Here is a 72089-nt window from a genome sequence, read left to right on the forward strand (position 1 = left end):
AAATACAGATATAAAATATATTGGAAAACTTTGAGTATGATTTGTACAAAACATTTTTTATTCATACATAAAAATTTATGTTTTACACGATTGTACTGTACAACTGTATAAAATATAAATTGTTGTGTACGGATATCACCCAAAAACTTTACATAAACTAATAAACTAATCTTGTGTCCATTATTTTGACTACATTCAATATTTTAATCAAGTTCAATAATCTTATTTTAGATATTGCATCACGAAGGTACAGCCCTACTTTTAACATTTGGCTAATGATCCATTACTAGAAAAAAATGATTTGAATATGGAAATATATCTCAATTTTATGGGCGGGGTGGGATATTTTCAAAGTTTAGGGGGCTAAAGCAAAACTTCAGATTATCTATACACGCCTAATTTGTGTTTTGCGCAGTTTTTTCATGTGCTAACCTGCGAGGGCTCTGTTGTCACCATGGAAATGTTGGAAGAACGACATAAACCTAAAATTGCCCCAAAACGAATAAAGCTTCAAGAAATTATAGAGAAGGAGGAAGAGGATCGAATCAGTACATTGACAGATTGCCTGCTTCTTGAAATCCTGTCTCGTTTACCCTCCACAAAATACACCATTAGAACAGGTACACTCTCCAAGCGATGGAAACATCTTTGGAAATCGGTACCTACTCTCATTTTTAAACATTCAGATATTCCTCTAACTCAATGTCGCCAAAACCGTAACTCAAGGTCCGATTTTGTTTCATTGGTGGACAAAACCCTAAGTCAATGTTGCCAATTGAAGCTCAAGAAATTCGTAGTGTGTACCAGTTATGATACTCAATTTGGATTGCAAGTCGAAAATTGGCTTCATTATGCTATAAGTTGTGATGTTGAAGAGCTTAAATTGAAGTTTTGGTATAGGGGATTGGAAGCTGTGTTTCTGTTGGATCAGTTTTTTTTCTTCAGTTCATGTTTTACTGATCTGGCATTAGAAGGTTGCAAACTGAATCCAACTGGGGCGATTAGTTGGAAAAATCTTAGGAATCTGTGTATTTCCTATGGGAAATTAGATGAAGTTTTGATTGAAAACATATTATCCGGGAGTCCTCTGCTGGAAACTTTGGTGTTGGAATATTGCTATGGTTATAGGCGACTCGATATTACTTCAAAGAGCGTTAAGAATTTGGTGTTCTTTGGATACACTGATGTTTTTGATGTATTTGATCATGTCAATATTATCGAAATCAATGCTCCTAATATTTTATCACTAACAATCAAAGATGATTTGGTGTTGTGGAAGCTTATGTTGGTGAATGTGTCTTCTTTAGTTGAAGCCAACTTAGATTATACAAAGCTTGGGGATTGGGAGACAACACATAGTGAAACAGAAGAAGAGATGCTTAAAGGATTTATACTAAACCTTCACCATGTTAAGGAGCTCAAAATTGGGTCATGCTGTTCTAAGGTGAATTTTCTTTCGTTTTTACAACTTATATCTTTAAAAATATCATATGAGCATTAGCTTTAGTAGTACTTCATGCTTCTCATTTTTGTTGTTTTCTCACTTGTATGTTTCTGTTGTAGGTTGTGTCTCGTTTGGAAGCTAAAGGTTTTGTTGTTCCACCAAATATCAAGTTTCCTGATGTTACCTATGATTGCTCTGAGAGTGGGAGTGGGAGTGGGAGTGATACTGATACTGATACTGATACTGATGAGAATTCAGTTGAAAGTGGAGATTGGTGATGTTTTGAATCTATGTTTAGGCATTTTAGTTATCATGAATTATTTCATCTATTTTTCTGTTTGTTTTTGGTGTACATGGTTCCATTGGGTCCTCTCATGTGGTTTGTGGATCACTTTCTTATTTTAGATATTGATCAATTAAATGTTTCATATGTTCTTTCTCTAATTTAGCTAATGCGTTATTAGTTGTTACTGTGTGTAATCTCTGTTCTTGTATGAGTTATGGCATTCTCTTGAGCAAAGTGGAAAAATGTTTCTTGTATGCTCTTGTCTTGACCAACCTATGGATTGTACCTAAGTGGTTGTGTTGTTATATATACCATTGAGTTTTGGAGTATGATGTTGTCTCATGTTTGTGAAGTCACAATGTTTGTAGGAGTTTATATATTCTTGTAGCCGTATAAGAGAGAATGATGAGCATTTTGAATCATTTCATTTTGCTGAAATTAGATCACAGCCGTTTAAAATAGCAATTCAAATGTTTGTTACATAGTCTTCACAAGATATGGTCACAATGGAATTAAAGTTTTCGATTTCTAATTATAAAGTATCATTGTAGTGTAAGAGATGTGATAAGTTATAATTTATTTATCTTTGTTTCAACTTTCGTATTCCCACCCAGGGCATTTTTAACCATTGCTAAAAAACAATCGTCAAAAGTTAATTTGAATATCAAAACGGTACTTATATTTATATAAGGACCGATCTGTAGTTTTGTTAAAGCTCAGGGGCGAAAGCAAACTTCCACTTCACCACTGCCACACTATTGCGCCTAATTTGATTTTGGTGTAGTTTTTTCAGTGGAGTCCTCGGGGAAGCAGCGACGTCTCTGTTGCCAATTTGCCACCATGGAAACTGTGGAAGAAGGACAAAATAAACCAAGAATTCCCCCAAAACGGATAAATTTTAATGAAATCGTTGAGGATGAGGATGGGGAAGAAGATCGAATCAGTGGGTTGCCAGATTGCTTGCTTCATGAAATCCTGTCTCGTTTACCCTTCACAAAAGACGCCATTAGAACAGGTACACTCTCTAAGCGATGGAAACATCTTTGGACTTTGGTTCCTACTCTAATTTTCAAACGTTATGATGATAATCACATGTGGCCCGATTCCATCGACAAAACCCTTACTCAGTGTCGCCAATTGAAGCTCAAAAGATTTGAAGTGTATACCAGTTATGATATTCGATTTGAATCACAAGTCAAACGTTGGATTCGTTATGCTGTAAGACGCAACGTTGAGCAGCTTAATTTGAGGTTATGGAATTTGGAATGCGAAGTTGAGTTTCCGCTGGATCAATATTTTTGCATCAATTCATGTTTTACTGATCTGACGTTAGAAAGCTGCATACTAAACCCAACTGGGGCAATCAGTTGGAAAAATCTTAGGAGTTTTGAGTATATACAAAGGGAAATTAGATGAAGATTTGATTGAAAACATATAATCTGGGAGCCCTTTATTGGAAACTCTGGAGTTGGGTGATTGCTATGGTTATAGGCGTCTCGATATTACTTCAAAGAGCGTTAAGAACTTGGTGTTCTCTGGTTATGACACTACCAGAAACCTTACCTTCAGCGACACAATCAGCCACGGATTCATTATGTAGCTAATCAGTGATGGCTTATTGAGAGATTAGCAACCGAACACATAAATAGAGAGGCTTTGTAAAAATGGGTTGAATATAGAAAGGTTTTTAAAAATGGGTGAATATAGAAAGACTTTTAAAAATGGGTTGAACGCTTTGTAAAAATATTTTATTTTCATTTGCAAAAATGGGTTCTTTTTATTTGTGGCCCCACATAAAAACCAACCTAAATATATAATTTTACATTTTGACCCCTTCAACTTTCATAATAACCCCACAACTTATATGTTATTTTTATTTTATATCTTTTTTTATAAAAAAATCATTATTTTTAGTTTTTTTACAACAAATGTAAATTTATATATATTAAAAACATATAATTGAAATATGTATATTATGTTATTGCGATTTACACCATTAAAAAAATTTAATAAACACATTCTAATTGATACCAATATTGAATATGTTACATGTTACGAAATTACGAAATTACAAGATAATTAAACACACAACTACAAAAGAAATTAAACATGAACTACAAACTAAATTAAACATAAAATTACAAGAATAATAAAAGTTACATGGTTCACATCGCATTGAATCTTGGTTGATAATTTGAACAATTTCTCCTGTTATGACCAGGTTGATGACATAGTCCACATTTACGAGGTTCATCAGGATGGCGAACATCCATCTCATTACGAAATCGATTTGCACGCCTCCGACCTCAACCAACAGCACATTTTGAGTTATCTGCTTGAATACTCCAATCAGCCTCTAACAATAATCAACATGAGGAAGTGGTGAAAACCCGTCGTTATATTGTTGCTTGTACACCACAGTTGTGTAAACATGATTGATAATTGAAAAAGGGTTATCCCCTCTAAAACGACAAACTGCAAGAGCATGTGAACAAGGAAATCTTTCCATCTGCCACTTGCCACATGTGCATGTATGTTGATAATAACTGACAGTGTGGGTATTTCCTCCGTTTTCATTTATTCGTAACTTGGTGACAATTCTATAGACACACTACAAAAAATATGTTATTTAGTGGCACACAAAAAGTGCCACTAAAAACATAAAAAAATGTCACTAAAAGCTTATCAGAGAATCTGCGACATATATAATAAGTGCCACTAGAAACGCTCCCACTAAAACCCTTTAGTGACACTTTTAGTTTTTGCCGTTGCAGCTTTTTAAGCTTTTAGTGACACTTTTTTATTTGTCACTGAAAACAAAAGTTTTTGTGGCACATATTTTGTGCCATTGTATGTTCGTTTGATTCAAGAATCCATGCCACTTTTAGTTACACATTTTAAGACTTTAGTGGCACTTTTTTATTTGCAAAAAAAAAAAAAAAAAAAAAAAAAAAAAAAAAAATTATGGCACATTTTACGCCGGCAATACTCATGAGATTATGTAATTTATGCTACTTATATCAATATAATTTTTATTTAATATAAAATAAAAAATTAATTAAATCGTAGCACATAGAAATAATAAAAATTCCATTGTTTTTTTATCAATATTTTTAAACTCTTTGAATCAAATATGTCTAAATTTGTGACCAAGTACATGCTAAACATAGAGTACCAAACAAAAAAAAAATGTAAAAAAAAAAACTAGAAACTTAATTGCAGATGAACTTTTCTCTAAACTTCATGCTAGATTGAATAAATTGTGTTATCTCCTACTCTAGAATCAATACTAGCAATCTCCCGTCAAAAAACAAAGAGGATTCAAAATAGTGTTAAATAAGGAAGGTATAGTTTAGAAAATAAATAATAATTAAGCACATATCAACTATCTCGATAAGAACAAACTGAAGACTATAGCAACACACGGATAAGCTAGAAAAATAAAACTGCATTAAAGGACAACAGAAGTGTTATTTTGGTCTTTTTCTGGATTTGATGGTTCTAAGACTTGGCACACTATTTTACTAATCAATCTAGTCCTATTTGTGTCAATACTGTTTTTGGATACATTTGGAATGTGATTAAGTTCTGTGGCATTTCGAATTGCTTACTTAAATCATTGAATGGTACCTTAATCGTTTGATCTGAATAATCGATTAACCAAATCGAATATAGAGGTGTCTATGATTGCTAGAAGGCGATGACTGGGAAAAACGCTAGGACATATCACAGAGAGGGCCTGCAAATACGAGAATAGTTGGCTCACGAGTGGTTGCGACTGCGAAGATAAAGAGATATCATACAGAGACTCCTGCAATTGCGTTGAGATGATTGCGACAAACTTAACAAACAACAATGATTAAACACCTAAAAAATAAAATTTGGGTTTCGAGAGTCTGGAATTCGGGCGATCTTAAAACCCTAGACTTTAGGTGCACTCCTTTCAGAACCGTAAAAACAGAGGGAAATTAGTGTAGGAAAGTTTTGAACAAAAACTATTATTTAGTGGAATCGAATAAATTATAATAATACATATAGTGGCATATAATGAATTGTACCATATAAAATCTATATTTCTAGTGCCGTTTTATATAAATATGCCACTAATAAATATGATTATTAGTAACATAAAATATTAAATGTCATTAAATTCATTAATGTTTTAGTGGCATATACATAATGTGTCACTAAAAACGTAATATAGTGGCACAAAAAATATATGTCATTAAAACCGTATGCCACTAAATGTCATATTGTTCGTAGTGACACCTTCATTATAGTTGAACTCGGTTAAAGTATGACTTTGTGCAGAAGTGTCACGTTTACGAAAGAGACACCACATACGTGATGGTAGAGTTTCATTCACATTATCGTCAGACTCATCCCCAACATCACTTAATGATTCACTAACACTATCTTCACTAAATTGGGAGTTGGGTTCATCAAATCCAAAGGTATTATCTGTCTCACATCTATCACCATCAGGTAAAGGAAATTGTACCTCAGAGGGATTGGTGACAAAATCAATAGACTGAACCGGCTGTGATACTCCATAATTGTTAAGAAGATCTACAATACTAGTATCCGTAGGCCACATTCTTTGTAACTGCAAAATAAACAATAAGATAAAATATATAAATTATTATATTTTATATAATGTTTCACATTACATATTTGAAATTGAGACAAGAGTATGTACCTTACAATTTAGTTGCAAAGGAAGATTCGTGTATGGAGTTACAAACGTGACTGAAGAATTAAAGAAGAAAAGTTGGGATTTCAAATTTGTGGGAAATATGGTTTATGAAAATGATGATGGAAACTAAAATGGTGAATTCAATATATACACCAGAAAATGAATTGAACGTAAACAAAGTTATAATTTTTTTTTAACTTTTACTTACATATTTTCAGATGAAAATGACAATTCATATTTTTACTTTTGCATGTGGATAGTGATAATTAAGACTACTTTTGCATGGGGATAGTGACAATTGAGACATTACTTTACAGATAAAGAATGACAATTCAATGGCTTTTGTTTTTTTCTACAAATAATTTTACATAAAAATTATATATATATATATATATATATATATATATATATATATATATATATATATATATATAATTAAAAGAAATATTTGATATTTGTATATTTGAAGTCTTTGTCTAAATTTTTATACTAATATCTATTGCTTAAAGTGTTATATAAATTTGGATTATGTAATTTTAATAATAAACGTATATATTGTATGTAATAAAGATTAAAATATAACCTTAAAAAATTAAAGATATAAAAAGTAAATAATATATAAGTTGTGGGGTTATTATGAAAGTTGAAGGGGCCAAAATGTAAATTAATATATTGAAGGTTGGTTTTTATGTGGGGTCACAATTAAAAAGAACCCATTTTTGCAAATCAAAATAAAATCAACCCATTTTTACAAAGCCTTTCTATATTCAACCCACTTTTTAAAAAAACTCCACATAAATATATCGATGAAAATATTTGTAGAGAAGTTCAGAGAGGTATCACAATCACAGAGGGATCAGCGACGGAATGGTAAGAGTTTATCAACAAAATTAATTCTTCACTAATCTGTCACAAATTAAAACCTTTTAGTGAGGGAATAGCGATGGATTTCTAAAAATCACAGGCCTTTTTTCCTTGGCCCTCGTCAATCGCTCGCAGAAGATCAAACGCCTCCTTTTTTCATCATCCGTTTTTCTTTATTTTCTCCTTCCCTCGTTTTATTTTCAGTCCTACTTTTCTTTTTCGTTCCCTCGTTTTCTTCTCATTCACTCCGATTTCTTCCCAAAACCCTAAACGGTTTCCTCCCACAGCCTTAATCGACCTTCTGTCGACTCAAATCCCTCCTCCGCCCAAGAAATCACCTCCACCACCATCCACCTGCATCGCCCCTCTTTGAAGACTGAATTATACTTGAAGACTCGTCGTTTCCCTGCCAATGCACTTCAATCTGTTCGTTCATCCTTTGTTGCTTCAGATCATAAACGCGAGCAAATCTAAATTAGTCGTCATCAACTTCCAATTTTGGCTTCTAATAGTGTGTAAGTTGCATTTTCATGTAGCTCTCTTACTTTTCTTTTGTTTCTACTTCATATCACCATTCGTTTTTCTAAGCTCTACCTTCCTTAACTCCTTAATTTTGTTTTTTCGTAGGGTTTTCATATTGATTATCATATTCACTCCAATTTCTACTGTCTAGATTATATAAATTAGCATACATATTTTGTTTCTAGATTTGATCTGGAATGAATTTCGTACCGGGTGTAGGCATTTAATAAGGGGCTCAAATTCAAAACATCAGCAATCATGAGTTTCAGAATGTCTCGACCTATTGCTGGTATGTATTTTTGTTTCAATACTCGTCTTCTCTATTCCTATCTTCTTCGTAGGATTCATTTTTGACTTTTAGGTCAAGAATATAGCTATTGAGTTAGAAACGCATGACAGACATAGGAACAAGTGCTTTAAAATGGACATTGTTATGCCTATTTGTTCATAATTTATCAGTATTCCTTCACAAAGTTTTGAATTTTCAATGGCATGTTGCTTAAAATTTTGGAAATGAAATTATAATTTTTCAACAAGTTTAGGAAAAAACGACATTGAATACTCTGAGGAGAATAAGTATAAGCTTTCCTTACCACATGATGTTAAGGTCATAATTAACTCCTTTTGAGTTTGTTGTTGGTTTATCGATTTATTATTTTGAACTACTGGTTTGATTAACAATGGGTGATATTTTGACATAATGATTGGTGAAAGAGATTTTTGAAGGCAATGGTAGTTTGATATTGAGAAGACAAAACATTTGTGGGCTGATATGATCAAATGGAGGAAGGATTATCGTAGACACAACCATGGACTGCTAAGATTTACCTCTTCAAAATGCAACATTTCTAAATACTATGTACTTTTTACTTGGTTTATTGATTAGGGACTAAAAAACATGAACAAAAATGCTAGTGAACTTATCCAATGCCTCCAGAACATCGATGGAAACAACTATCCTGAGGCACTTAGTTTCTAATAACATAAATATATACACATTATCCTTAATAGATATACGATTTTATGTTCGGATTTTACAATTGATTGGTATTTATTGTGTGGTGATTTTTTTCAACTAGACTTGTTTAACGCCTCTTCACAATTAAGAACTCATTTGTGTCCATCAAAAGTATAAATTGATGTGCCTTAGAATCATACACAACAAGAACATAGTTGATTTTATTAGTTGAACTCATCAAAACTTTGTGTATGATAATTTCATTGCTAATATTTTCTTAGGATGTTTTCATCCGACAAAAAAGGCGACACACTCTAGAGAGAAAAACATACAGTGATTCCTTTTAGGTTCTTTGACGAACAGTGTCTCAAATCCATGACAAAGATATTGCACTGATTCCTTTTCTTGGGAAACATCTTCTCACGTAATCCCAAATGGTTGAACAATAAAAAAAAGGGACTGGAGGTGTCTGAATTCAAGAAACAGTTAAAAGCTGCCCGACAAAAGGGTATTATTGTTCGGGCATTGGTTGCAATTAATCCGGGCAACCCAACAGGCCGGTAAAAAAATAAAAATGCCTTTTATTTACCATTTTTAGTAAAAATGGTAAAATTACTTTTCACTCTTTTTGATATTTCATAGGTTCTTGCTGAAGAAAACCAACGACAAATTGTGGAATTTTGCAAGAAAGAAGGTTTGGTTCTTTTAGCAGATGAGGTAAAAAAAATAAACAAATATCTTAAATATATTATTACTCAAGTTCAAAAGGGTAAATTGGACATTTTCCTAAACCAACTATTGCAGGTATACCAAGAGATTTAACTCATTCAAGAACATTTGTCGTTCAATGGGATATGGTGACAAAGATATCCCCTTGGTTTCTTTTCAATCCGTGTCTAAAGGTATATATAAAATATTAATGACGTAAATTCAAATTGTTGAATTTATATAAAAATTTGTATTTTTAAAAGGGTATCATGGTGAATGTGGGAAAAGAGGTGGTTACATGGAGGTAACTGGTTTTAGTACTGAAGTTAGACAACAATTTTACAAATTGGCATCTATGAATCTTTGCTCCAATATCTCTTGGTCATATTCTTGCAAGTCTTGTCATGAGTCCTCCAAAAGTTGGAAATGAATCTTATGATTCATGTTTTAGTGAGAGAGATGGAATCTCGAAATCATTGGCTCACGATTAGTACTTTTGCTTGCATGGGTGTGACTTGTGTTTTTTCTTTAATGTATTTTTTTTTATAAAAACTATTATATGACTCACGATTAATGCTGGAACAAAGAATGTGGGTAAGTTTAAGAATATTTTACACTATTCTCTGTATTCCCATGGTCTTTTATTCATTGATCAGACAGATGATTCATTCATGGATGAGTGCTTTATTCATGGTCTTGACAGGAGAAGTGGGATCAACTTAATTCATAACGTTGTTTACAATTGTGGGTAAGTTTAAGCTATACATATTACATACTCTGTTACTTTCTTTACACATTAAGTTGATGTCTGAATTTGTTAATGCATTGCAATTTTTTGTAGATCAAAACACATAAACTATAGTGGCTTATTGGAAAGGGGTGATGAAATGATATGTGCTGCATCCGTCAGGTAGGGTAGGGTAGGCTACTGCTTTACTTAACTTTAATAAAATTTGTCAATTTCTGACCTTAATTTTAATAAATTTTGTTTAGGATCCACGGTTCCCAACACAATTAAATCCTTCTTTGTACCAAAGTCTACTGCCAATGTTCATGTAAGTTCTTTCCCATTTTTTTTTTGACATAAAAGAGAACTCAATTTTTTTGTAAAAGATCGTTGAGTTGACTAGTCAATGACTCTATTTATATGTAGGTTTTGAGCATAAAATATCATAACCAGCTCCTCGAAATGATCGATGCCAGGTACTTGTATTGTTTTATGAAATAATCTATCATGAATATAAACTTTAAATAATATGTGCAGTTGTTCTGATAAAGAAGGGTAGTTCTATAATTTCCTTCCTAATTAAAAATCTTACATCCATTTCTATAAATGGTAAATGTGCAGTCATTTTTGGTGTGGTAAATGGTCCATAATGGTCAACACAAATGTTCAAAGAAATAAATTCCAGAAGAGAAGACAATTTTTGAGCACCAGTTCCTAAACACAGTATTTTCTTTCACCAACATGTATTACCAATTACTATTTGGTCCGAATCGGAATTCAATTCCATTCCGGTCCAACATTTGGTTTCAAATGAGTAGACATTAATTTCCTTTACAGCAACATAAAGGCTCTGCTTGCAACAAATGCTTCCAACAATGACCAAGTCTCCTTCCATTGCAGGAAAAAGTAAGTGGTACTTGGTTCGCCTAATTCAATGGAATTTAACAGGAATCGGAATCCAATTCAATTCTGATCCTTCTTTCGGATGCAAGATATAAAGCAATGGAGAAGATTTATGCGGAAATGCAAAATCTGAGAGGAAATGTAGAATTATCGTACATTATACTTTGAAATCGAATATCAATCAATACTTAACTTTGGTATTTTAATGTTAATGTTTGGTTTTGGATTGTATATTTATTTGATGCTTTTGGTATTTAAATGTTAATGTTTGGTTTGGAATTGTAACCATTTTATGTTTTTGGTATTTATTGTTTTTAGATTTATAATACAAATAAAAAAAAAGTTGATATTACATATCTGCAAGGGATCAGCTACAGAAAGAAAAAAAAAATCAAATCTTAAATTTGCGAGGGATTAGCGACAGAATATAAAACAGAGATAGAGTTTTGTGAGGGATCAGCGACGGAACAATGTTATTGAGTAAATGTATTAAGTGACGAATTTGCGATGGATATTCCGTCGCTAAGGTCGTCGCAAGTCAAAACTAATCCGTTGCTAAATCTGTCGTTAAGTCATTAGCCAGACTTTAATTGGCTATGGAGTATGTTGGTCACTGATCCGTCGGAAACGTCCTTTAGCGACGGAATAGCAACGGATTCGTCCGTCTCTGGACGAATATGATGATCTTGCTGATAATATTGAAATCAATGCTCCTAATGTTTTATCACTAACAATCACAGGAGATTTGTTGTTGTGGAAACTTTTGTTAGTAAATGTGTCTTCTTTAAATTTTTCTGATGCTTTTTATGAACAGCTGGAGCAAGGTGATTGGTCTGATTGTGATTCAGTTGAATATGAAGATTAGTGATGCTTTGAATACACGTTTAGGAATTTTGGTTATCACGAAACATTTCATCTCTTTTTATGTTCGTTGTTTGAAAATATTGATCGACCTATTGCGTGCTTCATGCATTCTTTCTTTATTTAGCTAATGCATTATTATTTGTTACTCCATTGTATTTCTTGTAGTTTAGTAGCTTTGTTTTTTTGTTCATAATTGTTATTTTTCTATGAGTTCTGGCATTTTGTTGAGCAAAATGGACAAATGTTTCTTCGTATGTTTAATTTTGTCTTGACCAACATATGGAATGAACTTAACTACTTAAGTGGTGTGGTTTTTATATATAACTGTTAAGTTTTTGGAGTGTAATGTTGGCCGATGTTTATGAAGTCGCTATTCTCTTCTTCTATGAGTTTTACCGGAGTTTAGTCTTCCGATTCTGTTGAAATTATGACATAGACGTTAAAAGTAGCTATTTGTAAGTGTGGCTTAGTTGGTCTTTTTTTTTTAGTTTATCTGCCTCTCACTTAGTGAGCATGTTTGATTAATTGTTTGTGCTTGATTCATCCTTTATGAGTTGTGGATATTCTTTTGACAAAATTTACAAATGGTTCTTGGTATGCATCATATGTTATTATCTTGATCAACATATGTATTAAATATAATGCCTTATATGGTTTTGTATTATGTTGGATGTGCATTGGTCTGGGACCTAGACTAGACTGATGCAGTGGAGACAAAATTTCTAGTCTTTAGTTCAATAAAAGCGTGGAAAATGGATTTAATCTTGATGTCTTGTTTGTGCAGTGAAAAAGACACGTATGCCTTCATCCACATCATCCACATGTGGTTGTTATATATCACGAAACTGTAAAACCAAAATCTAAATCTGAAATAATAGTATTGACATGCTAAAACGTTACTTAGGCTGTAGGGAGTGGTCATCACCAACCCACAGAAAAAATGGTGTCACCTCTGCGCCACGTCAGCTTCGCCACCAATCCACTAGACATAGGAAATGGTCACCACTCCACAATTATCTTTTTTTATGATTAAATTAAATAAAAACATAATTTAAAACATAATAAAATATTTTTTACATTAATTGAAACCACATTACATTAAATAAAAAAACATACAAAATTAAACCTAGAAAAATAGAAAATTAAAGCTAAATTACTAAAAAAAACATAAAAACACATAGAAAATGAAGACTAAAATGGCGGATGATAACAATTGCATGTAGCCAACATTCGCTAACGGATCATTTGGGGTGTTTAGAGTGAGTGGAGTAGGTGAGATATTTTAGTTTGGATCCATAGTTAGAAGGTAAAAAAGTATGAGAAGATAGTATTTTTTGTAGTGTAAAATTCTTAGTAAAATATGGGGTATTTATAGTTGTAGTTGAATTGGTTTTTGATATGAAAAAGATTTTTTTTTAATGTGCAACGGCTACAACAACAAAATGGATGACCGTTGGGAATTTACTCGTCTCCCATTCGTTGTCTTCTTCCGCCTTTCGAGTCGCGTCACACCCAGAACACCGGCCCTTGGGGCGGTATTCACGTGTCTTCAAGGTCGCCACCTCAGCATCACGCATCTTCAAGGATGCCCACTCTAGGTAGCCTTATTGGAATGACCTTGACAATTCTCTATTAATTATCAAAAAACTTATAGTTATTTGAAAGGCATACAGTAATGCTCGAGGTAATTCTTTATTTGTATAATTTATTTTGTTATAGTTTGATATTATGTATGTGCATGTAGGAGTTAAGTCTTTAGTTTTCTTTCTTTTACTTAATGAACTTAAGGAAGACATGACTAAATCAGATAAAAACTTAAGGAAGACATGACTAAATCAGATAAAACTGTATATAACTATTTTTGAAATCTAATACACAAAGAAGAGAAATTTCTAATAAAGTAAGGTCAGTTTGCGGTTTACTTCCAACATTTATTTTTTTTATAGAAAAGTTTTGATTATCTAATTTTATACGATAATCTGTCATTTTCTGTTGAAAAAAAAAATAAGGATTTTTTCGTTTGTTTGGGCAAAATATAAAATAATCATAACTTTTTTGTTCAAAAAGTAAAACTTGAGATTAAACCATAAACTAACCCAAATTATTGGGACTTTATTGGAGATGTCACCGTAAAGAACAACTAACTAAAGGAACATCTTAATAGAGTAGTCTTAACTTTTCATATATTTGCTCTTATTTTATCTATCACCATAATATATTTTAAACATCATTTTTCAACTCTTAGGGAGGAGAAAGTCATTCTCTCCCAACCCACTGAATCCACTGTCACATTAGTTTTTGTCTCTTTTTTTTCTTCATCTTTCCCAACCCACAACACACGGAAACCCTATCTTTTTCAACTCACTCAATTAAAAAAAAATACAAAACAACTAAGGTACAAGTCTTAAAACACATGGTACAAGAAAAAATGAGAGAGAGAGAGAGAGAGAGAGAGAGAGAGAGAGAGAGAAAATAGAGAGAGAGAATGAAGTGGGTTGGTGAAACCAATTAAACAACCCGCTGAAGAGGGAATGATACCGACGGTAACTCTATTGCTAATTAAGATTTTACCTTGATTGTTTTGTATTTTTTTTAATTGAGTAGGTTGAGTGAGTTGAAAAAGATAGGATTTCTGTGTGTTATGAGTTGGGAAAGATGAAGAAAAATGAAAGAGAAAAACTGATGTGGCAGTGGGTTAAGTTGGTTGAGAGGGAACGACTCCCTCCTCCCTTAGAAAAAAATACATAAATTTCCTAGACCTTTGAGAGAAGTTGGAGAGATACACTCCCTCGCCTATATACACAACAAAGGAGGCGGTGAATAAGCGTAAACACACTAACATTTTTAGATGCCATGGTGTTTGATACAACACAACCGATGCTTGATAAATAAATGATTTTGAAGTTTGTTAAACATAACAAAAAGACGATCACAAAATACAAGAAGGCCCGATCTACGTTGATTTCTATTTACAGTGTTTCTCTTGGGGCCAATAGCTATGCAAATCTTAATTTCCCGGAAAAAGAATGTATGGACATCGATCTCGACAGTTGTGCTTCTTTGTTTATAAGTTGAGAATCTCTTCATCATTTTTATTAACTCTCGTTTGTACAAAATCCTCAAAAGTTAAATGTGCCACTATTGTCTCTCAAATTTATCCGTTTTGACATCCCATGAGTATGAGTGTCTTCTCTTTTAATATACATATAACCTATTTCACCACTTTAGATGTCTTGAAGTCGAACAAGTCCAAGTTGACTAAAGTTATTGAATTCAATTTAGAATCTTCAAAATATTTTGTTAGTGTCACATACGTGATTGATCGCCTAATTTTTTTGTCAAATAAAGCATTAGTACTTGGTTATACTGCAGTAATTAAAATGAATAATGAAATAGTTGGTTGATAGGTTATGACATAAACCCATCATCATATATTGATTTGATATAAAAGAATTCCTAATTTTATAGGGATTGAGTTGTAAATTTTTCAAAGTTAAGGGGGAAAGCAAAACTTTATTTCCTAATTGAGAATTTTTGTGTTGAAAGCAGCGATATGTCATTGTCACGTTACAGAATCCAGATAGCTCTGTTGCCGGCCATGGAAACAAGTCAAACAACGTTAGAAAGGCAAAATAAACATAAATTTGCCGCTAAACGGATAAAGTTTCATAAAAATGTGGAGGAGGGGAGAAGATCGAATCAGTGGATTGCCAGATTGCTTACTTATCGAAATCCTGTCTCGTTTGCCCTCAACAAAAGGCGCCATTAGAACAGGTACACTCTCCAAACGATGGAAACATATTTGGCAATCGATTCCTTCTCTCTATTTCAACGATTATACACATAATCGGTCCGCTTTCTATTCATTCATTGACAAAACCCTAACTCAACCTCTCCAAGTAAAGCTCAAGAAATTCGAAGTGAATACCGATTATGATATTCAATATGAATCGCAAGTCAACAATTGGATTAGTTATGCTATAAGATGTAACGTTGAAGAGCTTAATTTAACGTTAGAGGGTGCTGAATTTGAAGCTGAGTTTCTGGTAGATCAAATCTTTTTCAACAGTTCATGTTTTACTAAGCTACAATTAGAAGGCTTCATATTTAATCCAATTGGGATGATTAGTTGGAAAAATCTTAAGAGTTTGACTATATCATATGGGAATTTAGATGAAGATTTGGTTGAAAATATACTATCCGGAAGTCCTGTATTGGAAACTTTGGTGTTGAGATATTGCTATGGTTATAGGCTGCTCGATATTACTTCAAAGAGTGTTAAAAATTTGGTGTTCTCTGAATACATGGATCCTGAGGATGAATTTGAAGCCGATATTATTGAAATCAATGCTCCTAATATTCTATCACTAACAATCCGAGGTGAATTGTTGTTGTGGAAGCTTTTGTTGCTAAATGTGTCTTCTTTAGTGGAAGTTAACTTAGATTATATGAATGGGGAGACAACACCTATAGAAGTGGAAGAAGAAATGTTTAAAGGATTTATACTAAACCTTCGCCATGTCAATGAGCTTAAAACTGGGGCTTTCTGTTCTAAGGTAAAATTTCTTTTCCATTGATAGTTTATGTCCTTGTACAACCATAGTATCATTAATTAGCTTTATTATTCTTTGATGAACTTATTTCAAGTATCCTTCACCTAAGTCACAGATTTGTCATTTGTAACTTAGAGGGTGTTTAACGTCCAAAGTCTTAATTTTGATTGTTTGATCAAAATGAACAGCCAAACCAGGCCGGGTCAAACGTATATGGGGCCCGGGGCGAAAAGAAAAAGAGGGTCCCTCAAAGACAAATATAATAAAGATTAAAAATATATATATAATTTATTCTTCGGTATAGGCATGTTCAATTAGCAATAAGAAGCAAACCAAAGTGTTTATCTTTTGAGCTAATTTGTGTTTGAACCAATTTTAGGCCTTAAAAATCATTTAGGTAATAATTTTTTTTATATATATACATTACATAACCCATAAATTTTGGCCCCCCTGGAGACGTGGGCCATGGGCAGTCGCCCAGGTTGCCCACCATCTGGGCCGACCCTGAGCCAAACACCCCTTAAACTCACTAACACATGAACTCTAATAATCATGAAGATCATCAAACCATACATTATACAATTGCAGAAGAAATTACGAACCCACATCAACATTTATGGAGCAAGGATGTCTTTGTTCTAAAGGGTTGTTATTGGAAGTTATTTTGTTTGTCGCATTCATGTTTAATGCATAAAACCATTTGTACATTTTTGTTGTCTTCTCACTCATATTGTTGTTTTGGTAGGTTCTTTCTCGTTTGGAAGCAAAAGGTTTCGTGTTTCCGTCAAATTTCAAGTTTCCTGGTGTTGTTCCGCCTTTATACTCTGATTCACGTGACATTGAGAGATGCTCGTGCTTGACCATAGTCCTAAAGTTGATAGGATTAAGTTAATGGTGTCACTTTGAGCTCATGTCTAGACATTTTAGTTTTTATGAAATATGTTCTCTCTTTTTTGTAAAGTTGCTTCATTGATCATTCTTATTCGATTTTCCTTTATAAAATTAATATTATTGATAACAAAAAATTAAAATTGTGGAAAAATACAAAAAGTTAAAATCTAGTCCAATCGTCCGGATCCGGTTGAAGTTGTTAGAATTTGGGTATAAGAATATCAATATAAACTTGGATAATTCAAGAATCGTGATTGAAATCACTTTCTAAATTCTATGATTTCGACCTTATTGCATGGGGTATCAGGAAATCGGATTTGGGATAATCTAAAATAGACAATTATAAGTCAAACCACTTTCAAATTCGAAACACAAAAAAGTACCTTATTGTTTTGTGTTTTTGAGAGATAGATAGATTCACATTATCAATTTCGGGTATCGAAAGTGTTAACCCTTTCTCTAGAACATCTATCTTCCTTTTATAGAAGGAACAAGACAGTTAGAAGTTAGTTGTACACAAAATGGAGCCAAAAGGGTGGTTACAATGGTGGTTATAAGGCATAACCAACTATTATATCATCATGATGTCATAAACTAATTTTGACGGAAAAATGCATGTCCAAACTCTTTCCTGTTATAAATATCCGCTTAGTTTTTGGGGAGTTGCCCCGGGACCCGAAACCACCGCCAGGCGCTCTGCCCCTAGACCTCACTAAGGCGTTGCCCCTTGTAACCATGTACTTAGGGGCGCTGCCCCCGGACCCCTATATTATTGAGTTTATATTTATCACTCTGAGTGTGCATCCCACAACTCCGGTCTTAGATAGTAAACCGAACTCAACATATCTTGATAGTAATTATAGTTATACTAAAATATGATAACACTTAATCACCAACATAAGAAGTGCTATAGATTCTCCCAAAAAAGTTCGGTCCGACCATTTTGAAACCGTCTTCTACATTTTTTCAAGTCGTTATCGACTTTGTTCCAAAAAAATCCCCATTAGGCCCGGTTCTTTTTGTTGTGAAGCCTTACACTCCTTTGTCTACATGCATCACGAATTTGTCTACAAGCATGACAAAGGAGTCATGTGCCTTCAAAACATGAAGTAGTGTTTCAAACAACACACTTTAAGCTTTATAACCGAAAAAAGAATTAAGATTTGTTAAACATAACAAAAGAATATCATAAAATCGAACAAAAAGGATTGATCCCTATTTCTTTATTATTAAAACAACTTGTGCACTAACCGTAGCGGCTTCCCCGATAGCGGTGAGCATGGTGTGGTTTTATGCCAAAATTGAACCGTAAACCTCATACATTGGTTTTTGTAATCTTAAAACCATTATGTGCGGTTTTTCAAGTGATACAGTTTTGTGGTTTTCTCTAAAGGTGTGGTTTCGATTTTAAACTGCATAATGAAATTGAGTGGTAGTTTATAAACCACAAGAAATCATCCAAACTTTTTGCAAATAGTGATCAAAGATGTAACATTTCGATGATAAGGTATTTTTAATTTTAACCCTAAGTATGTAGATTTATTGCATTTTAGCCCTTGCGCATGAGAAAGTTTGCAAATGGCCCATAGTGGCATTTTTGTAACTATTAAGGTAGGCTCACGTACGTTGGGCGTACCTAGAATACACGGGGATTACGTGTCTGAGTCACAAACCCAAATTTTTAGGGTTTGGACCCTATTTAAACATCCTTAAGTCCCCAACCTACCTTTTTTCATCAGCCTCCAACTCACCTTTGTCCCCAAACAAACCCTAATCCACTTTTGAGTACTCTTGAGCTTTGTGTGTGTGTTTTGGTTACCTTGAAGGAGAGAGGAAGAAGAGAAGATCATCTTGGAGGAGTAGGATTCTTTGGATCCAAAATCTCATCACTATTTAGAATCATTTGGAGCTAAAAAACTTTAAACTTGATGAAGCTATGCATAGATCTAAGTTAGCTATGAAGTTTGTGTCCTTTTGGTCCCATTAGTTTGGTATTTTGAGTATGAGTTACTCCAATCCATTTAAGCTGTTGTAACATCCCGAGATTCAGGTACTTCTAAATTCATCCCTAAGATTTTATCATATGGCATTTTAGTCCCTAAGTCCATGAGAATGAGCCTTGAAGCCCTGTGGCAATTTCGTAAATTGAGCAGGATGAGTACGCTAAGCATACATGAGGGTATGTTGAGCGTACTAAGGCGCGCCCTAGTACGCTGGGCGTACACTTATGTACGCGGGGCGTACTCTTCTCAGGAGAAAACCCTAATTTTTAGGGTTTGAGTGGTATATAAGCATCATTATGGCTCATTTCTCCCCACCTTTTCAGCCTCCATACCTTTGAGCCGTTTTTGGCAAACCCTAGTCCCTTAAGAGTGTGTTTGAGCTAAAAAGTGTGTTTTTGGTGTGCTTAAGAAAGAAGGAGTTGCATCAAGGAGCTTAGAAGTTGAAGCAAGCTTGTGGATCTTGGATTATTACCTTCCTAAGGAGCTCCAGAAGGTAAAAAGTCTTCACCTTGATGCCTTGTTTGAGTAGATCTCATTTTGGGATCCTTATGTTGTTCTTATTGTCCCAAAGGTCCTATTTTTGTGCATGAGTGGTTATTGTCGTTTTGGGATGTCCTTCCAAACCCTAAGAGAGGTCCTTAGCCATAAAAATGAGGTCTCTTTAGCTAGTTTTGCTCCATGCATCTTGTAGAAGGTCTTAACGGATTAATACATTGTGTTAAGAACTTTATGGACGTGTAAAGTCATAAAGTTGGAAACTTTGTGAACCTAGTACGCCTCTGGACCTTGGATCTGAAGTTTAGGCTTAAATTCTGAAGCCATTAAGCACTTAATGAAGAAAATGGGGTTGCAAGGTTACATCTCGCATAGCTTGGAGCACGCCCTGCATACTCGGTCAGCCACCCCGTAATCTGGTCAATGTGAGGCTTGCGTACGCTAAGCGTACTTCTGGGTACGCCCCGCGTACTCGTATGAGTCAGCCCATGTTGAGTTGACTCGGTTGGGTTGACTCAGTTGGTTTATTGGGTTTGACCATTTGACTTTGAGTTTGACCAAGTTTGACTTTGAGGGCATTTTAGGTATTTTGGGATTTTGATGGAATGGGTCACTTGGTGGATTTTAGGTATTGTGTTGAGAGCTGAGTTTCGGAGTCGGACCTCATCAGTTCTATCCAGTTGTGAGGTGAGTTGTCCTCACTGTACTTATGGGTCGAAGGCACCAAGGTCGGCCCTTTGGATTGTTATCCTGATTATCGTATGATTGAGTGTTGTAGTGATCTGTTAGATCTTTATCCTGGTAGATAGACCACTAGAGTTTCCAAGTTCTGGAGAGTCAGATCAAGTACCGCAGCGGCAGAAGGGTTTGTCCTTCTTTAGGGTCGTGAGTTCCTGTTGGGTTCAGGTGCTTTTGGAAGAGATTGTTGTATGATATGAGGTCCTTTCAGTGGTTCTCCTCAGGTTTTTGGATTCGATCTATATGTGATAAGGAGCGATTTCGAGGGCGAAATCTAATTCAAGTGGGGGAGAACTGTAACATCCTATTTCGGATCGTTCGTGATTAGGGTTCGTGGGCTGCAACCCGGGCATGAGGAAGCCTCGGGGTTGCGACGAGTTGCTAGAGGCGTAGGGCATCTCGTCACCTTTCCGTGGATATGAGATTTATTGGAAATGGAGTTATATTGAGGAAGCTATGGAAGTTTGAAGTTTTGGGCAAGATAAGTCCTTTAATTGAAAAAGGTGACAGCGGAGTACGTTGGGCGTACGTGTGTGTACGCTCAACGTACTCATGTGCGTGACTTTTAAGCAGAGCCACCTAGTACGTTGGGCGTACTAGGCACAGAAGGAAAACCCTAATTGAGGGGAGTGTCCCTATATAAAGAATGAGATGGCCTCATTCCTGGCCACCATCCTCAGTCAATAAACCCTCTTAAACCCTAATCCTCGTTCTTGAGCTTGTGTGTGACCATTTGAGAGCCTAAATTGATTTTGTGTGTGATCTTGAAGTGAATAAGGAGCTTTAGAGAAGAAGGAGTGAGAGTCCAGGCCTTGGATCTGAGCATATCTGAGTTGGGAGCTTCATTTAGAGGTATAAAGCTCCAAGCTTTCTCACTCTTTTGTTTTGTGCATCATAATAGAGTATTTTAAGGTTTTGTCCCAAAAGTTGGAGACTTTATGTGATATTTGAGCTCCAGAATCCATGATCAACCCACTTGAGTGTATTTGGTGGTGTAATGTCATAAAAATCAAGACTTGGACGTTGGAATCAAGCCATGCATGAGATATGAGCATTTTGAGATAAGAGAATGAGAGTTTTGTGTGTTTGTGACCTTATCAGCCATGCAAAGGCTTAAAGTCACTGACTTTATGGAGTAAGAGCTATTAGGGAGTCCAGATCTGAGAAATGAGCTAAGGTCTTAATGGGTTAAGACCAAGAGAATGGACTAAGCAAAACTGGGCATACGCCCAGCATAATTCCAGTACGCCTCGCGTACTGGGTTGGTGTCCCCGATCAGATTCGTGCATGCTAGTGTACGTTGAGCGTACCAAGGGAGGTACGCCCCGCGTAACCTCACTGTGAGCTTTTTGGGTTGAATTTGTTAATGGGCCTTAAGGGTTGGGCCTGGATGTTTGGGCTTGTGTATAAGAGACTTTTAGCAGAGAAATATTATATTATGTCTTGGGCCCTTGTGTTGGGCTGGTCATTTGGACTTGAAAGTTGGGCCTCAGGAGATCCCATTCATTATTGGGCCTTGGTGGGCCCAATGAGTTTTAGGTTATTAATGGGCTAGTTAGTGGACTACCTATAGACCTATTGAGTGAGAGTTTGGACTTAGTTCCTAATTGGGTTAATTGTGGGTTTGGCTCAGAGTTAGAGGCCGGTGCGCAGTAGCAGCGTTTATAGGGGTTGTTCATCATCCGAGGTGAGTCTTCTCACTATACTTACCTTGAGTGGTAATTTATGTGTGACCGGAGGGTCTTATGTGCATATATTGTGTATTGAGATATCCTGCTTATTGTCTTTGTGATATATATATATATATATATATATATATATATATATATATATATATATATATATATATATATATATTGTGTATTATATTGAGTTACCGAGTTGAGGGACCGGAGGGTCCAGCTGAGTTGTGGTACCATAGGGTCCCACTGAGACACATTGACCGGAGGGTCTCATCTGAGTATAGCCATGAGAGGCTAATGAAATATGCGTGGTATTTTGGGGAACTCACTAAAGCTTCATGCTTACTGTGTTATGTGATATGTGTTTCAGGTTCTTCTCAGGATCTCGGGAAGGCGTCGGCTTGATTATACACACCAGAGAAAGAGTTATGTTTTGAGGATCCTAGACTATTAATTAAATAATTATGGAGTTGTGTTGTGTAAATTAAATAAATGGGATTTTTGTGAAATGTGTTATGAGAATCATGTGATTTTTAAACGAAAAATTTGTTTAAAAATTTACGGTGTTACAGAAGGCCAATAGACCCAGGGCGTCCTGGATAGACTGAAGGCCAGTAGGGCGTACCAGTCATGCCGAAGGCCCAGAGAACGGTCCAAATAGGCTAAAGGCCCTGTGTGGCGTACCAGTCATGCTGAAGGTTCTGTGAGCGTACCAGGTAGACTACAGGTCGGTGGGGTGTTCCAGTCAGACTGAAAGCTTTGTATGCATGTTGTTTACTGTTATTATTCTGGTTTTGTGATGTGTTGGTATTTTAGGGGAACTCACTAAGCTTTGGCCTTATAGTTTTGGGTTATGTTTCAGGTACCTCAGATGATCGTGGGAAGGCGAAGGCATGATCGTGCACCTCCTCGTGTTTTGTTTATGATTTTGGGAAAACTCTAATAATAGACATGTCTTGAAAACTATTTTGTAAACAAATTATGATTTTGGGTTGTGTAAAAAGTTTAAATTTTTCATGAATTTTATGGATGTTACACCTATCCTTTCAGACGTTTTGAGGTGCTTAGAAGCATAAAAATGTGGTTTTGATCATATATTCCCTTCCCTGCATGATTTACAAGGTCTTAATGGGTTAAGTAGTTAAGGTTTTTAGTGTTGAGTAGTTTTTGGCCATGTAAGACTATAAAGTTGGAAACTTTATGGTAAAAGATGACATTTGGGGATTAGATCTGACTTTGGACGTATGGACTTGATGTATTAAGCTATTAATGAGAAATGGGGTTGACCAAGTGCGTACGTTGGGCGTACCAAATGGTACACTGCGCGTACACGGTCAAGGTCCTGACTTCTGGGTCAAGCGCAGTACGCCCCACGTACAGATGAGTACGCCCATCATACTCGGTTGGGTTGACTCGGCTGGTTTGTTGACTTTGATCTTTGATGTTTAACCAAGTTTGACCTGGGGGAATTTTAGGTAAATTGAATGGTATTTGAGATCAGTCATTATTTGGTGTTTAGGTGACCAGTTGAGTTGTCATTCGGAGTTGTGTTCTATCAGATATCTTTGCAGAATGAGAGGTGAGTTTTCCTCACTATACTTGCGGGTCGAAGGCACCAAGGTCGGACCAATGGATTGATATCCCATTAGATACTTAGTTATGATATGTTTAGTATGCGATAGAACTGTTTGATTATCTGATAATTACTTATATGTGTTAGACAAGTAGATCTGTAGGACTACCTATGATTACTGACTATATAATTATCTATTTGTTGACTATGTATATTATCTGTTATATGTCGACATGTTACGTTAGGTTGAGACTACTGCTTAGTGTTGTCAGTCAACAAACTGGGGCAATCCAACCGGGAGGTTGTGGGCTGAGAAGTAGGATATGTTATCATTGTGAGCAGTTGGGTCACATGAAGTCGTGAAGGCCCAATGTCCCTTACTTGCTGCTAGACCAGTTCAGGCACCACCTACTGCTACCCAGAGGATTACAGATGGACGCCAGGGTAGGGCGGAGCCCTCGAGTGTAACACTCATAAAAATCATGATAAATTTAAACTTTTTAAATATAACCCAAAACCATAAAGTGTTTAAAAAACAGTTTTCAAAACATTTCCAACATCAGAGTTTTCCCAAAATCATAGATCATAACAAGAGGATGTGTACGGTCATGCCTTCACCTTCCCGCGGTCATCCGTGTAAGACCCAAAATGCTACGATTTATCAATCGGATTCACTTGATGGTGCGGAATCCCAATTAAGTGAATTAGACAAGACGAAATATAGAATAAGAACACAATGATTAATCTTCAATGCACACTATTATTGAATAGTCGGGTACATAAGATTCTTGATTACACTTGGTTTTCTCTCTGTTTCTCTCTAAAACGTGTTCTTGGCTTATGGCAGCCCCCAAAAACGTCCCACACCCATTACAAGACTAAAATAACACTATTTATACCTAGACCTAATAACAAAAGCCCAACCCAAAACCCAAACAAAACAATATTAAGCCTAACCAAAATCACATGTGATTTTGGTCCAAACAACACCAAAACATGGTGTTTTCGGTCCTAGACCGAGAACTTTAATAGCTTATGAAAAACAAAGTATAAACCACAATTTATGACCTAACAATCTCCCCCTTGGTTTATAGCTTTCTTTTCTTATGTCCTAACAATATCCCCCTGGGTTTGTAGCTTTCTTTTCTTTTCAATCTTCTCTTCGTTCTTGACTCCAGCTTTTATCTTCGATTTATTCACAAATTCAAGATGAACATATGAATTTCTACATGAATGACTTTATCTTGAATAGTTGGGCTTCCTTCAAATATTTGACCTTGAACGCACATTGAGTGTAGAGTCTTCTTGTAAAGGTTCTTGAAAATCAGCACTTGCAGCTTTGAAATACTTCAGAGAAAATAAAGAGAGACTGATTCTTCTGGATCACTTCAGCAAGTTCATATATAGCAGCAAATTGATTGAGGAGGCTTCAATGCAATCTGTGACAGAACTTCAAGTACAGCTTCACCTTGCTACTGGGGTTGAAAATTTGAATGTTGAAAAATAATTTCACTTCTAGTTCCTTCGAGTGAAAGTTCTTTAACGATCACCGTTGCGCCTTGAAAAGTAATCATGACTAAAAAGTCCCTGTGGATCACATAATCATAAAGACCCTTCTCACCACAGTTGTTCAAGGACCCAGCCTTGGCTCAGAAGGAGACTACTCGCAGTATATGTGTGAACACGGAGGAACGCACTGCGATTTGTTGAGTGTCGGAGAACTACTCATGGCCTTTTTGATGTTAGCCCATGTATATCCTAGATCAAAGATCCCAATACAGTTTTTCAAGTTAACAAGTTAACTTGGCCCTTGGCGAGACGTTCAGCGATAATCGTGCCTTGAGAGGTGCATCGCCCTGGTGCCATGACATCTGTACAGTTTCAGACTTTTAATTCGTTAAATACGACAGTTCTTAGAAAGATATTGCCTAAATGACAATTTATACAGTTTCAATCCTTCAATTCCTTGTGAAAATGGAGTGAAGTGTAATAACCATCAACTCCTTTCCAAGTTTCTTCTCCTTGCTCAGAAAATTCCGATACAGTCTCCTTGAGTCTCTTATTCTTTTTTAATTCGATTTTTAAGACAAACAAAACTTTGAGATAATAAAAATAAAAGTAAAAATAAACTTAGCACACAATAGAAATAACTAAGAAATAAACATAAAATTAAAAATACACTTAAAATAAAATATTTTTGGATTTTCAATTTTCTGAAAAAGAAATTAAAACAGAAATAAACATATTTTTGGATTTTTTTTAATTTTCTGATTTTTGTTGTTTTTTTAAGTCTCCCCCTAAATTTATGCATAGAGGAAAAATATGAACAAATTTAACAAAAACAAAAATAATAACTAAATTTACAAAACAGAAACTTTTGGGATCAAAGTTGTCAAGCAATTCAATATCGTTTATCAGCACACACCTGCATGTTTAGCTCTGGTCAATCACCAATATTGTGGTCCACTTAAACATAAAGGATATTTGCAATTTAGACAGATTATAAGTGACAAGACATTGCACCTATATTCCTAAATAGACCATTTAGCTGACGACGACCAAGGATATTGTTGTCCACTTAAATTCAGCAGCAATATCTATAGACAACCTTTATTTAATTCAACTTTAAGTGCACTAGAATGTGTTCCCTATTTCACGACATACCCTAGCAATCAAGGAATTCCAAAGAGCTCTTTACTTTAGGTGAGTGCTCAATTATTTGAGAGAGAAGATAGATATAGAGATGCATATGTTGTATCCCAGGTCGGATGTCTTCCAATAACGCAGAGGGAACAACATATGACTAACATAGATAGAGAGATAGAGAGATAGAAAGATACATATGTTGTGTCCCAGGTCGGATCTTCCGATCACACAGAAGGGACAACATATGACTGACATAGATAGATAAAGAGAATCATAGATAGAGATGTATAGAAATAGAGGTGCATATGTTGCGTCCCAGGTCGGATCTTCCGATCACGCAAAAGGGGCAACATATGACTGATAGAGAGGATAAGAAAGAAAAAAAATTTCACACAGACCTACTTTATCGAAGAAATTTTGAGCCACAATTCTAGATGATAAGTAACTTTAATGTATCTTGTAGGCTCCCTTGTTTATCTCATTGCTCAATCTATCCAAGCATCGTATGATCAGTCCAAATGAAACTATCTAAGTCCAGATGAGTTAACATTGTCTAGTCCTTTCATTGGCAGCTGTGTCTAGTCCATTAATTTTGAATCCTTCGTGCCTACCAGCTCATTGAACACAAAGTCTAAACAATTCAGCTTCAGTGCATTACACGCCTCTCATATTGCCCTTTAGCAGCAGACTTCATATCACTTCCCAATAACACTAACAAAACAGAACATTTTTTTTGTTTTTTTATAATTTCTCCCCCTTAATTTGTGCATGGGGAAGAAAGAAAATAAAATAAATGCGCAAATTTAAAAAATTGTCTTCAAAACGAATCATTTTAAGAAAAACTTAGAAGTATCGAGAAGAAAACTCAAACTGTAATTCAGCAATTGAAGTTGCATCCAGATGATCTGAGAACCGCACGTATATGCAGCAACATGTTCAGCCTCGGCTGTGTTTCAATTCCGGAACGAAGTTAACAAATTCAACACGCCGTTAAACATGATCCCCATTTGTGATCCTTTCTTTCTTCCTTCCCGCAAAGGATACATGCTCTCAATTAAAGTTCTGAATGTAATGTAGTTGAGAGATGTCTCCTATCATGTGCCTAGAACAGCCACTATCAACAAACCGAAGTCTGATGATATTCCTCCATAGCTGCTCCGACACAGAGTGCGGGATTAGTTGGTCTTTGGAACCCAATCCATTTTGAAAGCAGGTTGACCTTTATCATCTACACAAGGTACTTTCTCCCATGACATATCCTGTTTGACACACACAGAAGATGAAGAAAAGTTAGAATCATTAGATGATTTAGGAGTGTGAACCTTTGGTACCCATCTGTAGTCGGGTTTAACCCATTTCTTGTTTGATCGGATGGATGCCTCAGCACTTGCTTTAGAACTTGAAACCGACCGCCGAGATGACTTCGACCTAAACGATATTGATCTAACATAACCATCTCTTGAATTTGGCATCTTGTCATACATTCCCTTCTTGTCCTTGGGAGTTTGATTCTTGGCCTTTTTCGCGTTCTAGTCACCATTGTGTGAACGTGACCTCGAAGGGTTTCTTTTGTAAGATCTTCCTCTTGGCACGTTCTGCCAACCTTGTTTGTAGTAAGGAAAATATAAACGATATGGGCAATTTCTGGCAATGTGACCGGGAGTTCCACAGTTAAAGCAAGTCTGTCTTTTCATCTAAATCAGATTGTGACTTGGTCCTTGTCCAATTGAAGTTCGTTTCAAAAAATTTCCAAAAGAGCAAGCACAAGAGCATTTATTAGACTGTTTGACATATTTTCGTGGCTGGGATCTCTCAACAGTGGGGGTATCATCATTACAGGCTTTTGAAACCTTTTAAGCAGAACTAGAATTGATTTTGTTCTGCTCACTCCCATCTTGCATTGCTACATTCTCTGCACATGAAGTAGAAGCATTAGAATCTTTCACCTCATCACGAGTTTTTAAATCATTATCAGCAGAACAAGAATTATTTGTGTTCTGCTTATGCCCATCTTGCACTATGACCTTATCTGCACATGAGGTAGAAGCATTAGTATCACTCACCTCAATACTCTCAGTTGGGCCAGATTGTTCAGTCTTAACTGAAGCTAGTACAGGGGACTGGCCATATTGAGCAGGTGTCTCTATCTTATTGGTTTCAAGGGGCGAGATATAGTTATCATTGAAGGGAGGTGGAACACTGTGATACCCTAGACCCTTATTCTGATTATCTTTAAATTTTAATTGTTTTTCAATCATTGTCTCAACCTTTTTACTTGACACATCAAATTTTTTAAAATTAAAGTCTGCATTTTCAAATTTATTTTTCAATGTGTCAAGCTCGACAGTTAGACTGTCAATCTTTACTTGAGCATAATCATAATGTTCACATTTATCGCTATATTCTGCTTGAAGTTTTCTAAAGTCCTTGGTTTTGGCCTCTAATTGTTCTTTTAAGGGTTTTTGGGCCTTTCTAATAGTATATCTTTCATATTTAAGGTTCTCAATTTCCCTAATTAATAGTTCATGTTGATCACGATAAAGTTTAATTTTAGCTTCACAGGACTGAGAGCATGAAACTTCATTAACCTTGGTGATTGAAGAACTCATTATTCACCAAAAAGAATAATTTACCAAAAATAGAACTGACTGTGAAGCCAAGAAAAAATGTCCTTTGACTTGAAACTTGAAAAGTCAAACTTGAAAGTCAAACTCTTGAAAAGTCAAACTTGAAAGTCAAAAATTTGAAAGTCAAAAGTCAAACTTGAATGTGAAAAGTCAAACTTGAAAGTCAAAAGTCAAATTTTTTGTCAAAAAAAAAACTTTGACCGAGAACAAAAGTTTCTAGACCGAAAACGAGGGTTTTGGACCAAAAACGTGACTTTTGGGCCGAAAAATGAGATTTTGGACCAAAATTTGAGAAGCCTCTTGACCCAACCGAGAAGACTCGCACACACTCCACCGAAAGCTCTGGACCGAGAACTAGACCGAAAACCAGCGAGACTAAGAACTGCTGACCGAAAACATGCGAACCTAGAATAGCGGACCGAGAACTCCGAGGCTTCGGACCGAGAACGAGGCCGAGGACTTCGCAACCGAGAACCTGATGACTGAAATCGTTGCTGGCTCCGAGATCTTCTAGGGTTTGACCGAGGACCGAGGACAGCCGTCGGGATCTCGCAAATTTCGACCAAAAACACCCAAAACTTGCCAAAAACACAAGATTTTCAAATCTTTAATGCCAAACTCGATCAAAACTCCAAAAATATGAAGAACACGAAGAACAAATAGCTAAAAATTCGTCCAAAATAATTCAAAAACACCCGGAAATCCAAGAAACTCTTAATATCTTGCCAATTTGATTGATACCGATCCAAGCTCTGATACCAATTGTAAGACCCAAAATGCTACGATGTATCAATCAGATTCACTTGATGGAGCGGAATCTCAATCAAGTGAATTAGACAAGATGAAATATAGAATAAGAACACAATGATTAATCTTCAGTGCACACTATTATTAAATAGTCGGGTACATAAGATTCTTGATGACACTTGGTTTTCTCTCCGTTTCTCTCTAAAACGTGTTTGTTGGGAATAAATCCGAGATGACGAATGCGAAATATCAAGAACAATCAAGAATCAATCACCATAATATGCAAGTAATTTGATAAAGGTTTTTCATGTATTGATTATGAGATGAACGTACAGAGAAAACTCTAATCCGGTAAAAGCTTACCTCAAAATCTAGCCTAATGATTATTTATAGGGAACATAAAATATTTACCATAAATATAAAATAAATGCCTTAATATAAAACCAATGCCTTAGAAGAGCTCGATTAAGAACTTCTACTGTAAAGGCACCGTAGGGAATAATAAATGATTAACCCTAAAAAAGTCTTCCCTAAATAACTAAATATGACAAATCAGTTTCAATATCTCAAATACTCAACAATCTCCCCCTAGATGTTGAAACTGATGAAGATCACGATTTCCTATCTTCTTGGCATTTCTCCCCTAAATTGTGAGACTCATCAGCACATGGGGTCTTCAAAGCGAGAGAAAGAAGAATAATCTTCCAAATACGAACTCCCCATTGAATAATCATCACTCCCCCTTGAATCTTCAACAAATACCATTGAGAGAATCCAAAAAGTTAAGAAGAATTATCAACAATCTTCGAAACCCGTCAGATTTGATGAAATAAATCCCTTTTGAATATACCTTATTCTCAAAAATTAAAACCGGAAAAATAACAAAAATTAATTTTGTATTTTTCGATTTTTAAATTTAGACAAAAGAATAGAATAAGAAGCAATTTATTTTAGAAGGGTTTGAAAAGAATATGACCAAAGAAAAGGTTTAGGAATGAAAGTATTTTGGTAAGAAGGGGTAAAAGGTGGTAAAATCCCAAGAAATTGAAAGAATTAAGAACCTTGGGTAAAATCTGTGAAGATTTGAAAGTCAGGGGGAAAAAGTTGAAAATATACCCCATTTTCTTCATTGTAACGTTGAATAAATATACATCTTCCAAGGGGGTTAAACTTGTAAAGCTTGCAAACATTTGGGGACTGAAGATGTAAATTGAAGCGTCTTCTTCACTTAACCGGATGAATACTCGTTGTTTGACTTAGGAAAAGTCAAAATCAAAGGAACGAACCAAAAAAAATTCCGATTGCCAATTACTTTGCAATACCCATGACAGGTTCCGATTTCTTAATTACCACATTCCGAAACCGATTATGAACAATTCCGAATGCAGCTTCAAGTTCCAAATTTGGTTTCTAAATTGTAAAGCTTCGTTTACAGTGAGTTTCAATTTTACATCCGAGTACCGATCTTCAATGCGATTACAGTTTCGGACCTGATTTTCAGTACCGATTCATGTAAATCGAATTCCGATTCAACAGATCTGATGGGACTTCCAATTCCGATTTGGAATTTTGTGAATTACCCATTTCAATTTGCTTGAACCCCGATTTCAGTTTCATGAACAGCCCCGATTATTGCTTATGAATGATATCTGTTTCGCTTTTGTGTCTTGAGGCGAGAGACGAACTTTCGTTTCTTGATTTTTAGTTCGTTTCTACAATTCCACACGAACCTTCGTTTCCGACTATGAAAGTGAATCCAGATTCGTTCCTCTCGCTCCGATTTCAAATGGACATGGACCGAAAGCGAATTTCAGGTTCGCTTCAAATACATACCCCAAGCGAATGTTCGCTTCAATAAGGAACCTGCGAACTTGAATTCGATCTCAGAACTCCAATTTCGACTTTGAAGCGAGAAAAACTGATTTTGGATTTTCAACTCCAAAGAAGCGAAATTGATTACTCTTGATCGAGGGTGTTGGACTTATTGTTTATTTGCTTTATTGTGGTGAGAATAAACATTTTTTTTAAAATGTGTTTGCATTAGTTTATTGCGGTGAGAATAAGTAATAAGCAATAAGCATTTAAGTGTTTGGCAAAATAAAACAATTTATATGACTAAAATGACCAATAAGCAATAAGCATTCCCCTCTTGCTTATTAAAATCAGCTTATTTTGCTTATTCCTACCGCAATAAGCTGATTTTTAAAGACTAATATCCAAACACTTAAATTTGCTTATTGCGGTGGGATTAAACAATAAGCAATAAACAACCTATTTTTTCCCTATCCAAATACCCCCTCAGTTTCGTTTTGGTGTCTTGAGGCGAGCGACGAACATCGCTTCAATACTTTCGCTTCTAGACTTTCGTTTTGTGACTTCGTTTCTGGATCTTGAATTTCTTTCGTCGATTACACACCCAATAAGCGAACCCAACCGGTACCATTCGTTTCCAATTTTTGGACACTGCTGTTTGTTTTTTCGAAACAAAAATATTAAAGGTCTGCGGACCACCTCTGCAATCCTCTGCATCAGAAGAGGTGGAGCAAACGGCTGCAGCCCATAATAAGAAACATGTTTGTTTTTTAACATCTGCAGACTGCTACATAAACTGAAGTTTAAATAAACTAATTTTATAAACTGAAAATAGTTTTCAACACCGAAATTTAAATAATTCTAGTCTTAAAACATTGAAAAAAATACTAAAAAGAACATGTAAAAAACAAAAATATAAAACTTTTTTAAAAAAACTTACAAAAATATAAAAGAAGCTAACAGCTTTTATCTAGAAAAAAACTAATTTTAAAAAACATAAAAAAGAAAATAAAAAAAAATTAATAAAGAATTGCAAACGATGTCTACAAAGTTCGTAAAAAATTACACACGTTAAAAAAGATGAAATTGAAACTGAAAATATTATTAACAGAAACAGTAAAAAAATTAAAAAAATTAAAGTTTTTTTTTTAAAGTCAAGTTAAAACAAATTGTGGAAACTATAATAAGAAAATATATCAAATCCGTAAATAAAAATTTTAAAAAATCGAAGTTTTTTAAAAAAATAAAAGTTAGAAAAAAAATAAGTTATACCAAAATTCTAAAAAAAAACACTTAAAAAAAATGAAAGCTGAAGAGGTTGAAGAGAAAAGTCAAGTGTTGCGCCACACGGCACAGGCGCAGAGGTTTTGCAGTCTGAAGTCTTCCAAAAAACAAACTGCTGCGAGAGGGAAAGTGTTGCGCGTGTGCTACGCCGCCCAGCAGAAAGTGGTTTGAATAGTTTTTTTTTAAAAACAAACAACACCAAGTTCGCTTCTTGACCTTGGCTTCACTACCTTCGCTTCATTGACTCTCGCTTTTGGTTGATGAAGTTTTTCTTGATGATTATCTCCGATTCCCACTGTTCTCAGTTTGGATGTGAAGGAATTGAAGCACGAATATGATTTTGGGTCGTCGACATCAATTTACTGGAACGCTCAATTCTAAAAGAGTTTTACATCAAGTTACGAAATTGGTCCTCAGTGAATTAGCTAATAATTGGTTTTTGCCCAACATTCGGAAAGTAACCATGTTTGTCTTAAATTGCGAAAGTAACACTTTATTTCTTCAAAGTGGCGAATATGACCCTCCTTAATGCTGTGAACTGACAGCTTGTGCCCTTTTTGCTGAAATGTGTGAGGTGGCAGCTTACTTTATGCATAGAATGTTACTTTTTCACCCCTTTTTCAACTTTTGTCATTTCCAACAATTTAAAAGATCAAGAAATTTAATTTCTTCAACAAGATTTCACCTTTTTGACTAATTTTTCACCGGCTTTTGTCTTTATTATTATTTTTTTTTAATAAATGACAAAATTTTTATGGGACTTTTGGTACCCATTTAAGATTCAACATTGAAGTGTGTTTCTTGCACACCTACTTATTTGAAGAATATCTATCATCCTTTGAAAATAATACCCGCTTCTTAGTTAGAAAACAAAAATTTCCAAAAAATTCATTGAACCAACCGAATACTCTTTTCTCTTTTCTCCAACTTTTAACATATTCATTCGAAGAAAAATGTGAATGTGACTTCCTTTGAACATGCTTGACTTTAATTTTCTCAACTTTTTCACAAGCATCGGGTACTTGTACCATGGGCATCCAAACCTTCTTTGTTTTACTCTTGTTCTTCTTCCTCTAATTTCTTCTTTTCTGATTTCTAGGCTTCATAAACGAATTTCGGATCTGAACAACATTTTCATCTTTCTGGATCTGAACATTTGAAGACTTTTGAACACAATCCTTAGGAGTTTGATAAATCAGAACATCTTGAATTATTGGCTTTTTGTAAGGAACCAATCCTTCAAAGACATCATCAACACACAAAAAATCATCTATAGTTGTTCCAATATAACAAAACTCCTTCACTTTCACGATTTCCGAAGATTTACTTTGAGATTCTTCTTCAGAACAACTAGATTCGGATTGTGAAGCTTCTGAAAAACTTGAAACATTTGACTCCCCCTCAACAAGAAGATCTGGAGTCACTTTTTCTTCAGAAGCTTGAAGAACATCATGAACTTTATTAATAACACCAAGAACACCTTCTTTTTCTTTTCTTTCTTTCTCTAAGTTCTGTTGTATGTGCTTCAAAAGTAAGTATTCTTTGATAATGATAAATAGTTTTAACAAATCTTTATCTTCCCGTACATGATTACTTTTAAATCCACCACTAGAAATCTGTGTAAAATCACCAATCTTCTCATCAACATAGAGATTATACATCTCAATGGCATTCTTCAACATAGATTGTTCAGGAACATCCCAAAACAAATATCCTTCTTTAAGACGAAACTTTGGAGAGAAAGAAAACTTGAAGAGAGAGAAAGTAGATCTGATAAGAATTCTAGAGAGAGAAAACAAATCTGAGATGGTTTCTAGAGAGAGAAAACAGATCTGAGATGGATTTTAGAGAGAAAAGGTATATCTGAACACGAAAAATTCAAATAAACACGAAAATTTTCTTCTAACACTCTTCCAGAACACGATTCAAGAACGAATCAAATAAAATAATGAGTAGAAGATAACAGATCTGAACAAAATTTTGCAATACAACGAGATATTAGCCTTGAGAAAACTTACAAAACTTGAAAAACAAGGTGAGATTCATGATAAAATATCGCCATAAACAAGATCGATTCTTGCAATAATCGCTGAGATCTACAAGAACCCGCTCTGATACCACTTGTTGGGAATAAATCTGAGATGACGAATGCGGAATATCAAGAACAATCAAGAATCAATCACCATAATATGCAAGTAATCTGATAAAGGTTTTTCATGTATTAATTATGAGATGAACGTACAGAGAAAACCCTAATCTGGTAAAAGCTTACCTCAAAATCTAACCTAATGATTATTTATAGGGAACATAAAATATTTACCATAAATATAAAATAAATGCCTTAATATAAAACCAATGCCTTAGAATAGCTCGATTAAGAACTTCTACTGTAAAGGCACCGTAGCCCGTATGGAATCATAAAATGATTAACCCTAAAAAGGCTTCCCTAAATAACCAAATATGCCAAATCTGTTTCAATATCTCAAATACTCAACAGTGTTCTTGGCTTATGGCAGCCCCAAAAAACGTCCCACACCCATTACAAGACTAAAATAACACTATTTATACCTAGACCTAATAACCAAAGCCTAGCCCAAAACCCAAACAAAACAATATTAAGCCTAACCAAAATCACATGTGATTTTGGTCCAAACAACACCAAAACATGGTGTTTTCGGTCCTAGACCGAGAACTTTAATAGCTTATGAAAAGCAAAGTATAAACCACAATTTATGACCTAACAATCCAAAGTACCTGAAACATAACCCAAAACTGTAAGCCAACGCTTAGTGAGTTCCCCCAAAATACCAACATATGACCAAATAACATATATACAATAACAACATGCAATGGATCCACAACTAAAAGACTTGATTACCCCTGATCCCATAGCATAAGTCTAGCTTGCCCTCAAGGCCCACAGCTTATGTATGGTTTGCTCCCCGACCAGATCAGTCCTAGGAATGAATACCATCAAGCCCTCTGTACGAGTTTGGCATACTGCCCGATCCTCAGCTTGTATCTGGAATGCTCATGAGCCCACAGTATGATTCTGGCATGCCCAACCCGGTCCTCAACTCATATTTGGAATGCTCCAGGGTTTGTTGGCTACCACACAGAGTAGTACAACCTCAACCCAACACAATATGTTGACATATACCAGATAATAAACATATACAAATAATCATGAAACAGAATCACAGGTAGCCCTATAGATCTACCAGACTAGCATATCAATAACTAGCATAAGCATGCATATCTATCCCATACTCAGCATATCAGTGAATATCATCCAATGGGTCGCCCTTGGTGCCTTTGACCCATAAGTATAGTAAGGAAAACTCACGTCGCAAACTGGAAAAAAGCTGATGAGATCTCGACTCCGAATCTCAGCTCCAACTGACTCCTATTTCAACCAAATGACCCAAATCTCAATCAGAATCCCAAAATACCCTTAAGGTCAAACTTGGTCAAATTCAATTGGTCAAACGCACTAAGTCAACTGAGTTAACCCAGTCGATCCAACCCAACCGAGTCAACTTAACCGGATTGACCTAGTACGAGTATGCGGGGCGTACTCCGGAGGTACGTTGGGCGTACTCAAGTCCTCGCATGTTGACCACCATCGGGGTGGTTGACCTCATACACGGGGCATACTCTCGCAAACTTCAAAACTCATTAAGTGCTTAATGGCTTAAGCACTTACGTCCATATTTCATATCCAAGGCTAAAATCCATTCTACAGTCATAAAGTTTCCGACTTTATGACTTTACATGCTAATTAAGTGCTTAACTCAAGGTCATAATCCATTAAGACCTTCTACAAGATGCATGGAGTAAAACTAACCAGCGAGACTTCATTTTTATGACTTAGGACCCCTCCTAGGGTCTGAAAGGACAGCTCAAATCGTCAAGAACATGTCATGCGCAAGATAAGACATTTGGGACCAAAAAGTATCACTAAAACACCCATTTCTAGATCTATATTATTGAAAGATAAAGTTACAAGATTTATACCTTTGAAGGGTTGCAAATGAAGAATAAGTCCCAGATCCAAAGTGCTTCACTCTTCCAATATGAGCTTGGCTTACTTCCTTCTTCTTCTAAGCACATAAACACACATTTTTAGGCTAGAAATGGCTTATCAAGGTGAGCTAGGGTTACAACCACGAATGAGAGCATGGAGGCTGATAAGGTGAAGGAAAATAAGGTCATAAGGATGCTTAAATACCAAACCAAACCCTAAAAGTTAGGTTTTCCTCATTTAGCAAGTATGTCCAGCGTACTCTGATGTACGCCCAGCGTACTAGGGCGCACCTTAGTATGCTCAGCATACACCACGTACGCATGACATACTCCAAAGGCTTTAAATTACAATAATGCCATTAAGGCCTTTTTTGCATACATTTCTTGAAATTTGGGACCAAATGCAATATAAATGAATTAAAGGGTTTAATTTAGAAGTACCTCACATCGGGATGTTACATCGAGGGCTCGAGTTCGTACTTTCCAGCTCACTGTAGAGGAGACCAGGGCGACACCGGACGTCGTTACCGGTATGTTTCTATTTACTTTTCTGCCAGTTATGTTATGATATGCTTATGTTTATGCTTTTGATATTTACCTTCTTAGTGAATTCTTTGCCTGGTCTTGTGTTATTCGACTCGGGTGCGAGTCGGTTCGTTGTATATCTGTCCTTTAATAGGAGTTTCGATATGACCTTTGGAGAGTTGGAGTGTCCGTTACGAGTTTCTATATCCAAAAAACATAGGATTTATGCATCGAGTGTTTTCTGAGATTGTGTTTTGGAGATTTTTGGGTGCCTTACTCAATTGATCTAATCCATATTCCCATGGGGGATGTGTTTGTGGTTGTAGGGATAGACTGGCTAAGTAGATTCGGGGTTATGATCGATTGCGGGGGTCAGTAGGTGATAGCTCGAACCCCAAGCGGGGGAGAACTGGTTATTTATGGAAAGGGTACCTGATTGTGATCAACCTTTTGTTCTGTTGCCAGAGCTCGACATTATATTCAGCACAGTTGTATGGGTTATCTTGCTTATGTGGTTGATACCCGAGTAGGGAAGCAGGTTTCGATTTCAGAGGTGCCAGTGGTTAGAGACTTTGTTGATGTGTTCTCGGAGGAGTTGCCTGGTGTGCCTCCGGAGATGTAGGTCAAGTTCATGATTGATTTGGTTTCGAGTGCGTCCCTTATTGCTAAGGTGTTGTACCGTTTGAAACCACTTGAGATGCAGGAGTTGTCCTCTCAACTTCAGGAGTTGTTGGGCAAGCAGTTTATTAGACCGAGCAGTTCGCCATGGGGAGCGCCGATTTTGTTCGTCAAGAAGAAGGATGGCTCACACCGGATGTGCATTGATTATCATAGTTGAACAAGTTGACTGTGAAGAACTGTTATCCCCTTCCACAAATTGATGACCTCTTCGATCAGTTGTAGGGTGCGTCTTGGTTCTCCAAGATCGACTTGAGGTCAGGGTATCATCAGATGAGGGTCAGGAGGAGGATATGGAGAAAACTGTGTTTTGGAGGCACTACTGTTGGATTAGTGTCTAAGTCCATAACTATAATTGGTATGTACTTGACCCGACTCGGCATGGTCCATTTGGGTTGCATGGCATCGGAACATTTGGATAGACCATTTATGAGGAAAAGACATTTTGTGACATATTAATATATTATAAGTTCTAATATATTAATATGATATCATGTTATTTAATTAGTATTGATCAAGAATTAATTTGGACTTAATTTAGTGATCAAAAAGAGACTAATTAAATATATGGGGATTGATTGTGTAAATCATTCATTCTTATATATGTGGGCTTATGATCCAAGATTCCTTTATGTTGGGTTTAACCCATGTGGTGATCCATGGATACTCCATGGAGGTTAAAACCCATGGAGCATAAGGAATGGGTAAAGTCATGAGTTACATGGTGTAACCCTAATAGCCACACTATATAAGAACCATTTTAGTTCAAGAAATTGGCACTAGTGATACATATTTTGAGGGCTAGCCGATTTGAACATGTATGTCTTCTTCTCATGGTTATTCCAAGAGTTCATGTGTTGTGTGAACCATTTGAGGTGTCACACTTGGGGCACTAGGCTCTCAAGCTTCATGGAGTCAAGCAACAACAACAAGGTATGTATTCTATCTATTTTATTATCCTAGTATCAATGTTTTGGTATGCTAGTTAGGATAATACCTTGGATAATCATATTTGCATGTATAATAGAGAAAACATAGATCCAAGGTATTTAGGGTTGCATGTACACTTAGGAGTGTTAGAATGCTCAAAACCCATCAGTGGTATCAGAGCCTAGGCTTGTTTTCAATTATACTTGATGCAAATTGCTGAAAAATGCTGAAAAAGTCGAATTTCGGGCATTCTGGGCACTGGACTCGCCGAGTCCACTGATGAACTCGCCGAGTCCACTGATGAACTCGCCGAGTCCATGAAGAAAATCATCCTACTCGGCGAGTAGGTTGATACACTCGACGAGTAGGAGCCCAGACAGCATATTTTCGAGTTTTTTGGCTAGAAATGGACTAGAAACATTACCCTAAGATGTTTTTGAACTTATAAACTTGTTTTTGATGTGGTAATGTTCATACTAATCCAATTTCAAAGATAATTGTCAATAGATTCATGTTTTGTATTAGTTTAGTGATTAGGCTAATTACATGAAAAAGTTTGATTTGAATTATCTTGTTCTTATGAGTTGCTTAGATTAATAGAAAAGTTAATTGATTATGTGTTTTCAATCCATTTTAATCTAAGATTTGATTCTAAAATGTGTTTTTGTAACTTGTCCTCAATTTATATGAAAAGTCACATTTAAGTTTCATAAAACTCATAAAAGTTGGCAATGGTTACAAAAATGAAGAGTCTTGTCCTCAAGTTATGGAGGTTCAAGAGTCACTTCATTAAGTAATAAAATGTGTAACCTTAATTAATTCCATAAGTTACAAAATAAAGAAAAGTTACATTCTTTTATTAGTTTAAAGTCTTCCATAACTTGTCCTCAAGTTATGGAACTTGAAGAGTTTTTTAATTAAAACTAATTTAAACACATAAGTTATGGAATTAATTAGTTTTGAATAGTTTCAAAACTTGCCCTCAAGTTTTGGAATTTGAAAAGTTTCACTTATGAATACTTTAATTCCAAGTTAGCCCTTGGAATTTTAAAAGTTAAAATTCAAACCCTTATACTATTATTATAATTTTAATTATATAGATATGTATAAGATAAAGTCAATCTTACCGTTAGTAGGCCTCATTCACGAAGCCGGTCTATAAGGGGGGTATAAGGTTACTGCCTATAAAATGGCAGTTTAATGGGTGTCCACTCTCACCCACCGCTTCCTTGACTGGTGGAGGGTCGTTAGCCGAACGGGTAGGAAAGGACTATAATTCTCCCTTCATTAAAAGTATTAATGATAAATACTAAGTAACTAAACACTTATACATTCCCAATCTTAGTTACTTAGGAAAATGTGAAAAGGTGCTAACCCATGAAATTACACTTTGTACCTTACCAAGTCATTAGTGGAGCGTGTGTGGTTAACCGGCACACTAATAAGGACTAGTAAGAGTGGCAAAGGGTAACTTGACTCTATTATAGATCGGTGGAGCGTGTGTGGTTAACCGGCACATCGATTAGGTGATAAAGTTAAGGGTACCAAGTCAATTTGCATGGTTATTCACACCTTGTTTGTGATCCTCGGCATCCCAGTCATAAACTTGAGAGGGCACAATCGAGATTCAAACATGCCATTGAAAGTTCAATGTATCTCAAAAGATCTAGGAGTTTCAAATCCAATTAAAACTTAATTATATTTCGTTTTTCATGGTGGAAATTGGTGAATCGTCATTACCTACCTTCAACTATTTTATAACTTGGATTACGGCATCCCTCTTCCAGTTATAAATAGGTTGTTGGGTCCTAGCCTTAATATTTCATATTGGGTGTTATATTAAGGACTTTAAATCAACTCTCTTGAATATCTCCCAAAAGATGATCTTCCCAAATCTCTTGAAACAAGCTTTCCTAAATGAAGATGATGTCCCATGGAAATCATACTTCTTTCACCTCCTCCAATTATTCTCCCTAACCCACAAGTTCCTAAAAAGTTTAAGGTCACTCAAGCCCTATTGGCAAGCAAAGGTCTATATGTGATCACATCTTGGAGATGTAGTCAGATATTGACAAGCCGGGAGAGTTGGGTGTCAAAGTCTTGAGAAAGTTGGTGACTCAACTATTTTCTAAGTCAGATAGTGAGTTCCTTTGGGACTCCTATGAAACAGACTATGACAAGACCCTTAATGATCTTATCTATTTGCTAAGATCAACTTCCTAAAACTTTATGGACATTGGATATCCAGTAAAGCTCTCTCTTCCCAATGGAAAGGGATCGGCCATAGTCAACTTGGTTGACCAAATGGTAAAGAGAGAGGCTAAGTCTGAGATAGTCCCATTATCAAGGGTCCATTGCCAAAGAAAGGGGCATTGGTTGCGAAGCTGCCAAATTTACCTAAGGATATTAAAGTCAATAAGTTTGACTCTACTTCGGGTAAAGTCCACTATCTAACTCTGCTAAGTTTCTATTATGAGATTCTTGATACATGATGTGACTGGGTCACATGGTGATGTTTTAAGAATCAAAGAAAAAGTGAAGAAACTTAAAGAAAGAATATGCTGAATCTGATCGCGTAGATGGATTTCTATCACATAGTTTGAAGATCGGATTCTTGAGCTACTTCTTAGGAGTTATGATATTTTGCTTAGGAATAGATAACAACAAGTTTTCATATGGATTGTAAGGATGAGTTTTTCCGCAAAGTTTTAAAATAAAAGGTAAATCTTTTGATTTTATTTATTTTAAAATATCCTTACAATGGCATTTGTGAAAAACTGTGTTGCTTATAAGATTCCATTAAGAGCAAGAGTGGAAATATGAATTTGATTCTTTCATTTGTGGTAGTGTCTAAATTTACCAAATAAGGAAATATTCTCATCACCTAAGTTTCAATTGGACGGAAACTTGGAATCATGCAATTTGTATAGCATGATGAATAAGAACTTTCAAGCATTGGAAAAATTAAGACTAACTACTTGTTCACATGGATGTGTGAGTCAAGTAAAGGATCGAGTACACATTCTTGTGCACTGATCAAGCCCACCACAAATAATCGTTAAGACTATTCGTCATTATTTACTAAAATTCAGTAAATATGGTTATACTTACAAGCTTAAGTGTAATTCTGAGACATTGGAAAAGGTTTCAATGTATGGCAGAGCGAATAAGAAGAATCAACTTAGGCAGAAAGATAAAAGTTTCTCAAATCTGAAAAGATGGGAGAGTACTTTAGTATCATGTTATATAATCATCTTAATGATTAAGAGACCTTATCACAATTCATCATCTAAGTGCATTCTGGTAGCTAAGAAGAGGAGCTATGAATTATTGAAGTGGTTAAATCAAGAAGATGATTTATACTTCGTTCCAAAAACAATTCTTAGAGTTATACTCTAAGATTGTAACTTGAGTGACATGTCTTAAAGAAGGTTTAAAACACTTGTCAAATGTAAGAGTAAAAGTTTTCTACTCTTGTACATTTGAAATTGGTAAGTTGTGATGTTTTTGGATAAAACAAAGACCAACTAAGGCCAATTGTGTGAAGTGTTTGTCTTGATTAGAATCCACACTATCTCTTGAATATTTGACAAGAGAGTCTTATATGTCAAGAGGACAGTGGGAGTCTTAAAGGTCTTGAAAGTCTCAAGAACTAATCAAGAATAAAACCTGAAGTTCTTCACTAGCACACGACTTGAGGTTTATAACCTATCGTGTCGACATGTCTGTGCCTATTCAAGTTGGCTTTGCATAGGAGTTCTGAGAGTTCTCAATTGGTTGCACAGCTACTTGGAAGCAATGGCAGACCCTTGAGCTGTCACATGGCAAGAAATTAAGATTGAGTTCAGTCCATATGAGTTTGAATTTGTCATTATCCTTGTCTTGTGACTATGGTTTTGACAATTCACATGGATAAGAACACATACACCATTAAATCTAAGTGTCATAAGGTTTCTCTCCAATTCATGAAAATGATGGTGAGGAAACACTTTCACTAAGTAGATTTTAGCTAGATAGCAATTGTGATATTTGCATTCTCAAAGTCGTTAGTGGAGCGTGTGTGGTTAACCAGCACACTAACATGGACTTGTGAGAAGTGGTAAAGGTCTAAACAATCGAGGCTATGATTACGGCATCCCTTTTCATAGTTCTTAAAATTGTTTAGACACACCTGTGAGCTATCTAAGATAAGGTGTATGATATTGATAAAGTTTTATCAAAGCAATCTAGTATCAGAAATCTGAACTTTGGTAAGAAAGTCAATAAAGTATTGATTTCTAGAAGTCCAGCTGATTTCTGATTACATGTCAAAGCTAGTGGGAGCATGAGTGTTATGCTAATAATCATCATGTTAGTGGGAGGATGATAATTACGATAAAGGTTGCAAGTTAGCAATGTTAATTATAGAAAACAAAAGTTTCAATTCGTGAGGCTGCAGGGGTTGAAAAAGTTGTTTTGCTATAATTAAGGGAGAGAAAATTATACTTCATTTCAATTCTAAAAGCTTAGATTGAGGTTTTAAGTCGTATTTAGTCAAGGATATATATATGAATTTCATGTTGGAATGACTCAACATAAGGAAATTCTATATATGGGTCCATTATTTGCGTTCTAAAATTCGATTATGATTACGGCATCCCTTTTCATAATCTGAATTATGAGAACTTGGCAAATAGAAATGGAAATCTTATAGCAAAATACTGGTTTAGTCTTTATGTGAGACATCATGACTCGAGTCTCATATGCTTCGGATATAGGATCGATTACATGTGCTATATTTATCCTTTCTAAAATTTTCCAAATGCCTGGGGCATTAAGAAGGGAAAAAGTCTAGAACTGGATATGACTAAAAGGATTAAGCAATTGTCGAGGACAATCTAAGGTTTACCAAAGATTGGTTGCTCAAGGACAGTTGGAAGTATAGTGATAATTCTGGAAGGACCATATTGACATAATCTGTAAGGAGGCAACTCTTGTTCAGAAGTGATAGTCAAAATGGAATATGGAAATGTTTCAAAGTTGGAAATTATTCAATCTGTGTAAGATTAGGAAACTTAATGCAAGAAGGATATTTCCAAGGAGCTGATCTCCTTTGGAATGCTCTGTAATGGTTGTTGTCAAGTCTTTCTGACTCTGTGCATAATCATTACAGGAGGATCAATGCATATAAGTTTAGAATCTAACAGATTTCAGTAAATGGCATGAATTTGGAATTCTTGCATTTGCAGTAAGGATTTGGGACTGTGAAAGAGGATCATTGGAGTTATGTTCAATTGATCTAATTCACAAAGTGAAGATCATAGACAAACATAGTATGCATACTTGGTGTATGGCTTGACTAGTGTTTAGAAAACATAGTGTACATGCTTGGAGCATGGGACAACTATTGTTTTAAATTCAAGAATAAAGTTGATAGCTGAAACAGTATACAATGAATAATGTGTAATCATATGGTGATAAATAAAAGGTGTTTTATTTATGTTCATAGGTTTTGATACCATATTAGATTCTATTATTATTGTGTTTCATTTTGCATGTTTTGACTTCCAGAATAACTAGGTCGTTCTTCCTGATTGACTAAGTTATTCAAACTATCCACAGTCGGTCATATGTTGGAAGTAGATATGAATCAAGACTGTCATGGGTTGGCTTGTAGAGGTCTAAGATGTTGGACAAGGGGCTACAACACTCATGAGTGCTCATAAGTTCTGAGTATTGGATTCAACCCGCGCTCATTGGAATCACTTCATGGATTTTATCACGAGTGATCATGAGACGATAATATCTTATATTCTTCAAACCTAGAGATATGAGTTGTTACTATGAGTTGGTTGTACATTGATTGCACGAAAACGCATTCGGTAACTCGGTGTTATAAAACGTGCCTTTGTGTATGATTCAACAAGTAGTAGAACAAGCCATATGAGTCGAAGTTTATCCATTCTTTTTACCTTCGGGATAAAAGCGATATCTGTGGGCCCCTCGATGATTTGGTGATGACAAATGTAAGTACTCGGCCGGGCCAGGACTGATTTGATTTGTTCAATTAGTCAGTCGTCATAAATCGGAAATCGGGAAACAACAAATGGACAGAGAGAATGATTATAATCCATGTCTCAGTCCATATGATATCTAGAATGGAGGAATATATGATCCCTTATCTAATGGACAAGTCATTGACAAAGGTCAGAGTTCATCTACAAGGTCAGAGTTCGACAACGGCTTTTGAGAGCTACGATTGCCAGTTGGTTCCTGAAGTCATACGCAATAATAGTTTTAGACTTATCCAAGTGGGAGACTGTTGGATTAGTGTCTAAGTCCATAACTATAATTGGTATGTACTTGACCCGACTCGGCATGGTCCATTTGGGTTGCATGGCATCAGAACATTTGGATAGACCATTTATGAGGAAAAGACATTTTGTGACATATTAATATATTATAAGTTCTAATATATTAATATGAAATCATGTTATTTAATTAGTATTGATCAAGAATTAATTTGGACTTAATTTAGTGATCAAAAAGAGACTAATTAAATATATGGGGATTGATTGTGTAAATCATTCATTCTTATATATGTGGGCTTATGATCCAAGATTCCTTTATGTTGGGTGTAACCCATGTGGTGATCCATGGATACTCCATGGAGGTTAAAACCCATTGAGCATAAGGAATGGGTAAAGTCATGAGTTACATGGTGTAACCCTAATAGCCACACTATATAAGAACCCTTTTAGTTCAAGAAATTGGCACTAGTGATACATATTTTGAGGGCTAGCCGATTTGAACATGTATGTCTTCTTCTCATGGTTATTCCAAGAGTTCATGTGTTGTGTGAACCATTTGAGGTGTCACACTTGGGGCACTAGGCTCTCAAGCTTCATGGAGTCAAGCAACAACAACAAGGTATGTATTCTATCTATTTTATTATCCTAGTATCAATGTTTTGGTATGCTAGTTAGGATAATACCTTGGATAATCATATTTGCATGTATAATAGAGAAAACATAGATCCAAGGTATTTAGGGTTGCATGTACACTTAGGAGTGTTAGAATGCTCAAAACCCATCAACTACTTGTATGGGGTCCGGTGTACTATCTACACGGACCACAAGAGTTTGTGATATCTTATGGATCAGTTGAATCTGAACATGAGACAACAGAGGCGACTTGATGTGGTCAATGATTATGACTGTGAGATTCGGTATCATCCCGGGAAAGCCAATGTGGTGGCTGATGCTTTGAGCCGCAAGACGACTAGTTCTGCGACTGGAGGTCTGTGTATAAGGATTTCGATGGATTCGCCATTGTTGTATATGATTAGGGAGGCTCAGGTCGAGGAGTTCAAGAAGACTCAAGGTGATATTGACAACTTTGCTACTAATAGTCGGGGGTTATTGACCCAGTATGGATGCGTTTGGGTGTCAGATTTCGGTAAGCTCAATAAAACGTCTAATGCCATAAAGTTGCAACCTTTATGCCTTTGCATGGCTACAAGGAGCCCAACATCAAAAACCTAACTCATTCAACCATTTACCACTCCATAACTCTTGCATGGAAGAAAACCAAGATCCAAGATTGCATTTTTATGACATAATATACCCTGAAACCTCTGAAATGACATCTTAAAGGCTTTGGAGTATTCCATACTCACATAGATCTAAGTTTTGGGACAAAAAGAATGTAAATCTATGCTTAAACAAGATCTAAAGAAATATACATCAAGGTTGGAGCTTTATACCTCCAAAAGATGCACAATGAAGAAAAAATGTTGGATCTAAGGACTTGAGAGCAAAACCACGTCTTTGATGATCTTCCTTGTAACACCTCAAATTTCAAACCAAAATTTTCATTTTTAAATTACCTAAAATGTTGTTCATAAACCAAATCGTCGGAAAATCACAAGTATCAAATACAAATCATCATCGCAAATATCAGAGTGCCACAAAATGCCCAGTAACAAAATCTCCCAATGAGTGTGTACAATCAAGCCTTCGCATTCCCGTGATCCTCAGGAGTACCTGAAACACATATAATCAACAAATGTAAGCACAAAGCTTAGTGAGCTCCCCAAGATATATCATACAACACAACACATAAACAGCTATGGGTTATCAGCAACCCTAGAGACTACACGAAGTCTCGGTGGGCAAACAACATGCTTTCTGGGTTATCAACAACCCTGGAGACTATGTCACAGCCCCAAACCGGATGGCGGAAACGTCCGAGGGTGGAACGAGAACACAGTATCATAATAATTGTATACATTGAAACACAAGTACATAAACAACCATCATATCATGTGATTATATCAGTTACATGACCTAAATGTTACTTAGTATCAAAATACATTACAATATTTGCATGTTATCAAAATATAGTAGTTCTCGTAATGATATTTGGTGTCTTGTCTTCAAAAGTAGCTCCACTGATCCGAGCTTAATTGTTTCCTGAGATTACATGCCGTTTTAAAAGTCAACATAAAGTTGGTGAGTCCATAAGAGTTCATTTGTAGAAAAACCCGATATTTTTCCTTGTGTAAAAATCGTATCCTTGTAAAATGTTTTGTATTTGTACACCTTCAGCGTAAAAGAAGAATGTATGTGTGTAGTATGTATCCAAAAAGCATTTATAAAATAAAAGTTCTCATAACTTCTAAACTTATAAAAAGTGTGACTTGTCATGCGATTATTATCCAAAAATCGAGTGTATAAGTAAATCACCATACTTATAAATGTAGTATATAAGTAAATAACCATACTTATAAATGTTGTGTATAAGTAAATAACAATACTTATAAATGTTGTGTATAAGTAAATAACCGTACTTATAAATGTTTGTGTATAAGTAAATAACCATACTTATAAATGTTGTGTATAAGTAAATAACCACACTTATAAATGCTGTGTATAAGTAAATAACCATACTTATATTGTATCTTGCACTAGAATTTACTATTCGATGTTATTGTGAGCCCCTATAATCGAGCTATCGACTGTAATGCTGCCCGCCACGACGCTTCTTCAGACATCGTGAAATGTTAAGACAATTGTCACCCTTGACCCGTCGATCGTGGTTGTAGCTAGCAACCATGGTTGGGGGTTGTCAATCCCATATAGATCTATATACAATTCTCCCGCTCCTTTAACATTTAAGGATTATAAGGCCGATACTTCGCGTAATGGTTGAAGAAATGTCTCACATAACCCGTCGAAAGTATATTATTCTAGGTAGTAAATGAAATCGAAGCTTTCCCATGTTCAAAGTGTTGTTCTACATGTATGTTTATTACCCAGTGTGAAATGTTATTACCCAATGGATAATGGTATTATCTGTCACACCCCCAAACCAAGGATGGCGGAAACGTCCGGGGGTGGAGGACTTCATGTATAGTATCATAACAGCAATTGTAATAGTAATTCAAGCAAACACAACCAACATATATATATATATATATATAATTGAAAAAATTACATCATTGTATGAATTACATGTTTACGAATCAATCACAATATGTTGATAAAATATGAAATAGTAGACGCCTTAGCGTCCCATCCTCAAATGCACTTGATTACCTGTTTAATGATTTCCTGAGAATACAAGTTGTTTGAAAAAGTGTCAACACAAAGGTTGGTGAGTTCATAAGCTTCTGTTTGGTATTATTAAAAGCCTTTCGTTTGTAAAAGTAGTATTTGTGTTAGAAAAATCCAATATTTTCCTTAATGTGTAAATGTAGTCTTAAAACCCAAAGACCGAAATGTACAAGTAATTTGTCATATTTATAGTAAAACAATGCAAGTTTAAATCGACATAAACTCGTTAAATTTTTAATGAAGTTCCCGTAAATTCCAATGTTTGTTAATACTTTATGTGAGTTTATTATAACCATACTATGACCAAGGTTGCCTAAAACGACGTTCTTCAAGCGTCGGAAATGTTATGACATTTGTCACCCCAGACCTATCGGTCTAACTGTTGCATGCAGTTTAGGTGTGGGTTTGTCAAACCCAATATAGATCTATACACAAGTATCACGCTCTCCCTTAAGGAGACTCTGGTTACAATACAGGACTTAATGGTAATTTGAAGTAAATGTCTCACAAAGTCATTAACGGAATTACGTGTTATGAAAACTTGGTACCGTATGGTCGTACCTTGCTTAATGAAAATATCCTTTGCATAAATGTACCCTTTTTAAATGTATGTGTTATGTAATGTATCATAAACTATACCTATTATAGTTTATCAACCAAGGGTAGTACGTGGTAATGTATGCAAACTATATTCAAAATAGTTTATTTTATGTTTGAATGTATCGATTGTACTTTGATTATAATCACTTGTTATTCTTTATATTTTATATGACCAAATCCAGTTGTAAACTGATGTGTGTCTAAATATTAAGATAAAATGTCATATATTGCAGTAACATATAGTCACATAAAGATATACACCTTGCTCAACATGTTACAAGGTGAAATGAAATTAACAGCAACTTTTCGTTAAAAACAGTTTCTGTTACCGTTCTTAGAAAATTTATAGAAAAATCATCACAGCTCTAAATCCAAATCCGCAAATTTTGAGAGTTTGGAATATGAGTCTAGTTTGTTCGTAAATTTTATCATGATTTTTAGTGATCTCTAACAGAGGTGAAAATGTTCATAATCACAGACTGGTCCGGGTTTGCCTCTGAAATGACAGGCAGTTTTGTAAAAATCACCATTAATTGTAGAAAAATCATTTGGAGATGTGCAAGTAGTCATTTTAAAGCTAAGAGTTTGAACTACTTGCACCTGAAATAGCTTTGAAAACTAAAATATTTAAGTTGACCAAAACAGTCCGTGATTAACGTCCATCTTTTCTGATGCAATCTGTTAGAAAAAGTTTAATTGTGTTCTTGATGATTTTACTTGTATTCCCTCCTTAAAACTTAAGAAAAACATGTAAATGTATGGGTATGAACTCACCTTATGTGGTTTCAGTAGATGAAAGTGAGAGAAAGGAAGTGTTCAACTCAAGAACACTAAGAAGATGTCTTGATGATTCGAAAATCTAACACCGAATAAGATGGAACTTGTGTAAGATATCAATAATTTGAGTAGAATGGAGTTTAATAATTATGTGAATGATGAAGATACTTACTAATTGAAGAAAGAAATCCCTGGAGAAAGCCTTGAAGTTCTTGAAGTTAAGAGAAAAGATGAGAGAATTTTGGAGAGTGTTCTTGGTTGCTAAGTGTAGAATGAAAGAGTTTTTATGGAGAATGAGGAGAGAGGATCAATCAACCAGCTCTTAGAACGTGGGAAGAGCTGGAGATTGGCTGTAAAGGTCCACTAAGGAGACAAGGGGTAGTGGGAAAGAGTGGCTGATCATAGAGTGAGGTGGTAGTGGGTTGCTTTTGCCATAAATTAAGGAAAAGCAAATATTCCCTCAATAATTAGATCAATCACCAATTCTTTTAATATATTTTATAAAAACCCTGGAGATTTATATATTTTGGGGCCTTAGTTTATAAAATAAAGTTTTGGGTGAAAATCCCACGTTAAAATAATGAAAAACGGAGTTAAAACGAAGTCGTAGTCGAAAAACCGGTAAAAAGGGCCTGTCTGCGAGGCTTCGCTTCGGACCTTCGGACTTCGGACACGGCTTCGGACTTCGGACACGACTTCGGACACGGCTTCGGACTTCGGACACGACTTCGGACACGGCTTCGGACGGACGGGACTTCGGACACTGGTCCTTCGGACCTCGGACCTCGGACTTCGGACCTCGGACCTCGGACACAGCTTCGGACCAGAAGCTTTGGTTTCGGATCCTTAAAGCTATTTTACTCGTTTTTATCCCGTTTCAAGTGATTTTGGACCCGGTTAAGGGTCGAGATGACCCAAATGATTACAAAAAGTTAAAGTAACTTTTGAGAGAGATTTGGGAGAGATTTGGGAGAGATTTCAATTAGAAAGAGATAGAGTGAAAACGATTTAGAGAGGTTTCGTTTGTGATTAATTTGAGTGTCCGGCTTCACAACGCAAGGTTCGTAAACCCCATTAAACCGTGTTTTAGTGTCGTACACAATCCCGATGATTGTGCAATAGTGTTTTATCGCTTTGGTTCGTTGTTTAGCACTGTTAAGGCTAAGGAAAATCAAACACATGAACTTTCCAAATGATGATTTCTCATTAAAATAGCGAATTGTATAGTGATTACATAACGTAAACCCTAGCATACAAGGGTTATTGGAGTTGACCGGTTTGACTTGTTGACTTTGAATTTACCGAAATTTGACGGTTGTCACATCATCCCCCCGTTAGAAGGAATTTCGTCCCGAAATTTTCATTTTGACTGGGATTTCAAGAGTTTGGAAAGAGATGTGGATACTTTTGTTTCATCTGATCCTCGCGTTCCCAGGTGAATTCGGGTCCTCGTTTAGCGTTCCAACGTACCTTCACGATGGGAATACGACTTTGTTTCGTTCGTTTGATTTCCCGATCCATGATTTCGACTGGTTCCTCCACGAAGTGGAGATTTTTGTTAACTTTGATTTCGTCGAGTGGTATTACGAGTGTCTCATCAGACAAACACTTCTTTAGGTTAGACACGTGAAACGTGGGATGTACTTTGTCAAGTTCCTGAGGTAATCGAAGCTTGTATGCTACTGGCCCAATCCTAGCAAGGATTTCAAATGGCCCGATGTACCTTGGATTTAGTTTCCTGCGTTTGCCGAATCGTATCATTCCTTTCCAAGGGGAAACTTTTAGTAGTACTCGATCACCCACCTGGAATTCCAAGGGTTTGCGTCGTTTGTCTGCGTAACTCTTTTGCCGATCGCGAGACGCTTTCAGTCTCTCTCGAATTTGAACGATCTTTTCTGTGGTTTCCCTTATGATTTCAGGGCCAGTGAGGGTGCTATTAGAGACTTGCCCTCTAGCTAGCTGTGTATCCCCCACCTCAGCCCAACACAGGGGTGATCTGCATTTGCGACCGTAAAGAGCTTCGAATGGAGCGACTTTGATGCTAGTATGATAGCTGTTATTGTAGGAGAATTCAATAAGCGGTAGATGGGTATCCCATGCTTTACCGAAGTCTATCACACAAGCTCTTAACATGTCTTCCAACGTTTGAATGGTTCGCTCGCTCTGTCCGTCGGTTTGTGGGTGGTAGGCCGTACTCATGTCAAGCCTAGTTCCCAATGATTTTTGTAGAGACTGCCAAAACCGTGAGGTAAATCTACTATCTCTATCGGAGATAATGGATATCGGCACACCATGGAGTCGTACAATCTCTCTGATGTACGTTCTAGTCAGCTTCTCCATCTTGTCGGTTTCTTTTATTGGTAGAAAGTGTGCTGATTTGGTCAATCTGTCTACAATTACCCATATTGTGTCAAGACCGCCCGATGTCTTAGGCAGCTTGGTTATGAAGTCCATTGTTATTCGTTCCCACTTCCACTCAGGTATATCCGGCTGTTGTAATAGCCCGGATGGTTTCTGGTATTCGGTTTTGACCTTAGCGCAAGTCAGGCACTTGCTCACATAGGTAGCAATCTCAGCTTTCATGTTCGGCCACCAGTATAATTTCTTGAGGTCCAGATACATCTTACCCGACCCGGGATGGATGGAGTATCGAGTCTTGTGTGCTTCATTCATGACGACATCTCGGAGTCCACCGAACTTCGGTGTCCAAATCCGGTTCATGATATAACGTGCTCCATCATCCTTGACTTCTAAGTTTTTATCCATTCCCCTTAATGTCTCTCCTGCCACCTTTTCTGGTTTCAAAGCTTCCAGTTGAGCTTCCTTGATTTGTATGGTCAGGTGGGAATGGATTGTCATTGTTAAGGATTTTACTCGGCGGCCCGAGTACTCCTTCCTGCTTAGAGCATCGGCCACTACATTGGCCTTGCCCGGATGATAACGAATTCCGCACTCGTAGTCATTCAGCAACTCCACCCATCTCCTCTGTCGCATGTTGAGCTCTTTCTGATTGAGGATATGCTGAAGACTTTTGTGATCAGTGAAGATAGTGCATTTCGTGCCGTAGAGGTAGTGTCTCCAGATCTTCAAAGCGAATACCACTGCTCCTAATTCCAGGTCGTGCGTAGTATAATTAACCTCGTGCGTCTTAAGCTGTCTTGATGCATACGCGATAACCTTCCCTCTCTGCATGAGCACACATCCGAGGCCTTGATTCGAAGCATCACAGTACACTATGAAGTCCTCGGTTCCCTCTGGGAGAGACAAGATCGGTGCGCTGCATAGGGCTTGTTTTAACGTTTGGAAAGCAGTTTCTTGTTTATTTTCCCACTTGAATATCACACCTTTCTGCGTCAAGGTGGTGAGTGGTTTCGCAATCTTGGAGAAGTTTTGTATAAATCTTCGGTAGTAGCCAGCAAGCCCAAGGAATTGTCGAATTTCGGTTGGCGTCTTGGGTGCTGACCAATTCTCGATTGCCTTGATCTTGGAGGGGTCCACATGTATGCCTTTCTCACTTACCACATGTCCAAGGAAATCCACTTCTCTAATCCAGAATTCACACTTAGAGAACTTAGCATAAAGCTTCTCCGCTCTTAGCGTCTCTAGCACTTGGCGTAGATGTAGGCGATGCTCTTCTTCGCTTCGCGAGTAGATCAAGATATCGTCGATGAATACGATTACAAACTTGTCTAGGTAGGGTCGACACACTCTATTCATTAGGTCCATGAATACCGCAGGTGCGTTTGTTAAACCGAAGGACATCACCACAAACTCGTAGTGCCCATAGCGAGTTCTGAATGCAGTTTTGGGAATATCTTCTTCTTGAACTCGTAGCTGATGGTAGCCTGACCTTAGGTCGATCTTTGAGAAGAAATTTGCTCCTTGGAGTTGGTCGAAAAGGTCGTCGATTCGGGGCAGAGGATATCGGTTTTTGATGGTGAGCTTGTTTAGTTCCCGATAGTCGATGCACATGCGAAAGGATCCGTCCTTCTTCTTTACAAAAAGGACTGGTGCTCCCCAAGGTGAGAAGCTTGGTCTGATGAACCCTTTGTTCAAAAGCTCGGTCAACTGACTGGACAACTCCTGCATTTCTGATGGTGCGAGGCGGTATGGAGCTCTGGCTACGGGGGTAGCTCCGGGTATTAAGTCAATTCTGAAATCGACTTGTCGTGCGAGTGGTACACCAGGAAGATCCTCTGGGAACACATCCGGGAAGTTACACACTTCGGGGATGTCCTTGATGTCTTTCACGTCTTGTTTCTTGTCTACTACATGGGCTAAGAAGGCGTGGTACTCCTTCCGGAGATACTTTTGGGCTTTGATGCATGAGATGATTTGTAAATTCGCACTAGGTTTGTCACCATAGATAAGAAGGGTTTCGTCATTTGGTAGATTGAGGCGAACGGCCCTTTCGTAACATAGAATGTCGGCACGGTGAGGAACTAACCAATCCATCCCGATGATTACGTCGAAACTTTTTATGGTGACTGGCATCAGGTCAATTTTAAATGTATGGTTGTCTAGAGTGAGAGTACATTCTGAGTATATATCGCTAGTGCGTTCTACTTTCCCATTTGCCATTTCTACTACATAAGTATCCTTTAGTGATTGGGGATTTTGTTCAAGTAAATGTTTATATTGGTGGCTCACGAAACTCCTCTCCGCTCCACTATCGAATAGTACGCATGCATAAGAGTTATTGAGGAGAAACGTACCGGTAACCACCGTGGGATCCTCGACTGCTTCCCCATGTCCTATTGCCAGGACTCTTCCTACTCCACCAGCATTAGGGGCTTGTGCTTTGGGGCAGTCTCTTTTGAAGTGACCTGCGTTTCCACAGTTGTAGCAGGTCCGGGTTGCCCCCGTACTGGCGACTTGGTTGATTGGTTGAGCCGGCGCTTTACAGAAACGAGCAGTGTGCCCCTTCCTGTCGCAGTTGTTACAGTGCATCTCCCTACAAGCACCATTGTGGTGAAAGTTGCACTTGTTGCACTTAGGTAGTTTTCCCGCATATGGCTTCGGTGGTGCTGGAGTGGTAGCAGTAGTGGCAGCATTAGTGGCAGCATGGACAGCAACAATTTGTTGCTTCTTAGCGGGGTCCTGTGCTGGTTGGCTCTTCTTTTCGTTCCAGAACTTCCTTTTGTTGTTTCCCCCTTTTGATTTATCAGTGGTGGTGGTTGTAGTATTATGACCGGGTCGGTGGTCAACAAGTTGTTGTGCCAGCTCCCTGGCACTGTCAAAAGTAGTTGGCCTTGAAGCCAGGACACTACTTTGCACGTGGAGAGACAGTCCCCAAAGGTATCGCTCCACCTTTTTTTTCCTCCGGAGTAACCATTGTTGGGCAGAGGAGAGCCAATTCATTGAATCGGGTGGTGTAGGTTTCAAGGTCAGAGCCCGTCATCCTGAGGTTCCAGAGTTCTTGTTCCAGCTTTTGAATTTCACCTATCGGGCAGTACTCCTTCATCATCAACGTTTTTAGTTCTGCCCAGGTTATGGAGCTAGCCACTTCGAGAGTAAGTGACTTAACCCGGCAGTTCCACCAAGTAAGGGCCCGGCCGGTGAAGGTTAAGGTTGCGAACTTAACTTTGCTCGCTTCGGGGCAGGAGCACACCTGAAAGACTACTTCGGTCTTTTCAAACCATTGCATCAACGTGATGACTCCCCCGCTTCCATTGAAGTTGTCGGGTTTGCCATTTGTGAAGTCTTTGTATGAACACTCTTTTGCACGCCACGTACTGTCTCCGTGGTTAGAGTGTGTAGCTCCCGATCCCGAACCACCAGCTCCGTTGGTCCCTATCTGCGACATTGCGGCCGCTACGGCTGCTGTTACTGCAGCCTGGAACATCGCGGGATCAAACTGTGGAGGCGGCGGCGGAGGAGGTGTTGCTGTGTTGCTGGAAGGTCTTGGTCTTCTTCTTGGCGGCATGGTTCTGTCATAAGTCGTAAACCAATGTACTTTTAGTAAAAGTGTATTTATAAGGAGAGAAATCTTTTATACATAAAGTATATTATTACGTTGTTTTCCGGTATGTTTACGATACATACGATTTTATACTTTTTATTGACCCAATACATTGGGTTATGAGGTAAAATGAAAGTATAAAATATTTTTATTATAGTAACACAAAATACTCCTATAGTATTTGTAAATGTTTAGTTTTGAGTTCTTAAAGCATTTAGTTACTTTATAATATTCATCATACTTTTAATGAGAATTTATAAGTCCTTGTCTTACCCGTTCGGCTAACGACCCTCCACCGATCAAGGAAGCGGTGGGTGAGAGTGGACACCCATTAAGTTGCCATTTTATAGGCAACAACCTTATACCCCCCTTATAGACCGGCTTCGTGAATGAGGCGTACTAGCGGTAAGACGATTTTGTTAGATTTGTTGTCCATCCTGACCATCCCCCGGTATATGCAAGTCAATTCCCGGACAGATATAGTTGATCAGGCTATATCCTTCCCAGACTTGATTTACATATACCAAGGCATACCCATAATGTACAACTCCTCTTCTTTTATTTTATGTTCTTCTAGTTATGACACTATGTGAGCATGTATGCATGTATTTATACTTTTTAATAAAAAGAATCATTTATTTTCTAAAAGTATATTTATTTGAAAAATGCACAAATCAGAGACTATTAGTCCCAATTGTGTTTATAGTTTGTATATCTTATGTGGTTTGATATACTTAATTCACTATAAACTGCACTCTGATACCAATCTGTCACACCCCCAAACCAAGGATGGCGGAAACGTCCGGGGGTGGAGGACTTCATGTATAGTATCATAACAGCAATTGTAATAGTAATTCAAGCAAACACAACCAACATATATATATATATAATTGAAAAAATTACATCATTGTATGAATTACATGTTTACGAATCAATCACAATATGTTGATAAAATATGAAATAGTAGACGCCTTAGCGTCCCATCCTCAAATGCACTTGATTACCTGTTTAATGATTTCCTGAGAATACAAGTTGTTTGAAAAAGTGTCAACACAAAGGTTGGTGAGTTCATAAGCTTCTGTTTGGTATTATTAAAAGCCTTTCGTTTGTAAAAGTAGTATTTGTGTTAGAAAAATCCAATATTTTCCTTAATGTGTAAATGTAGTCTTAAAACCCAAAGACCGAAATGTACAAGTAATTTGTCATATTTATAGTAAAACAATGCAAGTTTAAATCGACATAAACTCGTTAAATTTTTAATGAAGTTCCCGTAAATTCCAATGTTTGTTAATACTTTATGTGAGTTTATTATAACCATACTATGACCAAGGTTGCCTAAAACGACGTTCTTCAAGCGTCGGAAATGTTATGACATTTGTCATCCCAGACCTATCGGTCTAACTGTTGCATGCAGTTTAGGTGTGGGTTTGTCAAACCCAATATAGATCTATACACAAGTATCACGCTCTCCCTTAAGGAGACTCTGGTTACAATACAGGACTTAATGGTAATTTGAAGTAAATGTCTCACAAAGTCATTAACGGAATTACGTGTTATGAAAACTTGGTACCGTATGGTCGTACCTTGCTTAATGAAAATATCCTTTGCATAAATGTACCCTTTTTAAATGTATGTGTTATGTAATGTATCATAAACTATACCTATTATAGTTTATCAACCAAGGGTAGTACGTGGTAATGTATGCAAACTATATTCAAAATAGTTTATTTTATGTTTGAATGTATCGATTGTACTTTGATTATAATCACTTGTTATTCTTTATATTTTATATGACCAAATCCAGTTGTAAACTGATGTGTGTCTAAATATTAAGATAAAATGTCATATATTGCAGTAACATATAGTCACATAAAGATATACACCTTGCTCAACATGTTACAAGGTGAAATGAAATTAACAGCAACTTTTCGTTAAAAACAGTTTCTGTTACCGTTCTTAGAAAATTTATAGAAAAATCATCACAGCTCTAAATCCAAATCCGCAAATTTTGAGAGTTTGGAATATGAGTCTAGTTTGTTCGTAAATTTTATCATGATTTTTAGTGATCTCTAACAGAGGTGAAAATGTTCATAATCACAGACTGGTCCGGGTTTGCCTCTGAAATGACAGGCAGTTTTGTAAAAATCACCATTAATTGTAGAAAAATCATTTGGAGATGTGCAAGTAGTCATTTTAAAGCTAAGAGTTTGAACTACTTGCACCTGAAACAGCTTTGAAAACTAAAATATTTAAGTTGACCAAAACAGTCCGTGATTAACGTCCATCTTTTCTGATGCAATATGTTAGAAAAAGTTTAATTGTGTTCTTGATGATTTTACTTGTATTCCCTCCTTAAAACTTAAGAAAAACATGTAAATGTATGGGTATGAACTCACCTTATGTGGTTTCAGTAGATGAAAGTGAGAGAAAGGAAGTGTTCAACTCAAGAACACTAAGAAGATGTCTTGATGATTCGAAAATCTAACACCGAATAAGATGGAACTTGTGTAAGATATCAATAATTTGAGTAGAATGGAGTTTAATAATTATGTGAATGATGAAGATACTTACTAATTGAAGAAAGAAATCCCTGGAGAAAGCCTTGAAGTTCTTGAAGTTAAGAGAAAAGATGAGAGAATTTTGGAGAGTGTTCTTGGTTGCTAAGTGTAGAATGAAAGAGTTTTTATGGAGAATGAGGAGAGAGGATCAATCAACCAGCTCTTAGAACGTGGGAAGAGCTGGAGATTGGCTGTAAAGGTCCACTAAGGAGACAAGGGGTAGTGGGAAAGAGTGGCTGATCATAGAGTGAGGTGGTAGTGGGTTGCTTTTGCCATAAATTAAGGAAAAGCAAATATTCCCTCAATAATTAGATCAATCACCAATTCTTTTAATATATTTTATAAAAACCCTGGAGATTTATATATTTTGGGGCCTTAGTTTATAAAATAAAGTTTTGGGTGAAAATCCCACGTTAAAATAATGAAAAACAGAGTTAAAACGAAGTCGTAGTCGAAAAACCGGTAAAAAGGGCCTGTCTGCGAGGCTTCGCTTCGGACCTTCGGACTTCGGACACGGCTTCGGACTTCGGACACGACTTCGGACACGGCTTCGGACTTCGGACACGACTTCGGACACGGCTTCGGACGGACGGGACTTCGGACACTGGTCCTTCGGACCTCGGACCTCGGACTTCGGACCTCGGACCTCGGACACAGCTTCGGACCAGAAGCTTTGGTTTCAGATCCTTAAAGCTATTTTACTCGTTTTTATCCCGTTTCAAGCGATTTTGGACCCGGTTAAGGGTCGAGATGACCCAAATGATTACAAAAAGTTAAAGTAACTTTTGAGAGAGATTTGGGAGAGATTTCAATTAGAAAGAGATAGAGTGAAAACGATTTAGAGAGGTTTCGTTTGTGATTAATTTGAGTGTCCGGCTTCACAACGCAAGGTTCGTAAACCCCATTAAACCGTGTTTTAGTGTCGTACACAATCCCGATGATTGTGCAATAGTGTTTTATCGTTTTGGTTCGTTGTTTAGCACTGTTAAGGCTAAGGAAAATCAAACACATGAACTTTCCAAATGATGATTTCTCATTAAAATAGCGAATTGTATAGTGATTACATAACGTAAACCCTAGCATACAAGGGTTATTGGAGTTGACCGGTTTGACTTGTTGACTTTGAATTTACTGAAATTTGACGGTTGTCACATTATCCAAGGGGTAGTGGTTTTATCCAATGTGTAAACACAAAGTTTTAATCTTTCAAAACTAGACTTTTCGTAAAAATGTTAGTTTGTGTTTATCCAATATGTAATAATATTATCCAATGGATAAAGATATTATCCACCATACAATGGCTTAAATATGAGAAACATGTGCATATGAAAGAATAGGACTTGTGTGCTTTCTTTAAAAACATGAATATATGTATATATATTCTTAAAAGAACATAAACATGCATGTAATAGTATTACCCAAAGGTTAAAAGTTTTATCCAACATATATTAGATCTAGGACCTTTGTGTAAAGTTATTGTCCAAAATGTATTTTGTTTGCATGGTATGTAACCTCCCCCGAAAGTGTAAAATGAGTGAAACTAATAGAAAAGGGGGTATGAACTCACCTTTTGTGCTTTCCCTAGAAGATGGCAAGAAACGGTGAGAAAGATGAAGTAGGAATCAAGCTTTGGAAGACAACACCTCCTTGAACTTCAAGATCTTGCCTAGGGTTTTTGATTCAAGATTATGAGTAAAAATAACCAAAAGATGATGATGGATGGTGGTGAAATTCGAAAATTAGGAGGAACACTTACCAAAAGACTTGCAAAAACACTTGTCAAAAGCCTTGAATCAACTAGAGAATTCTTGGAGAGTTTAGAGAGTATAGAAGTGAGTTTGAAGATGAAATGGTGGGGAGGGAGGCCTCTTGGCCGAATTTATATAAGGAGAGGGGGAGAGAAGAGTGGTGGTGATTTGCATGGGGAAAGGAAGAGGTAAGGTGTTGTGAATATTTAATTTAGGCTAAGCTTTCTCCATTTTTTTTATTCATGTAAGGTCCTTTGATTAAAATAATCAAGTAAGGCATTTGGATTATTATATTCATGGTATGGTTTCTTTATTTCTTTATTATATAGATGATATGATGATGGTGGATATGGGGAGATATGTTGGGAGAGAAAAGACATAATTTGTCTCATATTTTTTTATAAAAACCTAGCCCTTTTTATAAAAGTTTGTCATTTTTATAAAAGTGTGGCGGGATTTGAGAAATTGGTAAGGTTTAGTAACTAATAAAAATAATGTTATTTAATATTATTAACAATAATATTAACACCTTATAATTAAATTGGTTTTCTCAAATTCGTTGTATAAAATGTGAGCGTTAAACGTGATAACATTTCGTTTTCTTGATGTATGACATTTTTCCAGAATAACCACCGGAATATCAACTAAATACTAGGTCATATGATGTTTAAAACGTGTTTATGGATTTGTGAACAAGTAAATCTCGCGTTATGAACATTACCCAATTCCCGGTAATATTTGTGTGTTTTATCGAATTACTACATTACCGTAGTTTACTGATCGCAATAAAAGCGTTTATTCGATAATGGATTGAAAATAGCGTACGTAGCATTATAATATTCAATAATACATTAGGGATGTTATGAAATTCACATTTCGCCTTTTTGACCTAATGTACGCACAACTGACTTCTGTTGACTCTTGTTGACCAAAATTTGACGGATGTCACAGACTACCTGAAGTCTCAGTCATACATAAGGAACATAAAACAATAATAACAGGTAGACCAAGGTGGTCATCACATATACAACTATTCTACCACACAGGTAAGAATAAGTGAAGAGACTCACCTGATACTGATGACAGATAAATCTCACACCCGAACCGCCAGAACTAAACTCCTCCTAATGAACATAACAAGTAACCCTAGTCAATTAAGGTTATAACTCGACTCATAGGTCCAATCCCACAACTATGCCCCTTATGGGAAAAAAGACCATTTTTCCCTTCCATGGTCCAAAACCCTAAATCTTTTGACAAAAGTCAAAAGTCAGCAAAAGTCAACAAGTCCACATTCTCGTCCGTATGCGGGGCGTACACCTTCCTACGTGGGGCGTACAACTCAAGTTAGCAATCAACGGGGACGGGCCTGGCTACGCGGGGCGTTGGAACATCTCAAAAATATGAACCAAAAATTTCATTTTCAAATCATCATTAAAATCATAACCCATCCGATATCATAAGTAAAATCATAAATCATGTATCATAAAACATCATAGTATCTGTCTTAAATCAAAATCTCATAACAAAACATCAGAGTAAACTCCCAGGCTGTGACTGTGGTATGTGTCATGCGATCATCCCGAGCCCTTCCCTTTGCTAGTGGAAGTACCTGAAACCAAAATTGAAACTGTAAGCACGAAGCTTAGTGAGCTCCCCCAAACTACCACATACCATACAATAACACATATAACACATACTGGGCCTTGCCCACTGCATCGGGCCCCGCCCGGCATCGGACCGAAGTCCGGCATAAACTGGGCCCCGCCCACTGCATCGGGCCCCGCCTGGCATCGGACCGAAGTCCGGAATAACTTGGGCCCCGCCCGGCATCAGACCGAAGTCCGGAATAAACTGAACATAACATAAACATGAACATATAACATAATCACGTATACTGCATCGGGCTTGCCCGACATCGGACCGGAGTCCGGAACATATAACACATATCATAAACACGCATGAATCACAAAGACATCAAGCATACATAACTACTTCTCGGGACCACCCCGACATCGGACCAAAGTCCGAAACTACTATCATCTAAACGGGTCGGCATTGTGGCCGTAGACCCGTTCATACTGGAAGGAAACTCACCTCGTATGATTGACTGTTGTAACTCTGGGTGAGGAATCTCTGTCTGCTGCTCTGGCGACTCTCCGACTATAAATTTCCATAAAGGTACTTAGTCAGAAACTGATAATTGCTCTTAGGGTAAAATGACCATTCTACCCCTGGCTAAAGTCAACATCCTGGTCAAAGTCAACACCCAGTTGACCTGACTCGCCGAGTCCCTATCCTTTCATCTGTTCCCAACTCCGACTCTATTCGTCGAGTCTAGCAAGAACTCGACAACTTCTCCTTCAAACATAACATCGGGACTATCTTCATCTGGCTCGCCGAGTTCGTCCTTGAACTTGTCGAGTTCATCTTCACCATATGAGTGTGACTAGTCTGTGACTCGCCGAGTTGTACGAACAACTCGTCGAGTCTGTCTTCATGGGTTGGGAGATTGCATTGGACTCGCCGAGTGTGTTCATCCACTCACCGAGTCCCATGGTTTCCAGGTCCATAACTACGTCTATTTCGTTGAGTCCTTCTTCTGTACTTGTCTAGACCCCTTCTAAACTTAACTGGATCCCTTCAAATCATAGAAGATTGGAGAACCAAACCCCCGACTCGCTGAGTCCCAAGAGCGACTCGTCGAGTCTGCTTATGTCCAAGTTCATAACTCGATTTATGTTGTGCAAAGCTCATCCAAAAGGTAGATATGGGCTCCTAAGGCCGATATAACACGTAAAGTCACGAACTTTACGTGCATGCATGTGACTTTTAAGCTTGAAGGACCAAATATGTGGTTTATTACATGCATGGGGTTCTCATGGCCATGAACATGGCACCTTTATGCCATGAGGACCCTCCAAGGTTCCAGATCTGAATCTTCTACCCTACATTACACCCTAAAATCCGAAATGACATGGAAATGCCCTCAAAGATGTCAAGGTTCAATCCCCAAATTAGATCTAATACATAGGAGGTCAAGATAGGGGCTATTTACCTCAAATACACTGGAAATGTAACCAAACTCAGAATCCACTGACTTGCTCCTTGATTCACCAATCTTCCCTCCCTTCTTCTAGCTTCAAACTAAGATGTAAAGGCACAATATAGCTCAAAGATGCTCACAACTGATTAGGGTTTCGAGGACAGAACTTGGGGGTGATGGAGGCTGGGGTGGAAGCCTCATAATTTTTTTTAAATAGGGTGCAAACCCTCCAATTTAGGGTTTTACTCGGATAGCTCCTACTCGCCGAGTCGGTCTTCCGACTCGTCGAGTAGGTCACTTAATCCCCCGACCCGGAGTCGATCCTACTCGACGAGTTGGGCCTCCAACTTGCCGAGTCCAAGGGTAAAATATGAAGTTTGGCTCGAATTTAAATGCGTACCTGAGACCGGGTGTTACAGGCGTAGCCAGGAGCACACCCGACGTACTCTTCCTGGTTCATAGCCAGAAAAAGCTTTATTTTTCGATTTATGTTAGTTCGACATTTGTAATTTGATTATACATAAGTCTCTAAGTTGTATCGATGTATCTTCATTATATTTCACTATTTTAGGCTACTATTAAGTTTCTTCCGGACAAAATTGCATAAACAATCTCCATGGTTAGCAAAATGTACCATAAATAGTCCTAATAGAGATTGTTCGACAGAGTTGATCCATGTGTGGTTTTAAATTACATGTTTAGTTATTTTGAATAATATTGTTAGCAAATAGAGGTTATGTGTGTGTGTATATGTGTGCATGTGTGTATAACGAGCTCATTTCCCACACACGAACCCTCATTACAAGATGTCCATGTAGAGTTTGAAATACGATCAACATGGTGGGCTTATTTTGGCTTTCCTTTTGAACCGAAAGAATGGAAACTTAACCAACTTCCACCTAATTTCGGATCTAAAATGGCTTCCAAACATCTGATGTTCCCTCTAAGAAATAGTTGAAGACTCATATTTTTCCTCTGAATCAAAGTAGTTAAATCCAAGCTGTAGTGAAAATAAGTCATCGTACAGTGGAGAATCTGCAATTGGCATATATATTATGGTATAAACTGACTTCAATGATCCCTAACGTCCACAACATTTTCGAGGGGAGAGATGGATGAGACGAGGTTTCATTATCATCAGAAAAATGACTACGTCATCGGTGCTCTCTCTACACATCTTTCTCATCTACGTTTTTCTCTCTATAGTTCTATAGTTTTTGATGGGTCATGGGAGAAGATGGTCGGGATCGATATTTTATATCCTTAATGATCTTTTTTTAATATATTTCTACTTATCAATAATTAAAGAATATATAATAACTATCTTGTTTTTGTAGGGACCGAAATGTAGTTTTTCAAAGTTGTGGGGCGAAAGAAAACATTCGTTTTAAAATTTGTCTAAATTTGTGACTGATTCGGAAGCAAATAGGGCTGTATTGCCGCCGCCATGGAAGCGACGGAAGAAGGAGAAAAGCATACTAAAATTGTCCGAAGTCGGATAGAGTTACTAGACTCCATCGACGAGGGGGAAGAAGATCGAATCAGTGCGTTGCCAGATTGCGTGCTTCTTGAAATCCTGTCTCGTTTACCCAACACAAAATACGCCATTAGAACAGGTACCCTCTCTAAGAAATGGAAACATCTTTGGACTTCAGTACCTACTCTCATTTTTACACATTATGATTATTCCCTAACTCAATCTCGTGGAAACTATTACTCAAACTCCGATTTCGTTTCATTTGTGGAGAAAACCCTAAGTCAGTGTCGTCAAACGAAGCTCAAGAAATTTAAAGTGGATACCAGTCATAGTTTTACTAGTTATGATGTTCAATATCAGTTGCAGTTCAACAATTGGATTCGTTATGCTATGAGTTGTAACGTTGAAGAGCTCAGCATGAAGTTTAGCTGTTTTGAGGAAGCTGAGTTTCTTTTAGATCAGTTTTTTTTCATCACTCCATGTTTTACCCATCTGACATTAGAAAGCTGCATATTGAATCCAACTGGGGCGATTAGTTGGAAAAATCTTAGGTATTTGCGTATTGCCTACATGAAAATAGATGAAGATTTGATGGAAAATGTATTATCCGGGAGTCCTCTACTGGAGACTTTGGTGTTAGATCATTGCTATGGTTTTAGGCGAATTGATATTACTTCAAAGAGCGTTAAGAAGTTGGTGTTCTCTGGATACAATGACCCAGAGGACGAATATGATGATCTTGCTGATATTATTGAAATCAATGCTCCTAATATTTTATCACTAACAATCGATGATGCCTTGTTGTTGTGGAAGCTTTTATTGGTAAATGTGTCTTCTTTAGTCAAAGCTAGCTTATATTATGAAAAGCTCGGGCATGATGAGACAACACGTAATGAATCACAAGAAGAGATGCTTAAAGGATTTATACTAAACCTTCGTCATGTTAAGGAGCTTAAAATTGGGTACTTCTGTTCTGAGGTAAATGTTCTTCTGCTTTTACAACTTATATCTTTTATAAAAATCATTATATGTGTCTCTTTCTGTTATAACTTCTAACCGGGTGTCATTGCAATTTTTTATTTTTGTTTGCGCCATTCATAATTAATGCATACATGCATTGCACGATTCTCACTTGTATTGTGGTGTTGGTAGGTTGTGTCTCGTTTGGAAGACAAAGGTTTTGTTTTCCCATCAAATATCAAGTTTACTGGTGATACTTGTGATTGGTCTGATTGTGATTCAGATTGGTGATGCTTTGAATCCATGTTTAGGCATTTTTATTATCGTGTAATATTTTAACCTCTTTTTTCAGTTTGTTTTTCTAAGGTTTACTTGGTTCCATTGGGTTGTGGATCATTTCTTATATCAAAATATTGTTTCTTTTTGTTCTATGTAGCTAATGTATTATTAGTTGTTACTCGAATGCATCAATTGTACTCTATGTACTTGTATGAGTTATGGCATTTTGTTCTAGCAAAATGGAGAAATGTATCTTGGTATGCTTTTGTCTTCACCAACATAACATAAGTGGTGTGGTTATCAAATGAATATACAAGATTAATTAAGACTTTTAACTTATTTATAAAAGTATATACACAATTTGTAAAAAGTAATTTTTTTTATCAATGAATGTACATTGTTCCCGATGCATTGCCTACAAAAAAAAAAAAAAAAAAAAAACTTTACATGGATAATATAACAATAATTAGGTAGATTTGTCATGTTATAGTGTTATAACGGGAACAAATGAAAGTGTGATGTTATAAAAGAAAGTAAAATTGATCCATTATTTTTACAGGATTGATATAACATTATTTTCATTTATATAAATGTGTTGGTGTTGGTTGAAGTACATATATATGGTGTTTATTGAAGTTAGAGTTGCACTTAATCCAGTATATATGATTGACATTAAACCATGTATAGATGACTAATAACAAACGTGAAAAACGTGGTATCCATGCAAATGTAGGTAGGTTTGTGACAAATAATAAATCATGTAGTGACTAATGACCAGTCTGATGTCAATGTATATAGTTTGGTCATTTGTTGCAAAAGGGGTTATTGGAAGTCAACTTTGATATTTTTTTAATAAAGGTAGAAATGACTAATATTTTTATAATATATATATTTTTAAAATTTGTGAGTGTTTTTTAACAAGTTATATATATTTTTTACTTATTTATTATGTTAACATTTCTTTTAGATAAAATTACTAATTACATAATATTTTATATTACTAAATGATATTGTTAATATTTGGCTAAATATGAATAATTAAAAATTGATTTGGAAACGAAAAAATATCTCAGTTCTAATAGCTACAGGGCCTGAAATTTAAACTTTAAAAGTGTAGGGGCAAAAGCAAAACTTCATTTCACCCTATGTTTACATTTACGCTTGACTTAGGTTTTGTTTAGTTTCTGAGGAAAGCGACGAGAGCTCTGTTTGCTTCCATGGAAATGGTGGAAAAAGGACAAAATCAACCTAAAATTTCGGCAGAACGGCTAAAGTTTGAGGGGGAAGACCGAATCAGTGCTTTGCAAGATTGCTTGCTTCTTGAAATCCTGTCCCGTTTACCCTCCACGAAAGACGCTATTAGAACAGGTACACTCTCCAATCGGTGGAAACATCTTTGGAATTCGGTTCCTACTCTCAGTTTTACAAATTCAGATTATTATCCATTTCTTCAACATCCCCAAAACCCTAACTCAAGGTCCGATTTTGTTTCATTCGTGGACAAAACCCTGACTCGATGTCCCCAATTGAAGCTAAAGAAATTTAAAGTGCATACCGGTTATGATATTCGATTTGAATCACAAGTCAAGAATTGGATTCGTTATGCTATCATTCGTAACGTTGAACAGCTTATTTTGATGTTTTGGAATATGAAATCAGACGTTGACTTTCCTTTAGATCAATTCTTTTTCCTCAATTCATGTTTTACTGACCTGACATTAGTAGGCTGCAAATTAAATCCAACTGGGGAGATTAGTTGGAAAAATCTTAGGAATTTATGATGGTCCTAAAGATGATAAGATTAATTGATTAGTGACACTTTGGGTAGGAATGGCATAGAGAAAAGTTGTTTCCAGGCAAATAAAAGTTGCAATTTATCTTCTAATAACTATAAATATTAAGAGTAAATTACAGTTTTGGTCCCTGTGGTTGGCACCAATTTGCAGTTTTTCTGTCCAACTTTTGAAAAATTGATGCAAGTGGTTCTCATCGTTTCAAAATCCATCAGGGTTGGTCACTACCGTTAAGCCCCTTCGGTTAAATGCCTGTAAAACGACCATTTTATCCCATCTTTTCTTTTTTCGCATTTTTTTTTTAATTATGTTTTCAACATTTAGCATTTATTAGCACCACCGCCAGGTCTACGGAGTAGAAAATTATAATGGACAAAAGTAACAACTCATGTAATATAAAAAATGTTGGGTTTTGGTAATCATTTTTAGATCATAGATGGCAATGTGAAATATGAGAGACATGAATAAAAAGACAAGACCGGTCCCCCGAATAAAGACTTGAACCTAGTGGGTTAAAAACGAAACCGGACTGAAAAAGGACCGGTAAAAGACAGGTCGAGAGATCCGTCCCAAAAACCGTTTTAAGTAGGGGTGTGCGCGGTGCGGTTTGGTGCGGTTTAGAGTCAAAACCGCAAACCGCACCGCATGTGCGGTTTGGGATTTTTGGAAACCGCAAACCGCACCGTTAAGGTTCTAAACCGTATTATGCGGTGCGGTTTGGTTTGGTGCGGGTGGTTTTAGTGCGGTTTAGTGAATAACAAATAACAAATAAGGTATTGTGTATTCAAGTTTTATACGCATTAGTATGTAACTATGATTAAATGATTTTTTATCATATAACAAATAACGAGTTGTATATAACTGTGGTAAACGATTGTTTTAATATCCCTAACATCGTTATTAATTTGATATATATTAGTGCTACTTTTCCCACCAATTTTAATATACTATTGTGAAAATGAAAGTTATGTGTCGGCTAAATCCAAAATAGAGTTTGCACTCAGATAGATATATTTTTCCATGATAAATTTAATTTTATTCTTCCAAAGATATTGATTTGATATAATCAATATAGTTTGATACCTAATTTGTCAAGTATCTTTATAAATAGACAAAAATGGGTTAGAATTTGTTAAAACTGAAACAATGGTTGTATACTGTCCCATTGTTTAGCGACCAATTTGCTATTTTGCACTTGTTAGAATTTGTTGTACATAATAATTTAATAATGTTTTTTATAATTAATAATAATAGACATGTATCTTACCTTATATATAATGCGGTGCGGTGCGATTTGAACCGCGTTTGCATAAGCATAAACCACAAACCGCACCACATATTGCGGTTTACAAAAACTACAAACCACGAACCGCACCGCGAACATTGAAAACTGCATTATGCGGTGCGGTGCGGTGTGGACGGTTTGTGCGGTTTTGTGTATACCCCTAGTTTTAAGACCTGTCCCAAAAAGACCGGATCATTTCATGACCAACTTGAGATCGGCCTTTTGACAAGAAGCCAAAGTTTATATACATATCATTTTTTGTTAATTTACGATTGACGGCTTAGACTATCAACTTCTTCCCATCTATTTTTTATTAAATTCCAGTGTATCCTTTTTAGTATTATCATTTTAGTGTTAATCACGTTTTGGTTAACGGAAAAACCCATAACCAAAAAATACTTAAACTAAATAAGCAAACACCTAAAACAAAACTGAAGAAGACGCACAAAAAAACCGTGATTTCGGACTAAAAAAGACCGAGACTAATCCCAAAATGACTAGTCTGATAACATACCGGACCGAAAAAGACCAGCTTCAGAACTCTGGAAAAAAGGACCGTTCAGAGATTGATCCTGAAAAGTCTTAAAAAGATCGGAACGACACGAGACTAACGACACGAGACTGGTCGGTGACTGTTGGCATGCATGTATGAGGTTAATGATAATAACTCTTTTTTCATCACATTCTTTTTTTGTGGCTTCTGCGTTCTTTAGATTCATCAATTACCTGTTGGAATAGTAATCAAAAGAACATTCACAGTAAAAAAAATATAAATTCGCAAATAAAACAAAGCTTTATTTTTCGATTTATGTGTTGGTGATTTTAGTGTCACCATGTCATTTTATGTAACTGGAACTAACATGTGAGCTAAGGGCTTCATAATTTGTACTCTAATATATGTACGAGTTTGTAAGGAGTGCACACATGTATAAGATCGAATTAGAAGCCTGTTCGACGACAAGTCAGGGGTCCAGGGGCAATGCCCATGGGTTCGGGGTTTCCAAAGGGGCAACGTCCCTTTGGCGGGGTCTAGGGGTAGCTCCCCTAGCGGGGTCCAATGGGCTGAGCCCCTGGCTGGGTCCTGCTGATTATGGTAAAACTAACGAAATTCGTTAGTTTTGGAAACCCTAAATCCTCATTAAAATCTGTATTTTCCCGACTTGCTTCCAAAGCAACCCATGAGGGCCCAACCCTAAGAGGCAAACCTTAATCTCGTTTATTATAAATAAACGACTCTTCTCTTTGAGAAGACAAACGAAAATCATTAGCTCTCATTTTCTTCAAACAATCACCTAATCCTTCTAGCAATTTGGCTTACGACTTTTGTGCCTAGAATCGTAAGTGTCCTCTTGGATTATCCTAGACTGAATTTCTTGCAACTCATGCATAGGGTAGAAATATCAGTTCGGAAAGTGTTCACACGATCCAAGGGGTATCCAGATCTCCAACATAAACCCTAATCTTTCCGACATTATGTTAGTTCGACATTTGTAAAATTGATTATATATAAGTATATAAGTTGTATCCATCTATATACATACTATTTTAGGCTAAGTATCTTCTAGACAAAATTACACAAACAATCTTTGTGATTGGAAAAATGTACCCTAAATAGTTCTAACTAGAGGGTTATCGATGTTTTGCATGGGGTGGATGTGATCTTCACTTCCCGGGCTATGTAAGCACAATGCTGTTAATGGGCAGGTCTTAGAGTTCGTTTGATTGTGAAAAATTTTACAATTTTTCATGAAATTTTTTCAAATGAAAATAAAGATTTTGAAAACGCATTTTGTTGACTCAAGTTTCAAAACTTTCTAAGAAAATGAAGATTTTTTTTTCCAAATTGTATGTAAATTATAAAAGTGATATTTATAGTTTACAAGGTTTTTCCAAAATTTATAAGATGTAAAACGAAAGCTCCACCAGTTTCAAGCAAACACATTTTCTAAAATTTATAGTTTTCAAGCAAACGCATTATGTTTTCCAAATTGTATGTAAACTAGAAAAGTGATATTTATAGTGTACAAGGTTTTTCCAAAATTTATAAGATGTAAAGCGAAAGCTCCACCATTTTCAAGCAAACGTATTTTCTAAAATATTCATTGAAAACTGAAAATTAAACTCCACTATATTTTCTGAAAACGTTTTATAGAAAAATGAAAACAATTGTCACAATCAAACGCATCCTTAGGGTGTGTATGGTTGTGGAAAACTGTTTTCGATCCTCTAGAAAACGTTTTTGTAACGTTCCAAAAATAAGACCAAAAAATTTCATTTTTAATTTAATAAAACAATGTACAAGTCATAATCATAAAATCCCAAATGTAACAATTTTATCAAAACATCATAATATCAGAGTAATCATCAAATGTGGAATAAAACGTGTGTGCACTACAATCACCCCAAACTCTTCCTTTTGCACCTAACATGCCTCGCTCACTGAGTATAACAAGCCCCACCCAACATACAAATCATACAATCATAACACGATAATAATATGCAGAATAATCATCGGGTCACACTCACGCATACAAGCACATACACATGTAAGAGTCACACAGACATCAAGCCTCCTAACATAACAAAACATAACAAAACATGGGCCGAAATTGGTGCCTTTGACCAGCTAAACATGGTGAGGAAACTCACCTCACACTGCTGAATCTCACAGATAAATCTCTGGCTGCTGGCCCACTAAAATCTCAGCTCTATCAATCACAAAACAACATCTAATTAATAAGTGGATCCCGACTCACACTAAGAGTTCAAAGTAGGGTAAAAGATCTTTTACCCTTTACCCAACTTGGCCCAATCCAATTGTCCAAA

At 36.4% G+C, this 72089-nt stretch overlaps 4 protein-coding genes across 4 annotated transcripts in view; all 4 read left to right on the plus strand.

Annotated features, from left to right (window-relative positions):
• Positions 1-437: 437 nt before the first annotated feature.
• LOC145125032 (F-box protein At5g03100-like) lies at positions 438-1872 on the plus strand. Its single transcript, XM_079060526.1, has 2 exons — positions 438-1444; positions 1564-1872. Exons 1-2 carry the CDS (start codon positions 455-457, stop codon positions 1720-1722), a joined length of 1149 nt encoding a protein of 382 aa, XP_078916652.1. The 5' UTR covers positions 438-454; the 3' UTR covers positions 1723-1872.
• A 13677-nt stretch (positions 1873-15549) lies between these two features.
• LOC145125092 (F-box/LRR-repeat protein 25-like) lies at positions 15550-17485 on the plus strand. The gene is made up of 2 exons (XM_079060581.1): positions 15550-16528; positions 17271-17485. The coding sequence occupies exons 1-2, from the start codon at positions 15647-15649 to the stop codon at positions 17415-17417; spliced, it is 1029 nt and encodes a 342-aa protein (XP_078916707.1). The 5' UTR covers positions 15550-15646; the 3' UTR covers positions 17418-17485.
• Positions 17486-64899: 47414 nt separating this feature from the next.
• Positions 64900-66337, plus strand: LOC145123579 (F-box/LRR-repeat protein 25-like). The gene is made up of 2 exons (XM_079058788.1): positions 64900-65924; positions 66099-66337. The coding sequence occupies exons 1-2, from the start codon at positions 64917-64919 to the stop codon at positions 66195-66197; spliced, it is 1107 nt and encodes a 368-aa protein (XP_078914914.1). The 5' UTR covers positions 64900-64916; the 3' UTR covers positions 66198-66337.
• Positions 66338-67448: 1111 nt separating this feature from the next.
• The window catches only part of LOC145126227 (F-box protein At5g03100-like), a 10823-nt gene continuing 6182 nt past the window's right edge, over positions 67449-72089 (plus strand). The window contains exon 1 of the mRNA XM_079061628.1: positions 67449-67553. The gene's annotated coding sequence lies outside the window, so the exon portion shown is untranslated. The remainder of the gene's footprint in view (positions 67554-72089) is intronic.

This window comes from Lactuca virosa, chromosome 7 (genome assembly GCF_052849685.1).
Source record: "Lactuca virosa cultivar CGN04683 chromosome 7, Lactuca_virosa_CGN04683_v6, whole genome shotgun sequence".
In the NCBI taxonomy this organism is placed as follows: domain Eukaryota; kingdom Viridiplantae; phylum Streptophyta; class Magnoliopsida; order Asterales; family Asteraceae; genus Lactuca; species Lactuca virosa.

Excerpts from the sequence above, each read along its gene's own strand:
- LOC145123579 (XM_079058788.1), top strand. The coding sequence starts at position 64,917 with ATGGAAGCGACGGAAGAAGGAGAAAAGCATACTAAAATTGTCCGAAGT. Across the intron at positions 65,925-66,098 it reads TTGGGTACTTCTGTTCTGAG|GTTGTGTCTCGTTTGGAAGA; the intron begins GTAAATGTTCTT and ends TGGTGTTGGTAG.
- LOC145125032 (XM_079060526.1), top strand. The coding sequence starts at position 455 with ATGGAAATGTTGGAAGAACGACATAAACCTAAAATTGCCCCAAAACGA. Across the intron at positions 1,445-1,563 it reads TTGGGTCATGCTGTTCTAAG|GTTGTGTCTCGTTTGGAAGC; the intron begins GTGAATTTTCTT and ends TTTCTGTTGTAG.
- LOC145125092 (XM_079060581.1), top strand. The coding sequence starts at position 15,647 with ATGTGGAGGAGGGGAGAAGATCGAATCAGTGGATTGCCAGATTGCTTA. Across the intron at positions 16,529-17,270 it reads CTGGGGCTTTCTGTTCTAAG|GTTCTTTCTCGTTTGGAAGC; the intron begins GTAAAATTTCTT and ends TTGTTTTGGTAG.